The 72,089-nt window shown below is 38.7% G+C and overlaps 2 protein-coding genes across 6 annotated transcripts; one reads left to right on the top strand and one right to left on the bottom strand.

Moving 5' to 3' along the window:
• The first annotated feature begins 8,002 nt into the window (after positions 1-8,002).
• LOC132621568 (glutamate-1-semialdehyde 2,1-aminomutase, chloroplastic-like) lies at positions 8,003-13,624 on the top strand. The gene is made up of 3 exons (XM_060335892.1): positions 8,003-8,327; positions 9,937-10,110; positions 12,394-13,624. Exons 1-3 carry the CDS (start codon positions 8,151-8,153, stop codon positions 13,459-13,461), a joined length of 1,419 nt encoding a protein of 472 aa, XP_060191875.1. The 5' UTR covers positions 8,003-8,150; the 3' UTR covers positions 13,462-13,624.
• Positions 13,625-37,311: 23,687 nt separating this feature from the next.
• LOC132621292 (4-alpha-glucanotransferase DPE2) lies at positions 37,312-62,354 on the bottom strand. Of its 5 annotated transcripts, none has more exons than XM_060335507.1 (24): positions 62,195-62,354; positions 61,037-61,427; positions 57,022-57,139; positions 56,287-56,342; positions 56,035-56,162; positions 55,806-55,929; positions 55,512-55,708; positions 52,365-52,443; positions 52,229-52,267; positions 51,710-51,829; positions 51,370-51,471; positions 51,187-51,270; positions 50,847-51,089; positions 50,615-50,740; positions 50,453-50,527; positions 49,978-50,049; positions 43,214-43,285; positions 41,836-41,955; positions 41,588-41,685; positions 41,302-41,461; positions 41,103-41,201; positions 40,150-40,347; positions 39,147-39,240; positions 37,312-37,770 (listed from the first exon to the last, which is right to left on the bottom strand). In XM_060335507.1, exons 2-24 carry the CDS (start codon positions 61,388-61,390, stop codon positions 37,544-37,546), a joined length of 2,985 nt encoding a protein of 994 aa, XP_060191490.1. In that variant the 5' UTR covers positions 61,391-61,427; positions 62,195-62,354; the 3' UTR covers positions 37,312-37,543. The 5 variants fall into 5 exon arrangements, 4 of the variants coding, with proteins under 4 accessions (XP_060191490.1, XP_060191491.1, XP_060191492.1 ...); XR_009575483.1 differs by lacking the exon at positions 37,312-37,770 and adding an exon at positions 39,346-39,449; XM_060335508.1 differs by lacking the exon at positions 49,978-50,049.
• Positions 62,355-72,089: the final 9,735 nt, after the last annotated feature.

Here is a 72,089-nt window from a genome sequence, read left to right as displayed (position 1 = left end):
CCAACATCCTTAAATACGGTCACAAATACGGACCGTATAACAAGATACGGACCGTATTCCCTAACCGTATAAAAGGACCAACAATTGGAGCGTTCTGCCTAGAAAATACATCACTAAATACGGACACGAAATACGGACCGTATTTTGTCAAGCTTTAACCGTATATTCAAGTACATTTTCAATTCCAAATTTCATTTCATCCCACTTCCATTTCTCAAAAAAAATTCTTGATCCTTAGTGTTGGTTTTGTGTCCCTATTCCTTTGGTAGGGAGCAAAAAAAAAGAGTATAGAAATTTTAAAATTTTCATTATTTCAAATTGATACCTTGGATCAATTGGGACTTCAAGATCGCGTTTTCAAGTTATCACCTACCCGGGCCCGAATTTTTTTTTTTTTTTTCGATTTTAGTATTCCATTTTCTTGTGTCTCTCAACTAGTAGCAATTTAGTAGTTGTTCCTACTTGTGTTTACTAGTTCTTGTGTCCACATTTCTTTCGTGTCTAATTTTTTTCGTGCTTTTCTCATTTTTACCTCGTTGTTAATTTCTTGGCTCAAGTCCGTTAGTTTTGTATCGAGTCGTCCTTTCTTTGATTGAACAAGACCCCATTCCGACCTCAAGTAGCAATTGTGCACCTTGCGACCCACCGGCTCTAAACATGAATCAACATCGGCCGATCTAATTGAGTGGTAAAAGGCAAGAGAGTGTGAGTTCATTTGAAAGGTGCTAGCCAAGCACAAAAGAGTGTAAACACGAGCATGGTGAGGTTTCTTTACTACTAACGTGTTTGCTAAGTGTTCTTTGCAGGTACTTCTCCATGGATTCCGATTCATGTGACGACGATTTTGATTGTTATAATGATGACGAGGGTGGTTATGAGGAGAAGGACTATAGGAATAACAAAGAATATGATAAAGGGGATTATGAGGGCTATATGGAAAATGATGACCATGAGCAATTTAGAGGAGGGAATTACTATTTCAAAGATGAATATGAAGAGAATGGTGCTCATAGATCTTGTGTTGAAGTGGGTGAGGTAGGAGAACCTTGTGATGATTCGTATGGTGAAGAATGAAGTTTTTCACATTACGCACCATGATTATGAAGACAACTCGAGGTTTGACTCTTCTTCATACATATCTTATGGGTCTTATAGGGGAAATCCTACAAATGGAAATTGTGAAGAATATGTCTATGAAGATAGTGAACGTGCAAATGTTGATTATGAAAAGTCTTCTAATAGACATATATATGACTTGTCTTGTAATACCTCCTATCCGAAGCAAAATGGTATGTGTGGAAATGTGAGTACAAGTTGGAGTCGCCCTATGCGAAGGGAGGTTGTTCCAAAGAGGCGATTCATGAGACCAAGGTGAACATTTGTGGTAACGAGGGAATTCTTATGCTTGATGACTATTGTTACACCAACTTCATCACCCCTCGTGCGGTTGAAGAGTTGAGGTTACCTTATGTGGTTAGGCGAAATCCTTATTATGACGAGGGAGGGTATTGGGTTGATAGGAGAGTGATGGTATTCATTTCACTTGATGAGTACCAAGAGGAGGTTTGGTGTGATGTGCTTCCAATGGATACTTGTCACGTATGTTTAGGAGGCCTTTGGTTCCAAAAGCATGAGATCCCATATGAGCAAGAGTGGCATAAGTATGTTGTGGATGAAAGGAGGAAACCTTTATTTCCATACATACTTTGTAGAATGAATCCAAGTATAAAAGTACAAGAGCCCAATGTGAAATGGCCTATTTTGATTATGGAAGCTAGTGGAGAAGAGTATGAGAAATGAGAGTTCATGATGGATGAAATCTTTGCTAGTTACCCTTATTCCCAAGAAAAGAAGATGAAATTGGCTATTGGGACTTTTGAGAGGAATCTTGCACACTATTAGGCGTACAAAAGGGGAGATCCAATCATTAGTTGGGATGCAATGAAAGAGAGCTTGAGAGGCCATTATCTCGAACCACATCAAAAGGGGTATAGGAGCAAAACCACTTCACAAGAGAAGAAGCAAAAAGGGAGGAAGCAAAGTGCCTCTTGTGAGATGCCACAAATTCAACATATTTCTACATTTATAAACACCCCAAGTGAGATTTGGGCGGCATTGAAAAGGAACTGGTTTAAAAGAGGAGCGGCGGACAAGACCATTACTTCACTTGGTCAAATGAGCTTCCCTTTGCTGGCTCAAGGCAAGGAAGATTCCTTACATGAGAATCAAGGTAAAATAACTTATCCTAATACTCCTACTTCGTTGAGTGATCTTAATGTCAATTCGAGTATGAAAGTTGGTTTACCTTGCATTGAGCCTATTGAATCTTTACCATGTCTTGATAATGTCATTGTTGAAAGTGTCCCTACACTAGTTGATCCTATTGATGACCGAATTAATTCTTCTTGCAAGGTGGATTTGTGTCCACCTAGTGTTGGCACTTGTGATTTGAATGATAGTGCATTATCAATTGTTAGGTGTGCTCATACATTAGTTGATCCTTTTGATGACCAAGTTGATTCTTCTTGCAAGATAGATTTGTGTCCACCTAATGTTGACACTTGTGAATTGAATGCTAGTACATTGTCATGTGGTAATTACGTTAGTAAATCTTGTGAGCTTGACATGCTACCAACTAGTGTTGAAATTTGTGTTGATCAACTTGTTTGTCGTGATAATTCACTACTTGGGGATCCTTGTGATGTGCTTAATGTACCTCTAGTTAGTGATGATGTTGATGTAGTTGGTCAATTGAAAGAATGTGACGTCTCACTTTTGTTTGTTTCATGTCAACATGAGTCTCTTGATCATGTTTTAGTGTCATGTGATAAGACTCAAATTTGTAGTAGTGATATGTGTCATGTCTCTAGTCATGTGAATGAAAATGCATTGAAAGATGATATGGTTCATGGATTACTTTCTTGTAAAGGATAATGTCTTATTTGAGGATGACATGACTAATGAAAGTGAAGTATCTAGCGGAATGTTTTGTAATGTTGAACGTGTAGACACTTTTAAGGACTACATGGTGTTTGCAAATCCACTATGGAGTGATGACGCCCTTCCCTATGATGGAGATCTTTCCTTTGAGAATGATGATACATTTATGGGGTAGGAGTGTTTTGAAAAGAAAAGTGATTCTTGTTTACAAATTGGCATTTCTTCCTTGTGTGTTCAAACTTATAGTAGCAAGCTAGATCTTGTTCTTGGACCTAATAGTAAGGCTACATTAGAGGACACCATAGATGAAGTCATTTTGAGTGACACCTTTCTTTACTATCTATTTTCATCTGATGACATTCATGTTATTGTTGGGAGTTCATTTGATTTTAGGTGGGGTCCTATTGGTGTACTTAGTTGTTGCCTTGCCCATGTTATGTAGGTATCTTTTCCTTTTGACCCTGGTGAAGTCTTAACTTTGTATGAATGGTATCATTTTGCAATTGAGGATCATTTGTGTGTTGTACCAACTTGGTTTCTTGAAACTGTTGGTTCCTTTAGAATATCCTCATTTCTTGATCTTTGGGATAGCCAAGTCCTTGGTGCTCTACTTGAGAGCTTATTTTTCATGAAAATAGTTGATACTTGGCTATATCACAAATTTGTGCTTACTTGGCATGGTGGTAGATTGGTCCACCCTAACACTAACCCTCATCCTTTGAGGACTTGGTTTTTGTTTGTCTCCTTTTTGGTGTTACAAGGTTTAGACTCGAGGATGAATCCTTTTCAAGAAGGGAAGAATGATGCAAGCCGAGTTACCTCAAGGACATTTCAAGGACCGTCTCGGGGAGTCAAAGTGTGGATGATAGCATGGGAGGACAGATTGGAGATGGATGAGCATTGAAGTGGCCAAATGAGTGAAGGATGGCTATGATTACAAAAGAGGCAACTTTATTAATTCAAGACTTTCATCTCCAAAGGAATACTAGCCAAACAAAAGCCTTGTTTCATTCAGGGTAGTTATGTAATAGTGTAGTTGTCTTCCTTATTCCCTTAGTATAACTTGTTAGTCTTTCATTTTATTTAGGGGCTTTTTATGAATTATGAATTATCTCTATAGAGAGAAACTTGTCAGAGGCTTATAGAATTAAGCTCTGGTTGATTCTTGTTGTTGAGAGGATTGGTTGCTTGGGAATTCAATTCTCTTGAAGTCATCCTAAGAGATTAGGTGCTTAATAGTGTGTAATTAGGAGGTCTTAACTAATCTAGAGTTTTGGTTGCCTAATTGTGCCTATTTTTGTGTCAATCTATCTATCTTTTCTTTTCCTTGTTATTTTATTGTTTTCGCGTATCCGTTACTGTATCAATTGGACTGGATATTTCAACCCATATGCCATGGAGTTGTATAATGATTTCAGAATCATTGCACAAGGCTGTCAAGTTCAAGGTAATGGAGACTTAGGATATGAGGTGGTTGAGGGTGAAGGTAGACATGTTGTGGATGTGCTTAGGAAGAGGTGTACATGCAGGACATGGGACTTGATAGGAATTCCATGTCCTCATTCCATTAAAGCTTTACTTCATGACAAACAAGAACCACTGAATGAGATGCATTGGTGGTATTCAAAAGAGGCTTACATGTTGGTGTACATGCATAAGAGCTGAAAAGAATAAGGCAAGGAAGAGGGAGGGGCTGCGATTAGCTTCAAGAAAGGGTCTGAAAATGACATGTGGACACTGTAGTGCAACAGGCCACAACAAAAAAAGATGTCCTATGGTAAAGTAATTTTTCCTTAATTATTCAATGTTTACATTATCCTATTTAAATGTCTAACTAATTTGACAATTTTTGTAGCTTCAAAGAGCCGCACAAACAGTCCAACATGTGCAGTGTCAACACCCCAAGCCAGTTCAGGAGTGTAACTTTGTTTTCATACCTAACCCTGTCTTTAATGCCTCTCCAATCAACAGACCAACCAGCAATCAAGCCAACCAATTTCTGAAGCTGCTGGACCTTCAAAATCAAAGAGAAAAGCAAAAGACAAACCTATTGCACCGTCAAAAAGGTCTGCCAAAAACAATGTTGCACCTTCAAGTGCAATTAACCAACCAGTTGCACCTTCAATAGCACTTGTTGATGAAGATGATGATAAAGGTGAACTTGAAAATGAGGATGAACAACCAATTCTAAGGCCTAAGGTGATATCTGAAGCTAAAACTAGGCTTCAACTCAAGAAGATGCATCAGCAACTATCTGGTTCAAGGAGAATTGGCTTCAAGGGAGATGAGAATGTTATGAGTATGCCTACTAATCTTCCATACTCACTAAGACAGTTGTCTTGTAGAAGAAAACCATGTGTGACCTCAAATCAGTTGGCAGCAGAAAAGGAGAAAAAGATTGGCAATTTGAAGGCAAAAAGGGGCAAGCATTAGGGCAGAAGTGACTTGGTTGTTGCAGTTGTTTCTTTTTCAATTTTTAATGTTATGTAATGGCACAATTAAACTTCATATTTTGCTGTTTTTTCTTGTGAATCAGTCTTGGAAGAGGTTGAATTGATTCACTCCAAAAAATTTGTAGGTGCTTAGTTTTTGTGGGTTGCCATGTATATCAATGGTAATAAAGTGGTCTTGTGGTTGAACATTTTGCAAACACATGACAATGCCATTGCTAGTTATTCAGTTTGTCTTGTATGTTGTTGATTTACATTACAATGTTTAAGAATTTGTTGTTCATTTACATGTGTCCAGTGGGCTGCAGCGTATATGTCCAAATGTTGATTTAAGGCTACCAAATAAGAGCAAAATGCAGAATTTACTGGACATATGCAGAATTTCTTCATTAGTAACCAAAACAACAATATTACATTACATTTGTTCTGCAAATTCCTAAACAAGCTCAACTAGTGCACATCAAATTCAGTTGACATCAACACCAACTCACAAAAACTAACCTAACCAACTTTAACACAAACAAACAATGCCACTACAATTATGCATTTTCTTGGCAGCTACAACAACCAACAATTACACTACCTCATCTTGGCAACTATAAAACCAACAATAACAGCCAAGACATTAGAAGCAAGCTTATCAATTGGTGCACTTTCAACTCCAAGGTTTCCACTTTATTCAAATTTGAACTTTCAATACTACTCTTCAACGTTGAGTTCTTGACTTTCAATAGCACCCATATCCTCCATGATCTTCTTCAAATGGGTTCTTTCCTTCCGAATTGAATCCAGTTCAACTTTTCGATTGTGGATCATCGTTGACACATGAGGTGGAAGTTTATACCAATCCCAATAACCACAAGAGTTTGACCCAAGAAGACGATATTTGTACAATCGATGTCCATCATTCTCAAGGGTCGTAGTATTAAAATGTCTTGCAATCAATCCATACTTACAAGTACGGGACTGAATTTGTTGAGGAGAAGAAACAGAAGAGGATGCCGACATTTTAACAAAGAGAATGCAACAAACAACAATTGATGGAGAAAAAGTAAGAAGAGATTTGCGTTTTCTAAGAACCCTAATAAGAAGAGGAAGAAGAAGACTCGGCTGATTTTTATGAAATGGGTTCGAGGGTTTCTAAATTTGGTTAAATGGGGAATGTAATTGGGGCGGGTTGTTCTTTAGTTGGGTGGTCCAGTGAAATGGTCCAGAAATTTCAACAGCAGCCATATCCTTCAACTCTGAATAAATGTTGGACACTTTGTTGAGTTCTTGACTTTCAATTCCACCCATATCCTCCATGATCTTCTTCAAATGGGTTCTTTCCTTCCGAATTGAATCCAATTCAACTTTTCGATTGTGGATCATCGTTGACACATGAGGTGGAAGTTTATACCAATCCTAATAACCACAAGGGTTTGACCCAGGAAGACGACATTTGTAGAATCGACGTCCACCATTCTTAAGGATCGTAGCAGTAAAATGTCTTGCAATCAATCCACACTTACAAGTACGCGACTGAATTTGTCGAAGAGAAGAAACAGAAGAGGATGTCGACACTTTAACAAAGAGAATGCAACATACAACAAATTGATGGAGAAACCCTGAGAAGAGATTTGCATTTTCTAAGAACCCTAATAAGAAGAAGAAGAAAAGACTCGACTGATTTTTTATGAAATGGATTCGAGGGTTTCTAAATCCGATTAAATGGGGAATTTAATTAGGGCGGGTCGTTCTTTAGTTAGGTGGTCTAGTTAAATGGGTTGGGATTAATTAGGGATTATCTAATTATATGGCTAACCAATTAAAGGATGCCACGTAAAAAATCAAATGGGATCGTAAGAAATAAGGGTATATTAGACCGCATAGGTTAACGTGGGGGTATTTGGGGGTGGAAAGGTGGATGGGGGACATTTTTGTACCAATTCTAATAGTTCAAGGGTATTTTAAGCCCTTTTCCTATTAGGTTTATCAAAATTGGAGTCTAAAATCAAGTAATACTTATTTCTTAAATTACTACATTTTGAAAACTATTATTATTTTCGTGTTGCAGGTCCTGACAAGTAGTTGGAGGACCATCTGATTAGGCTTGCATAGTTCAGTGGATACTCTGCAAGCTCCACTTGTTCTGGACTTGCTCGGTTTTGGTATGGTACTATGTACATTCTTTATCTGTATCTTTTGGGTATGGCGAGGCCTTGTCCCGACAGGTGTTATATGTATAGATGTTATATACGGCCTTGTCGGCCTTTTTTAAGCGGGGCCAAAAAATCAAGACCACCCTTGTGGAGGCCGTTTGTGAGCTTAGACTAAAATTTGGTATTTGGACTTGTGCATATATTAGGCCTTAGACTCTCTCTATCTCAATTTATGTGATATAGTTTAGCACGACGTTTCAGAAAGAAATTTTTGAAACTAGTGATCTTTAAACAAGTCATAGATATTTGTGTGACTGTAAATTATTTAATTAAGGTTAAAAGATAAGTTTTAAGTTGAATTATTTCTAAATATAATTTTTTTTTTTTTGGACCGATTAAAAAGGAAAATGCATATAAATTGGGAAGAGTAACAAAAATTGAGGGAGAAGCAATTTACCAAACACTTTATACTCCATTTTGTCACATTGTACTTTCTTTTGGGATTTCCCTTATCTTCATTTCTTATCTTCATTCATTCTAAAGCCAATACAAATTCCACTTTCAATAAGAGAGGTTTAAGAAGACAGACCCCATAACAGGTGCTAACCAAGGAAGAGTAATGGCGGCTGCGCTTTCATGGCAGTCTCATTTGAGTCAGTCTCAAATACCCAGATTTGTTTTCTCTAATGCTCCCCGCCCATCTACTGCTACTACCATTAAGATGTCTGTTTCTGTTGATGAGAAACAGAAAACTTTTACCCTTCAAAAGTCTCAAGAAGCTTTTAATAAAGCTAAGGTATCTCCAGAGTCATTCTTTGCCGTTTTTAATTCGATGTTCTTACAGCCCCTTTTTTCAAGAATTCTATATACTGCTTTCCCTATTGTTGAAATTATAGGATTAGAGCTTAAGAATTGGCTTTTCCATGCCTATAATATTGATAAGTTTGCTATTTCTGAGGTGGGGCGGTGAAAAAAAAAGTTTTGTCAAGAATGGCATGAATCTGATGAAGTTATGTGCAATTGGTGTAGCCTAATGTACAATGCGATAGTCCTCGATTAACTGACCTGCTTTTAGGTTGAGAAGTTATGAGCATCTTTTTCTGTCTCTAAAATAGGGATAATGGTGGAACATTGGTTATATGTCTTGATGGTTAAGTCCGTCAACTTGAGGAGAAATCTTGAGGAATGTGAACAAGTAGCAAGCTTTATGTGCTAAAGCATGTTTTCTGGCTTTTGAATCTCTTTTTCCTTGATGCCGCTTCAAACATTGTAAAGAATGATTAGTAACTGCAAAAACTTTCCCTTCTTTTTCGACAGGAAGTTAGAATCATCATGAATTTAGATGGAAACGAAATTGAATAATTGTTTTGATCTTTAGGTTGAAAAAGAGAATTATGCCATAAACAGCTTGATTTTTCATGAAACAAGTGCATAGAATAGACTAGTGAAAAAATGTGTTCCGATCCAATGTATATTTCGTAGTTATGAACCTTAAATTAGTATTATTAAAAGCCATCGCTTCTTCCCTCCATGCGAGAGGTTATCACTCCATGGGTGAAGCCATGTGCTTCACATAAATGTGCGTTCAAGCAATGATGTGTACAATAATCCAACCAGAAGTGGTGGATTATTTGAATCTCAACTTCGAGGATTTCGACTAATGCCAATATCGATGTATATTGGATGCCGAAATTAGTTATTCCATGTGTTCCATTTATTTGACACAATTAGTCTTTGGAGAGTTAAAGAAGTTTTTGTTGGACCACAATTATTTCAAATACTTCTTAAAGCATTTTTAATTGTTAAGTACTCTGATTTATAGTACTTTTTATGTAGTTTTTAAATGTTTACATTTTATTTTAAAAAGCATGAAGATCGTATGCCCGAATTCACACGGAAAATTAGGTAGTTTGACCCCTCATACTCGAATCATGTCAGATAAATTGGCATGGAGTTAGTATTTAATTGCAATATCATTATTATATTACTAATTCATATATGAAGTTGGTTTTTATATTTTTTCGTAAGTTGTGCACTTCACTTCTTGTTTTTCACTTCAAGCCTCGTGGACCTTGTTATTTATTTGTGTTTTCTCACTTCTAAAACATTGCTTTAAATATTCTTGGACGTTTTAAGTTTAATAGTCACTTTAATATTATATACTAATCTATTAAAGAAAACACTGCCCTCCATAGTTGCTTGAGTTGCTTCCTCAATGAAGGAGGAATCTTACTTGGACTCTTGACAATGAAGAAGCGACTTCCGAAGTGTACTGCTTTATGTTGTTCATTTTCTAAGACGGTGTTCATTAATTTCTTTAATTTATCTCTAATGGCATGAGATGAAAAAGCACACAAAACTCCTTTCAAGTTTATTGATTTCATCTCATGTGTGATTGTTTGTAGGAGTTGATGCCAGGAGGTGTAAATTCTCCTGTACGTGCTTTCAAGTCAGTTGGCGGTCAACCTGTTGTGATTGACTCTGTGAAGGGCGCTTATATGTGGGATATTGATGGTAATAAGTACATTGATTATGTAGGTTCATGGGGCCCAGCTATCATTGGTCATGCAGATGATGAGGTGCATTTCTTTGCTTTAACTCCGTGTTTAGACCAAAATTTCGATGATTACCGTTCATTTATTTGGCCAGCCCTCTTAGCGGGAGTACCTGCCTTCTATTTAGAAACCTGGTATTTGTATTCCCTCCTAGTAGCTGCTGCATTTCTTGTTCCGATAATGAGTTAACAAATTGAAGCCTGTTCCATTGTAAAGTTTGGCTCTAATTTATTGGTGAATCAATTATCAACAATGTCTCTCAATCCCAAATTTGTAGGGGTGGATTACATAAATCAAGTGAATAAATTCGACTCTATTCAGTTTTGTTTCATTCGAATATTAAATAATGCGTCTCTTAAGGCAAATTAAGGGTTCTTTTGAAATTAGTTGTTTTCTTAATCACACATTTTCTACACGGGCATATGAGTCTCCAACAAGAATAAAAGACTTCTGAAAAATACCAGACCTAATCATGGTGTGACAACGACAACTAGGCTTACTCCCCAATGGTTATATCATATGAATCCTCTGCATTCATCGTGTTTTATTATTAGCTAACTCCGTAAAGATTCCAAGATACTGGTAGGTCTTTTCTGATTACTTTCCTTCATGTTATTTTAGATCTACCTCATTCTATTTTATCACCTTAAATCTTTATACTATCATGCATCTAGAAGTCTATATAGAACATGGCAAGACCATTTCAGGTAAACTTCTCCCATCTCTAACTTGTCATAAATAAGTAAATAAGGATATGTTACTTATCAATTAAAAAAAAATTGTCTCCAGAAGAATGTCTAATGACTAGTGTGAACATGTACTCTGGTTGCTACTTTCTATTAATTTCTTTCATAGAAGTCAGAGTCATGCTGTGGATAGCTCCTGCTATAGAGTGCAAACAGAATAGCTTGATGAGGCAATTTAAGTTGAAGCAATTCAGTTAGAGCTTGAGCTTAACCTTTCTAGTTGAGTGGAACCGGAAAAACATTGGTTTCTTGTCCAAAATATGCATGCAACCTGTGACATCCTTTCAGAGGATGGGCCACGTAATCCCACTAAAAATGTACTTTTGATGATAACGGAAATATAACCTTTACCTTAACATGTCTCCGACTGCTATCTATGTTGCTATATTGCTCGGATCCTCCAAAACTGATGTCTCACAAGATCCTCCAACAATGATTAACTTTTGGAGGATCAGACGCACACCCGATGACATCTTTGAAGGATCCGAGCAACATAGCTATGTTGGCTCGAAAGGTATAGAGCTGTTGTATTGTGGCTAGTTAAGAATTAAGATAGTAGGCGTTAAATGTTTTTGACATGTATCATGCTGTGATGAATTTGGGCCATGTGAGTTTCACAAGGTAGGATAAGGTTTGCGATAGTTTGACAAGTGCATTATGAATGAATCATCTGAATACTGCAAAGTGGAATTGATAGAGGATCCATATAGCTGAACCTGCTGGTATGAAATTGAGCAGTAGTTTGTTGATTGATCATGCTGTAATACATGTTTTGGAGTTTGGCCGAAGTTTCTATTCTGGTAAGAAACTTGCATGTCCCATTGTCCCTGTAGGGATATCAGAGATATTCAGAAAATCTCTAGTTTTAAAAATTCGTAATTTGCCTTAGGAGACAAACTATTTAGTACTGGAATGAAATGAATCTGAATATTGCAGAATGAATACGTAGGACTTACATAACTGGCCCCAACTAATTTCATCAAAAAGAAATAAATAATAACTGGCCCCGACTAATTTGGAATTGAAATAGTTGATGGCTATTGATCATGCAGTTTAATGGATATGTATCATATGTACCTAGTATATGCAAAAAAGTAGAAAGGTGAATTTAAAAGTCTACCAAATTATTAACTTCAATATTATGTAATATGTATTTCCATTTTTGTACTCACAGCACTACGAGATAGGATGATAATTCTGTAATATATATATATATGTCTATATTTATATTTGAATATATCTGCTTTTATAAATGATTATTATACTGTGTGCTTAGTGCTACAGTTTGGTATCAAGCATTTGGTTAGGAATCTTTCATTTGACTCCCCAATTACTGATGAACTGGTCTCTGTACTGAATTTTCTTGAGGCGTGTTTGCCAACTATTATTTCCAATACTTAAAACCTTCAATGTTCCTGTCTCTAGGTATACCATAAACATGATTTAAGTCCTGTATTCCTTGTCAGTTAGGAAGGGCGACAAAAGAGGAAAGGAGTGAAAGATATTAATGCTTTTCTCTGTTGTTTTGAGGCAGTAATCCTTGAATTACGTTTACTTGCAGGTGCTAGCAGCCTTGGCCGAGACAATGAGGAAAGGAACAAGTTTTGGTGCTCCATGCCTCCTCGAAAATACTCTGGCAGAGATGGTTATTTCTGCTGTTCCTAGTATAGAAATGGTTCGTTTCGTCAACTCTGGAACGGAGGCATGCATGGGGGTTCTACGGTTGGCTCGTGCTTTTACTGGCCGGTCAAAGATTGTAAAGTTTGAGGGTTGCTACCATGGTCATGCCGATCCATTTCTTGTTAAAGCAGGCAGTGGAGTTGCCACTCTAGGACTCCCCGACTCCCCTGGAGTTCCCAAGGCAGCTACGCATGATACTCTGACAGCCCCCTACAATGATATTTCTGCTGTTAAGAGCCTCTTTGATGACAACAAAGGAGAAATTGCAGCTATAATACTTGAGCCTGTTGTTGGGAATTCTGGCTTTATTCCACCCAAACCAGAATTTCTAGATGCCCTTCGCAATATCACCAAAGAAACGGGTACTCTTCTTATATTTGATGAAGTTATGACAGGATTTAGGTTGGCTTATGGTGGCGCTCAGGAGTATTTTGGAATAACTCCTGATTTGACTACACTTGGGAAGATTATCGGGGGTGGCTTGCCAGTAGGTGCATATGGAGGAAGGAGGGATATTATGGAGATGGTGGCACCAGCAGGACCGATGTATCAGGCTGGGACCCTAAGCGGAAACCCATTGGCCATGACTGCTGGTATTCACACACTTAAGCGGTTAAAGCTACCGGGAGCATATGAACACTTGGACAGCATCACTAGTGAACTTACTCGGGGAATATTGGATGCTGGGAAGAAGACTGGTCATGCAATGTGTGGTGGGTATATAAGTGGAATGTTCGGTTTCTTTTTCACGGATGGACCAGTTTATAACTTTTCAGATGCAAAGAAGAGTGATACTGCTAAATTTGCCAAATTTTATAGAGGGATGCTGGAGGAAGGTGTATATTTCGCACCATCCCAGTTCGAGGCTGGATTTACTAGCTTAGCACATACTGCAGAGGATATCCAACGGACAATAGCCGCTGCTGAAAAAGTTTTGAGTCAACTTTAATTGCTCCAAGTACCGTGGTTTTGTACACTAGGCGGAGAAATTTCCTTTAAGGTTCTCTCTTTTTTTGTGATAAATAAAACACATTTGTAACCAAAAAGTTTTGTAATATCTTGTTAATTGAGAAATATCCTCTACCGTGCCTCTTTTGGGGTGGGGACGCTGACTGGCTAGTGACTTTAATTTAGCTCGAAACAAGGACTAGAGTTCTTCTAGGTCCACACAAATCCCCGCAACCTTGTGTATAATTCTGATCCAAAGTCATGTTCCATGTGCTGTAGTAGCTCTTTCCTAAATTAATCAGTGCAATTATTTTATTATAGGAGAGTCTGCAAAATGAAGAATCAAGTGAGGAAATGATTCTTCTTGACTTAGCTTGCATACATAAAATGTGGACAATAATGCCTAGGTATTTACAGGACCTATTTACTGTTTACCTTGTGTAGTATAAATTCTATCTTCTTTTTTCCCAAGTTCATGAATAAAATAATATATGTATCCTAAAACATTCACTTAGTTTTTTATTCATGAACAAAGATAATTCATAATATCACAAAAGTCAAAAAGCCTTTTCTATGCGTTCATTCTTTGAACACTAAACTTATAATGACATACATAGATTATAATGACATACATAAACTATAATCTCATTAATAAGCATAACTGTAAACATTCACCATCTTAGTACACAACAAAAGGATCCACTGTGAAGTATAAATAACAGCTAGTAACTTAAATTGTCATTGAAAAATACTACAACAACAACAACATACTCATGGGTCTGGAAGGGTAGAGTGTACGCAGACCTTAATTACCCTTACCTCGTGGAGGTAGAGAAAATAACAGAAAATAAACTGAAGAAAATAGCTTCCACGAAAGCGATAATGATAAAGCGATTGCACAGATCCTCAAAAAATCCTAATTCTATATGCAGCAGAAAAAAGTACTACAAAAGGCACCACAGGTACAACTAGGTGTTCCACAATACTGACAGAAACATTGTTGTTGTAGCATTCTACGACCCCCCATTCTCATCAGCATACTTGTAAGTTGCTCTATTTCATGCACATCCCTTTCACTCAAAGTAGAAGTACTAAAACTGGGTACTAAATCTCCAGTGGCAGCTGTTAAGTACACGAAAAGTGCCAAAATCATCAAGAAAACAGTTGCCCGAAGAGCCATGGCAGTTAATGAAGTAGCTAGAGATATCTCAGTTTAAGTCAAATGCTTGAAGTACTACGAAATTTCATAATCTTATATAGAGCTATTTAATTCATTTTATTATTGCTATTCAGTGAGATTGATGTGCCAGATTTTTGTTGTTATAGATTTTTGTTCTTATTGATGAAGTAATTAATCTACGATGAAAAATATGCAGTTTGAGCGGCTAGTCGGCAGTTTCATTTTGGCTTCCCAATTCGTTGTTTCCTAGGGAACTTTAATTGATTAGAGATTCTACAGTATCACTACAAAAAGAATATGAATTCGCGACGGATAATTGGACCATTGCAAATTTGCAATTGTATACGGGTAAATCCGAGGATATGGACATGCTCGGTTTTCCGTTGTCATGGTTATGTTCGGGCAGTGTACGACCGGCTTATCGAGGATATGGCACCAAGCTTGATCCGAAACGAGGAATTAAAACAGAGGCGGTTAACCACCATGAGGAGAAGACCGGAATATCCGCCCTCAGCCGGATATTTCGGCATCAATCTCGGCAACAGCTGTCACCAGATTTCTTTTCCTTACTTAGAATTGTACTAGGGTTGGGACTCCTCTATTATATAAAGAGGAGGTCCTCATTCATTGTAGGAGGTTTTTTCGGCGACAGAAAGAAAGAGAGAATTCACGTACTAAAGCAATAGAATCATCTGAGTTCATTCATATTCTCTAAGATTGTCTTCATTATTCATTGGGTAAACACCCGATAAAAGGGTTCGACCTCGGTTCCGATACCCGAGGCCAATCATCATTAATAATTGGTCAGATCTGCACCTTTTATTTACTTATTCGTTTATCTTGTAATCTCATCTCGAATTGAATTGAGCCACATATCTTTGGCATCACGCATAAATTTAATTGTTCTCCATTTTAAGGTTAAATAGTTTGGCGCCCACGCCAGAGATAGTAGTGGCAGTTCAATACAAAATTCTGGTTACACTCGATATTTTACATTTGTTCTATAAGGTTTGATTTCAGGTCTACCAGACTTGTCGGATTCCCATTCCGTCAACTTTCAAGTCGAGCCAAGCCATCACGAGCATAACGACGGGGGCGTACCTAATAACAACACACCCCCTGTATCCTGTTCAAGTCGGATCATCGGTGGGCAACATACCGGCCGACGAGAATAACGGAGACATGCTGCAACAACTCCAAAACCAGTTAGACATGGCTATGGCCCAATTACAGGCCCAGCAAAAGATCATAGCGCAATTGCCAAACCGAAGTCAAGCACCCGATATTGCTCCATCGGAACAGACCCAGGATACGGAAAAAGGCACGTCACTCGGAATAATGAGAACCACCTCGGGCAGAGCGGCGAGCTGATAAGAATGCTCGAAGAATTGATGAAACGAGTCGAGTCCGGCAAAAAGAAGATAGAGGCGAACGATAAGAAGGTGAAGAACTACAACTCGAGGGTCGATAAGATTTCAAGGGCCCCACCGGTGGTGAAGGGACCAGATTCGAAAAAATTCGTTCAAATGCCATTTCCGCCCAGTGCGGCGCCGATGAAAATCCCAAAGAGATTTCTTATGCCCGATATCCCGAAGTATAATGGGACAACGGACCCAAATGAACATGTGACTGCATATACGTGTGTTACTAAGGGCAATGATCTCGCCGATGACGAAAGGGAATCAGTGTTGCTTAAGAAATTTGGTATCGTAATGTTATAGCCTGTATTTTGTACGATCGAATAATTCGAGATAGTCGTGGTAAGTTAAGGGCAAGACCATTTTCCAAAATTATTTTAATGCACAAGTTGTTTATGAATATTATTTATGAATATTATTAGTATGGAAATATTGAGAAAGGCTAAGGATAAAAAGGGAAATTCGCAAAGTGGCTCAAGGTAATATTGTGGAAGGCTAAGGGCAAAATGGGAATTTCACAAAGTATTCAAGAAATTTCTTAAATGGACCATGGTGGCCGTCCAACTCAAGGCCCACCTAGATGAATTATGTGTATATATATATATATATAAGATATATTGGCCATATTTCTCCACAAAAGAAATTCTAGAAGCTTGGAGAAAAAGAATAGGGCCATGTGTCCATAATTCTTACTTGAGGGGCTTAAAAAAATAAATATAGACAAATGGTGGAAAAAGAAAGATAAATAGGACATAACTATCTTCATCTTTTAGAAAGATGAAGAAGTTTGGAGAAGGAGAAAAAAATATACAAGGCCATTCGGCCATGGTGTAGCCGAAGAAGGCCATGGAAAATTGATCAAAAAATAATTTCTTCTAGCTTTTCTACCAATTGGAAGGTCCTATACAACATGGAGTAGTTGTTGGATCAATCAAAACATTCATTGGTGCAAATCACAATCATAGCCGATTAAGAACATGAGTGGGAAAAGGTATGTGTTTAATCTTCTTTTAGATATGTTATAGATGATTTATGCATGTTGTAGTATGCAGAAAATGATGAAAATCATGACTTTGGTATGTTGGGGTGTTGGCCGTGTATATACTATATTGTGTGGGGGTGATGAACTAATTTTTATTTAGTATATTGATTGTTGTAGATGTGGATTCCATGATGAAAAATGAGGATTTAGTGGCTTGGAATGAATTTGAAATCGTTTGTGCGTTATTGAAGAAGTTAGTATGACATTAGTATGGTTTCTTATACTTGTAGGAATGATATTCCTAATGTGTAAGTTGTAAATATAATTTATGAATTTGGAAGTGAGACATGTGTTTGGAAGATTGTAAGTTGGTTGTTGTGATTGAATTGAATATAAGAAAATGTTGTTGAATTATGTAAAAGAAGTTACTAACGTTAGAAGGTACTTGGGATTGGTTGACAAAGTTGTTAATGTGTAGATTGTGGTGTAGTTCGTGAATTTGGAAGAAAAAAATGTGTTGTTATTGTCTTTATTAAGTTTGGAAGATTTCGGATTATTGTGGATAATGTGGCCGAGTGAAATTCTCGGATTATTGTTGAGAAATTGGCCGAGTTACATTCTCGGATTTGTTGTTGATGATTTGGGCTGAGTTAGATTCTCGGGGATGTGATATTTACAGGGGAAATGCTGCCGAAATTTTGGCAGATTATAAGTGATTTTATTTGAAAGATCAAGACAAGTAAATGACAATGAATCTAATGATTATGTAAAATCTTCTTGAATGTAGAATAGCAATCTTGGATAAATAAGCGTAGCTAATAAGGTGTGGCACAGGTATGTAAGGCTTACCCTTTCTTTCTTTTGGCATGGTCTTTATGAAACGAATAAATGACGTAGATGTATGATTTCAGAGAAATTCCTATTCTTAGAGCCACTAGGATGGCTAATGTCCTTGATTTTCATAAGCTATTCCATATGATTTTGATGCGTATCTATGATGTCCGAAGGTCTATTTGATATGTTTCCGAATGGTATTCGAAAGATAATCGATATGAATAAAGTCTTGATTTTTCAAATGTTAGCACGTTCGACTATTCCATTGAGTCTTTGATATAATTTGATATGTACATATGATTCCAAAAGTTATATTTGATTTGATCTATACGATATCCGAAAGATACTTGATGTGATTATTGCTTCGATTTTCCAAAAATGGCTTCTGAAATGCTCGTAGAAGGTTTTATACTTCAAACGTCCATAACTCTATCATACTAAGTCGGATTGACCCGAAACTTGTGTCTGAGCCTTCTGATGTCGGTAAGCATACTAGTCTATCGAGTCTTGATTTATGTGCATATGGTTTCGCATTATTCTGTTCGTGCAAGCCTCAGTTTGGATTTCACTGAGCCCGGGCCAGGACATGTTCTCGTGCGTATTCCACTGCATCGTTCACCGAGTCCCTCTCACTTGCGGGCCGGGACATGTTATATGTATATGATGTTATGATGATATGGGGATGGTGGCCAGGATGGCATATGATGACTTTATTCACCGAGACCCGCAAAAGAGGGTCGGGGCACGTTATATGTATCCACCGAGTCGCTCAATAGAAGGTCGGGACACGTTTGATGCATACATGATATATGATATTGACATGCAGGATTCTCTCCACCGAGTCCCTCACGGGAGGGCCGGGACACGTTATGCATATATGGTATGTGATGTGGACATGTATGATTTTATCTACCGAGTCCCTCACGGGAGGGCCGGGACACGTTGTTTGTATATATGATATATGATAAGGATATGCATGATTTTCATTTAAAAAGGCAAGTACTTCGATGTTTTAAAAAAGTCAGACTTGATTCTGGTAATTCTCTGTTTCAGTCATGATTCTGTTTCCTGTATTTCATGCCTTACATGCTCAGTACATTTTCCGCACTGACCCCCTTTCTTCGGGGGCTGCGTTTCATGCCGCGCAGGTACACCCAGATGAGTTGAAGCTATTATAGAAGATGCTCCAGCGGAGTTGGCAGGCTCTACTTGTTCCTGGAGTGCTGCCGAGTCAGGGTATATGTGCTAAGATGTTTTGTTCGAAGTTAGAGACTTTGCAGACAGAGTTGTGGGTATAGAATGTCAATTATGTAAGCGGCTCCATCAGCTGATGTGTTAGTTATGTTATGATATGAATTCCATATAATTACAGATTTTGTTGAATTTGATAAACAAAGGAAAGAAAATATTTCTGAAAGCCTTAATATGTATTTCATGCTTATTTGATTTAAAAGTCCGAAAAGAGTATGTGTGTGATAAGAGTTGGAGGGTTCGCTCGGCCCTAAGTAAGGGTCGGGTGCCCATCACACCCTAGGTAGATTAGGGTGTGACACGTAACTTTCCCGAACATTCGATTGATTCATTTTCCATGCTTGCTGATGCTTTTGTCAAGGCCCATGTTGGGGCCATCAAGGTCGAAACCCGAAAATCAAACTTGTTCAACGTCAAGCAGCGAGATGACGAGACCCTTCGCTAGTTTGTGGCCCGATTTCAAATGAAATGCATGGACTTACCTCAGGTCACTAACGATTGGGCCGTTCAGGCTTTCACTCAAGGGCTCAATTCAAGAAGCTCGATCACATCTATGGAGCTAAAGCAAAATCTGATAGAATACCCGGCGATCGCCTGGGCTGATGTACACAACATGTATCAATCAAAGATCAGGTTCAAAGATGATAAGATTCTGAGGGCCGCTTCAGTATCATGGCATTCTGGTAAAGGAAATGATCAATCGAAGAGAACGACAGATCAGGATTCCAGATCATCATATGACAGGTATCAACCTTACCCGCTCGATCGAAGGGGAAATGGGCGCAACAGCGAATCGGGCAAGAATGATAGAAGGAATAATCGAAGGAACGATCGAGGCCCAGGTAGTCGTGGACTGATGAACAGAAATGTTGTCGATAAAGCCTCGAGAAACAGAGAAACTCCAAGGTTATCCGAGTATAATTTTTGCGTCGATGTAGCGACCATAACGGCGGTCGTTATCTGTAACAGAGAAACGAGGCATCCAAGTCCAATCCAATCTGATCTAGAGAAGCGAGATAAAAGCCTTATTTGCAAATACCATCACACTCACGGCCATCGAACGGAAGATTGTCGGCAGCTAAGAGAGGAGGTTGCCCGTCTGTTCAATTTGGGACACCTTCGAGAATTCCTAAGTGAATGAGCAAAAACTCATTTCAAGAACAAGGACTCCAACAAACAGGATAGACCGGAAGAGCCTCAGCAAGTGATACACATGATCATGGAAGGGACGGACGTTCCCATTGGGCCGGTTGTAAAACGCACCAAAATGTCCATAACAAGGGAAAAGCGTATTTGGAATGACGACCCGACGGTCCCATCTCGTTTAGTGACAAGGACATGGAAGGCATTGCTCAGCCTCATAACAACGTGTGATACGCTCAAATTACACCTATTAATGGCATAACGCGGACGTTGTCAAATATAGTAACCCAACAAGGTTGGGGTCGAATCCCACAGAGAACAATATGTAGGCGATTTAAGCATATTAGGAATTATCACTAACAATAGCTAGACCGAACGCATCAATGGTGGGTTTTTTGATAGGGTTTTGATAAAATACGAAAATATAAATTCTAATCTAGAAAGAAAGTAAATTGATCAATGGCAACAAGAATGGAATAAAGGAAACTACTTCTCAAGTAACGATCCAATATATTTCACGAAATATAAATAATAGCAAGTTTATGTTATTTAGCCTCGGATAATGACTCTAAATTAACTTCTCCCGAAGATTAACTAGACTACCCAATTGAAGATCCCTCAAGCAATTAGGAGCATTAAGAACACCCGAATTTGGCTACAAGTGGTATCGCCTATTCCTAGGTCAATTTCCATTAGATGAGGGTTAACGCCCCAAATTCATGTTAATTATTCTATCCCAATCCTGTTTTTCCTCTTCCGAGTTTCAAACAAAATAAATGGGTGAGTCCTAGGGTTAGCTACTCCCTTGAGAAACGTTGAAGAACAAGAATAATTAAAATAACAAGAACTTACTTGAATATAAATAATGTCGATGAATAAATAAGCACAACAAGAGTATCAATCTTAATTGTCACCAAGAAATTCCCATAAACAAGGATTAAATCAAAGAAAGAATATTTACGTAGGAACCCTAGCATCCAAACTTGTGTTTTATGCCAAAGATAATTTTACAATGCTCCCAGTTGGCTTTTTAAAAGAACTGGAATAGCAAAAATCGTCAAAATCCAAGTTCTGTTCGGACTGGGCCGAAAATCCTTCAACGCGAACGCGCCATGTGGTTGCGCGATCGCGTGGATGACGTCAGCACCACTTCTCTTTCTTCAGCGCGAACGCATGATATACTAACGCGAACACGCAGAGTCACCGACGCGCGAACGCGTGACCTACCTGCGCGAACGCGCAGAGTATTTTTCCACGAAAATTTCCAGAACCTCCAGTTGTTTCCAGTGATCAACTTTTTTCATCTTTTTTTGCTTGTTTTCCACACTTAGGCTCTAGGGACCTCGTATTACCTGAAACATAACAAAAACCACATAAAATCACATAGACTTGCTTAAAAACAAGTAAAACTTATAGCCAAAAAGCATCGATTGTGGCGTAAAATCATGCCACATCAATGTGCTGGTAATATCTGTCCTTGTCAATAAATTTGGAATCAAACGTGTGCTAATTGATCCAGGTAGTTCATCTAATATCATCCGATAGAGAATCATCGAGCAGCTGGGACTACTAGATCAGACCGTGCCAGCAATACGAGTCCTCAATGGATTCAACATGGACTGCGAGACGACGAATGGTGAGATCACTTTACCGATCAACACGGCAGGAACTACGCAGCAGACAAAATTTTATATGATAGAGGGAGACATGGGATACAATGCATTGCTAGGAAGACCGTGGATTCACCTCATGAAAACGGTCCCCTCAACTATGCATCAGGCATTGAAATTCCCGACCCCAAAGGGTATCAAAACTGTCCATGGTGAACAACAGGCCACAAAGGAAATGTTCGCGGTCGAAGAATCTATTAAGACTACAAAGGTGCCGGATCGGAACGAAGGGAAGGGTGCCAAATAGCAATCATAGATTCCGATCTCGGAGTCTTCGGAAGATCAGAACAGAGGCACACCGGATGAAGAGTTAGAGTTTGGAGTACCGAGGACCTTTGTGGTGCCCGATGATTCAGATGCCACTAAATCCACAGTCGAAGAACTCGAGCAAATCATACTGTTCGCTCATCTACCGGATAAAAAGGTATACCTAGGCACGGGGTTAACCCCCCGAGCTCAGGAAAAAAATTAATGAATTTCTTAAAAATAACTCAGATTGCTTTGCCTGGTCCCATTTAGACATGACAGGTATCCCACCGGATCTGACAACGCACAAGTTGAGTCTGGATCCAAGTTTTCCTCCCGTCAAACAAAAGCGGAGGCCGTAGCCCGAGGTAAAACATGCATTCATCAAAGAGGTAACCAAGCTCCTTAATATAGGGTCCATTAGAGAGGTAAAATACCCAGATTGGTTAGCTAACATCATAGTAGTGCCTAAAAAGGGAAATAAGTTTAGAATGTGTGTAGATTATAAAGATTTAAACAAGGCTTTCCCGAAGGATTCATTTCCTTTACCCAGCATCGATCGCATAATCGACGCTACAGCGGGCTACGATACACTGAGTTTCCTCGATGCCTACTTTGGGTACAACCAAATATAGATGGACCCGAAGGATCGAGGAAAAACCTCTTTCATAACTAGGTCTGGCACGTATTGTTATAATGTAATGCCCTTCGGCTTAAATACCACCTATCAGCAGCTAGTCAACCGCATGTTTGAACACCATATAGGGAAATCAATGGAAGTTTATATAGATGACATTGTCGTTAAGTCCCTGCGAGCAGAGGACCATTTGAAATATTTACAGGAAACTTTCAGCATATTAAGGAGGTACAACATGCAGCTGAACCCGAAAAAATGTGCCTTCGGTGTTGGATCGGGCAACTTTCTCGGATTCATAGTATCGAATCGGGGGATCGAAATCAACCCGAATAAGATAAAGGCAATTGAAGATATCACCGTGATAAATGACATCAAAGGGGTACAAAGATTGACAAGACGGATAGCTTCCTTGAGCCGGTTCATCTCCAGATCCCCGGACAAAAGTCATCGATTTTTCTCATTGCTAAAGAAAAAGACTAACTTTGCATGGACCCCCGAATGTCAGATGGCCTTAGCAGAACTCAAAAAGTACTTATCAAGTCCGCCTCTACTCCACACGCCAAAAGCGAACGAGCAGTTGTATCTATACTTGGCAGTGTCTGAGATAGCGGTAAGCGGTGCCCTGGTTTGAGAGGAGAAAGGTACGCAATACCCGGTTTACTATGTAAGTAGAACCCTCGGTGACACTGAAACCAGGTGAACACATTTGGAAAAACTCGCTTTGGCTTTATTGAGCGCATCTAGAAAATTAAAACGTTACTTTCAATGTCATCCCACATGCTTCGTAACGTCGTACCCCCTAAGGAATGTCATGCATAAACCCGAACTTTCAGGTTGACTAGAAAAGTGGGTTGTGGAGATTAGCTGTGAAAATGCAGGTTGTACTTCGCCGGTTCAAGCAGTGGACGTTGGAACACGTGCCTCGGGATCAAAATAATGAGGCGGATGCCCTGGCAAATATGGGATCCTTGGTAGAATCGGATGGGTTCAATTCCAGAGCTGTGGTGCAGTTGACAAAATCGGTCATTGAGACTGGCCACGCCGAGATAAACTCGACCAGCCTTACTTGGGATTGGAGGAACAAATACATAGACTATCTTCAAACAGGAAAGCTACTATCCGATGCCAAGGAATCAAGAGCCCTCCGAACTAAGGCAGCTAGATTTTGTTTGGTCGATGACCAGTTATACTGAAGGTCGTTCCACGGCCCCTTGGTGAGATGCCTAGGACCAGGAGAAACCAACTAACTTCTGAGGGAAATTCACAAGGGGACTTGCGGAAGCCATTCGGGAGCCGATTCATTAGTTCGCGAGCTGATCAGAGCGGGATACTATTGGAACGAGATGGAGGAAGATGCCAGAACCTTCGTTCGAAAAAGTAACGAATGCCAAATGCACGCCCTGTCAATACACCAACCCGTGGAAGAGCTCCATCCGGTCCTTTCCCCATGGCTATTCATGAAATTGGGTATGGACATAGTAGGGCCTTTGCCATGGGCCCCAGGTAAGACGCAATTTATTTTACATATGACTGATTATTTCTCTAAATGGGTTGAAGCACAGGTACTCGAGAAAGTCAGGGGAAAAGAGGTTATTGATTTCATTTATGACCATATAATCTGTCGATTCAGGGTGCCCGCAGAGATCGCATGCGATAACGGGAAGCAGTTCATAAGCAGCAAGGTCAGCAAGTTTTTTGAAGAATACAAGATCAAGAAGATCTTGTCCACCCCATATCACCCGAGCGCGAATGGTCAGGCTGAATCTACCAATAAAACTATACTGCAGAATCTAAAGAAAAGACTGGCCGCTCTAAGCACCAATGGAAGGAGGTTCTGCCCGAACTTTTATGGGCCTACCGTACAACGGTGAGATCAAGCACCGGGGAAAATTTGTTCTCCCTTGTATATGGAGCCGAGGCCTTAGTACCTGTCGAAGTTAGTGAACCAAGCTTAAGATTCTGATATGCCACCGAGGACTCAAACCATGAAGCAATGTCTGCTAGTCTGAATCTCGTAGACGAAAAGAGGGAAGCTGATCATATCCGGATAGCCGCGCAAAAACAAAAATGCAGAGATATTATAACCGAAGGGCCAACTTCAGGCACTTTTCAGATTGGGGACTTGGTACTGAGGAAAGTCACACTTCATAAAAAGAACCCTCACGAAGGGAAACTAGCCTCGAATTGGGAAGGACCGTATCGAGTCACTGGAATAACCGGGAAAGATTTCTATCTGCTCGAGAACGAAGACAGACAACAGTTGAAACACAACTGGAACGTGGCACACCTAAAGAGGTATTATTGTTAAAGGTATGAATAACTTTTCTTTTTTGTTTCTCTTCTCTCTCAATCTAACCACGCAGGGATACAACCCAAGGAACATCGGAGCAGTACAGTGGGAACTGGAAAGTCATAGACTTAGGACTGAAAACACGTGCTGCACTCTTTTTCCCTTCGACCGTTTTGTCCCGAAGTGGGTTTTCGGCAAGGTTTTTAATGAGGCAGCGCTGAACAGCATGGTACGCGATTAGAGCAGACCGATCTAAGACCGGGGACTGGAGATTGCACATATCAGGCTGATAGTACCCAAGCCGTTATACCTCGGACTCGAGTACTAAGGGACTACTATACCGTGGGCTAAATGATAACCATGTAAAGTAAGGACCAAACGATCGATTGAATAGTGTCCAATTAGGTCGTCCTTGCCACAGCAACGATAGCAGTCACATTGATAACTATGTAAAGCCAAGGATTGAACGATAGGATCAGATATAAGGACCAAACGATCGATTGAATCGTGTCCAATTAGTTTGTTCCTGCCAAGGCTTGCAGATACATCTCCGGTCGGTTTATCAACAAAAATCTTGCTTCGATCAAAATGATCCAATATTGCCAAATACTAAAAGACTATGGCCTAAGCGGTTAAAGACTATGGTCTAGAAAACATACGCAAGCTTGAAAGACTATGATCTAAGCGGTTAAAGATTACGATCTAAAAATACAAAAAAAATATTGTAATCCGGTCTGTCTTGCAATTTATAAATAAAGCAACGATTAAAGTCAACACGGACTGAAACCCGATCACGAGCCATTACCACTTGAATTCTATTCTGGCTGAAACAATAAGGCAAGCCAAAAACAATGGCATAAATCGGACAAATAATGAACCGAGGAATATTATGTAAAGGGCAACAAAAGGCGATTAACAGGCCGAATGAAGATTTTTCTTTTCATTTATTCATACACATAGAGGATTTACAAAGGCTCAAACTAGCGGCCTTAAAACAAAACAAAAACAACAAAAAGGGCATAAGGCCCCTGAGCCTAATCTTCGCCCGATCCCTCAGTTTCTTCCCCGGCTGACTCAAGGTCAATATCCGAATCCCCAGGGTTGAATATATCCTTTGCTTCCACTTCTAGCTTCTTGGCCTCTTCGATCAGATCTGATAAATCCACTCCAGTGGCTTGAACTTCTTCGAGAGTTTCTCTTTGGGATAGACACCGTACGTACTCGGCTTAAAGTTTACTGGCCTTTTTCGGCAGCAGTCGCGTTGGCCTTATACTGGTCTAGCATATCGTCATAACCTGAGATCTGGTCAAGGGCCTTTCCATGTTCGGCCTGAAGATCGGTGATGACCCGACCCAGTCTATCCTGTTCAGCCTCGGCCGCAGCAAGTGATGAGATAAGTCTGTTTACTTGCTCCACCGTCACCCGAAGCTGCTCTCTGAGAACATCCCGCTTGGCTACAGCACCAATTGTCATCTCTTTGAGGGCATTAAGCTCGGGTTTGATCCCATCGAGCTCCCCCCGAAGTTGATCAATCTGGCTAATGTATGCCCGGGCCTGAGAAGGAGGAGCATTAATATCGGCTATTAAATATTTATTGTAAACTTCGAAAGCCCTTACCTTCTTTGCCAACTAGTCACGTTCTTGCTTAGCCTAGGTAGCCTCATTTCGAGCCGCTGCCAAATCTGACTTAAGGATAGAAAGGTCAGGGAAAGACGAGATATCTTCCAATTTCTGCCCATACAGATCCATGAACTCGTCCACCTCCTGAGTTTTCCTTTTGAGCTCCTCCTTGAGCCAATCCACTTCATTCCTAAATCGGTGGAAGCTTGCATGATGAAGCATGGAGGCCTATAAGGGAAAGAGGAGCAGTTATTAAAATGAGGCATGAAATTAAAGTTAAGTGAAATGAGCGTAGGAACAAGACTTACTCTGTTCAACGCCTGTTGAGCCTCGTTGAAAAGGCAGGATTCGCTGACTTCAGCCATCTTCTTGCGGTCCTCTTGGGACACCAGAGGGTACAGATAACTGGCCACCCCGACCAGACCCGATAACATGTTCATATCGGCCGGCACCTTGAAAGAGATCAGCCTCTTCCGATTCAGGTCGGTAGTGGCGGCAGGAAAGACTTTCTCCAATCTAGGATCGGAATTAACCCCGAAACAGTTTGCCACGGGGATGGATAAATTGTTATACCCCGTATAATTATACGTCGAATTATTTGCAAGCAAGTCGACTCAAGATAAAGGCGGAGTCATTTCCGGACACGAAATAGAAATCTTTAATTTTCAATTTTAATTAGAACATAAATTGTTTATAAATTTTACTTAGTATAAAATATTATTATTGGAGATTAGGAATTATTTAATTATGATTAGATTATTAAGTGTGGAGTAAGAATTAATTAAGAGGGAGGTGGTTATTCGGACAAGTGTCCACGCGTGTCCATAGTAGGAGATAAACTTGCTGAAGTATACATTTTATTAGAGTCATCAACTTTGTGCAATTTAGTAACATTAACGTTTTATAAATATATATACCTAACCATAAAATGTGTAGGTGTTGTAAGTAAACTTAGGTGGCACAAGGATAGCACTCCTACCTTGAGGTGCTGCCAAGTAGGAGTATAATATTAATTGCTCCATTACAAAGGTTAAGATGACTAAGTTGAAGGGGCAAAACGTACCAGCACCCTCTTCTTCCTTTTCAATCTCATTTCATTCATGTAAACAATTTCAATTTAAGGGAAATTACATAGGAGAAGAAGAGAAATGTTGCCAGCAATATTGATCAATTTATGGATTCTTTGAAGACCCAAAACGTTGGCCGCAATTTGGGAATTTATTTGGAGGAATCAATCTTGTTAAGGTAAGATTTAATTCTCTTATACATGTTTTGGAGGTGGTTTAGACTTGTATAATTTTGTAGATGTGAATTGGGTATAAGGAATTATATATGTTGATGATTGAAACCGTGTAGGAGCTGTTTTAGTGGAAATTAGTGAATTAATTTTAAGTAGCATTTTGGTTGTTCTTGTTGAGTTGGAAAATTAATTATAGTTAAGTTATACATGATGTTATTGTATTGATTGGGCTGTTATAAGGTCGTTTCAATGAAAATATTATGACTATGGCTCATTAAAAATGGCTTGAATATGTCATAGTCGTATGTGGATTACTATCGAATGTTGTAATATGTGGGTTGACTTAAAACTGTTGTGCGGGCTGTCTCAGGACATTCTTGGACCCTGTCTTAATATAGTACTTGAACGTGTGGTTGTTGGTATTGACTTGGTTATTGTGTAGTTGGTTGAATATAAAGGAAACGCCGTCTAATTTTCTAGAAGTGAGCTACTAACGTTGGGACACGTTTTGAACCTTCCCGTAGCTTAACCATAATTCTTGACGTCTTAATATAGGTTGAGACACTTCGAGCAGCGTATACGTGTCGTATCACGGATAAGCACTAAAGGTATGTAAAGCCTATCCCTTCTTTCTTTTGGCATGTCCTAGATGTAAGTAAGATATGATATAAGCCTTGGGGTAATTCTACTCACTAGTTCCGAGCATGACTTATGATTTCTATTCGTTTCTTGATGTTAGAACTCCCAGGATAGTCGAGCTATTGCCCTCGAGCCTCTTATATGATTGACTAGTATATGATGTATAAAAGTTCCTATTCTTAAAGAATTCCATAATGAGTGGCATCCTTGACTTTCATAAGCTATCTCATATTAATTTGATACATGTATATGATCCCTGAGACGTTCCTTTATATAGTTCGTAATGACATTTAGAAAGAACTTAATATGGCTATGATCCTGATACTTGAGAGCTGATTAGTCTACTTATCTATTGAGTCTCAAAAGATGATTTGTATGTATATGGTTACTCACTACTCTGCTCGTGCTTACTGTTACATCTTTCACTGAGTCCCGGGCCAGGACATGTTCTCGTGCACAGACCCACTGCATTATTCACCGAGTCCCTCACTAGAGGGCCGGGACACGTTATATGTACATGTATATGATGATTTTATTTATCGAGTCCCTCACTAGAGGGCCGGGACACGTTATATATGCATATGTACAGGATGATTATCTAGCTATGTCACTAAGTCCTGTAACGGGCTGGGTATGATATTGACACGTATGATTTATGTTCAAAGGTAAGCCTTGTGGTTTTCTGGTTATTGTACTAGTCTTCTACACTCCTTGTTCAGTATGATCCTGTTTACTATATTTCATGTTTTACATGCTCAGTACATATTCCGTACTGACCCCCTTTCTTCGGGGGGCTGCGTTTCATGCCCGCAGGTACAGACGCTCGTTTTGGTGATCCGCCAGCTTAGGATATCTATTCAGCTATTTTGGAGTGATCCCTTGTTCCGAAACCTAGCTTTGTGGTACAGATTCTCCTGTTGTATATATGTTTACCCAAGGGTACGGCGGGGCCCTGTCCCGTCATATGATACTGTTGTTACTCTTAGAGGTCTGTAGACATATGTGTGGGTCTGTATATAGTTGTTGTTTAGTTGTGTATATATGACTTATGCTTGGGGGTGTACCCATTGGTAGTGGCAGCCTTGTCGGCTTGCGTAGATATATATACATGTGTGTTTTGGGAGTCGTGTGTTATGGTAGCCTTGTTGGCTCGTGCATGGCTGGGGCGTTCCCCCTATATTGTGATGGCCTTGCCGGCTTATGTGCGATATTATCTGTTGAAAGTTGTAACACCTCAGGAGACAGGTTGCTATGATATATACATATGTGTGACAGTTTTGGGACGCCATCCTGCCTTTATATATATATATATAAGTTCTTTATTATGCTAGTTGTGAACGATTATAGTAACAGGTGTATACGAGTGTCCAGCTCGGGCACTAGTCACGGCCTACGGGGTTGGGTCGTGACATAAATGCTCGAAGCCCGACATGCCAGGAGCGGGTATTTCATAACTCTCACAACCGGTTGCCCTTTCCGATCCCGTTGACTCCTCGGTCATCTTGCCTTTGGCTTTATCAATATCGGCGGAAATATCCACCAATTGAGGGAGAGAGTCATGTATGCAAATTAATGTTTCAGACGAGGCCACAGCTTGTATCGGAAGGATAGAACCAATACCATACAAAGGCGAAATGTTAAGTACCTTTGAACCTGATACGGAGGAAGCTGCCTTCGATCCAGCGGCTGCGGCTGGAAACCTTCCCAAGCTTTTAGTAGGAATGTACTCTGTCGTAGAGTCTTTAGATGTCCCGACCTTCGACCTGATGCTCCCTACGTCCGTCTGTCTCGGGACATCCCTCAAACCCGCCGGAATCGGACTTGAGCTTTCCACCAAGAGTGGAGTAATCTCAGCAGAATCGGTCGACTGTTGGTCGAGGAGCTCATCGGTAAGTCGGTGCTTTCCCGACAACTGGTCTTCATCATCGGAATGATCCGATAGTTGACCGGCGACATTGGCATCCAGAGCCCAGGCCGAGACATCTTCCGAAGAGGTCTCTCTGATAGTGAGCCTCGATTTTCTCCTAGCCTCGGAAGGAGCTCGAAAAGACTCGGAGGACCGTCTTTTCCTCCTCTCTACCTTGTCTCCCTGATCAGGAGCTTCGATATTTTGTTCATCGGCCGAGGCCTCAGCAACCTGCTGACCCCGAATTTTGGTGGCCTTTGATAGGCCTGCAAAGCAAAGAAGAACAGTTTTAACTTATCAAACATAGCATAGCACGTAGGGAAGACGGAACAGCGCTCTACGGGAAGGACTTACCATGATTTTCGGCCTCCCACCGGGACCAAGACAAACATCGCCAGGTGCGGTCGGCATAAGTAAGTTGGGAACAGATCTTTTCGATCCATTGATCAATGTTAGGAACCACACCGAGGGTTCGAATAAGTGCTACATACACACGAGCAAATCAAGGGGTCAGTGTAGGTACTGACTTATGATCATATCATACCAAAGTAAAGTTACTTACGGGTTGGGTTCCATTTCTCAGAAAATGGCAACTTGTCAGCAGGAATCAGATCCTTTGTCCTGATTCGAACAAATCTGCCTTGTCAGCCTCGGTCTCTATCTTCGTCCAGACCGGAGAAGGGTGCCTTTCTGGCTCGTTTGGAGAGTTTAATCATACCCCCTCGGAAGACACGGGGACTATACAGCCGGAGTAGATGGTGCACTGTGAAGGGAATATTCACGATTGTAGTGAAGTAACGGAGAAGCACAACGATCCTCCACAATGACGGGTGAATTTGGCCAAGGCAAATATCATACCGATTGTAAAAATCCACTACCACGGGATCGAGCGTGCTAAATGTGAAAGGGTAGGTATAAACGCTTAAATACCCTTCCACATAGGTCGTTATATCTTCATCCTGATCGGGAGTAACGACCTCCTTACCCTTCCACCTGCAATCTGCCTTGACCTGTTCGAGTTTACTCAGGGGTATCGTGCACAAATAGTCTGATATATCAACACCTCGATCCCCTTGTTGAGAAGGTTTCTCGACCTTGAAATCCCGGATGGTCACATAATCTTGAGGAATAAAGTCCGTCAGTACAGGCTCCGCTTTTGGAACCGAGGAGGTTTCCGGTTTCGGCTTTTGAAGATTTGCTCGTCATTACAGAAATATGAAGGTATAAAGGTTTGTATGAAGGTTTGAAGATTGGATAAATAACTGATAAGGAGATATGAAGATCTGAAGATTTGAAGATATGAGGGTTAGCGTATCCAAAACACACGAAGGTAAAATTCTCTTTGGTAAAAGTCAGAAAGTGAAAAATGAAAGGAAAAACTTGCTTTTATAGAGTGGTGCCGAGACGGTTCACATTCCGTAACCATCTTCAGATCCAACCGGGTATCGACACGTGCCGATGTCAGAATGATGTGACGGATGTGACCGTGATCTTATCTAATCATGGGAAGCGTACACGAGAAGGAACCGGGTCACCCCTCTAGATCGGGCTCTCACACCTATACCATTATGATCAAGTAAAGCTGCCATATCGGTCACAAAGGATGCGGTCCCGAACCAATTGCGGTCGAGTGCAAAAAAACAAAATATTCAAACATGGCGGCCGGTAGCGAAGCATTTTGAATTTTGGTGAGCTATAGAATAAATTACAATTGATCAAATATTACAAGGACATATACAAAAGTTCAGGTTCAAACAAAGCAAATGGAATGCTCAATAAAGTCCGATAAGAACCAATTCGCAAAATTCTATTAATAGTTGTTCCATTTCACAAAAATTCCGACTACTTCGGATACATCGGTCCATCAAAAAGAAGCAGGAAAGGCCCTACACTACGTCTATAAGTTGAAAAAACGAAAGCAAAACAGCAATACCCTTAACCGATTAGGCATCCCCACGACCTGCACCGGAGACGGATGAACCACGGATATTCGGCTCCGATAAATCTTCTTCATCAAGCACTATTGTCGGTGGGGTTTCGCCAAAAGGCATTTCCCGACGGGTCTCCATGATATGACGGGTTCGAACCCGAGAGCCAACTCCCGAATGTCTAACTGGGAAGCTTCCAGTCTCTCTGCATCCAGGTGCCCTCGGTGGCGCAGGTGCTCTTCTTCCCCGAACAACATCCTCGGCTTCGGTCTTTTCCTTGGAAGCTCTTCTCGTCTGAAGCCCTGGAAATCAAGTGCATTGGGTTGAGACATAATACAGGGGAATAAGGGTCGAAATGGTCGAGTTAATAAATTACCGTGGCTTTTGCCTTTCCACCCTTCGGGTGCCATTCTCCTCCAAGAACGGCCTATGCTACGAGAAGCTCGGAGAAGGGCAACCACCCATTCAAAGATAGTCGTATCAAGCTCGGGTTCAACCGGATTTGGTGAAGGATTCCACGCCTCAGTAAAATCGGTAGACGATGGACGGTGAAGTTGAGCGGTGCGTATCATCACAAACCGATGAAGCCACCCTCGGTCATAATCATCTTCGGGGTCAATCAGGCTTCGACTTCCTCGGGGAAGCAGATGAACAATCCCCCCTCGGATTACCCGAGGTATGTATATATGAAGTAAATAGTCAAGGGTGAAGGCGACCCCGGCTATATTAGCCAACTTCTCAATACGGTACACTAGTCTCCAAATCTGTGGGGCGATCCCTCCGATACATATTCGATACCGACGACAAAAGTCCTCGATCACTCGAGGAACAGGGAGAGTAAACCCAATGGCAAAAGGATAAGTGTATAACAATGAGTAGCCGACAACATGATGATTTATTTTCACACCATTCCCAATAGGGAGAACGTCAACATCTGCGCCTAAGTTGCAATCTTCCCTGACTGCGGTAATGGTGCCATCATTGATACAGGATTCGAAATTATTCACCGAATCAAAATGGTAAGAAATTTTACAGTCGTTCGTATAGCTAAATCCCGACGGGAGGATACCGGCAGCGAGAGATTCTAGCTCTTTATCAGAACCGGCGGCTCCCATTGACGGTGAGAACAAATGCTGATCTTCACCTCGAGTCAATAATAGAACGTGAGCCATATTCGTGGCAGGTTTTCCTTAGCAGTGAATGATCACGCCCTGATGGAAGAAGATTCAAAGTCCGGGAGTGCTGCGAGTTCAGTACGGGAATCGCAGTAAGGTTTTTTTAGAAGAAGCAAAGTTAGATTCGAAGAAGCATAGATGCATGAGAAAAGAAGGGTACATGGGCTTTATATAGAAAGGAAATCAAAGGGTCCTATAGCGAATCAAGGACTCTGACACAAGGAGGTCTCCCAAAAAGGATTTAGCGGCTAAGTAATAATGACCTAGAATCGGGCAGAGTAAAATGTTGACTAGAAGGTCTTGTCCTAGATAGTTGAAGGCGGCTGCTCAGCTTTATTTGGGTCCATTTCCTGCCGTCAAAAATTTCACCTCGGGAAATGGGAGGACTATCTATAAACGGGTAAAACCGAGGATATGGACATGCTCGGTTTCCCATTGTCATGGTTATGTTCGGGCAGTATACGACCGACTTATCGAGGATAAGGCTCCAAGCTCGATCTGGAACGAGACATTAAAACAGAGGCGGTTAACCACCATGAGGATAAGTGTATGACAATGAGTAGCCGACAACATGATGATTTATTTTCACACCATTCCCAACAGGGCGAACGTCAACATCTGCGCCTAAGTTGCAATTTTCCCTGACTGCAGTAATGGTGCCATCATCGATACAAGAGTCGAAATTCACCGAATCAAAATGGTAAGAAATTTTGCAGTCGTTCGTCTAGCTAAATCCCGACGGGAGGATACCGGCAGCGAGAGATTCTAGCTCTTTATCAGAACTAGCGGCTCCCGTTGACGGCGAGAACGAATGTTGATCTTCACCTCGAGTCAATAATAGAACGTGAGCCATATTCGTGGCAGGTTTTCCTTAGCAGTGAATGATCACGCCCTGATGGAAGAAGATTCAAAGTCCGGGAAGTGCTACGAGTTCAGTACGGGAATCGCAGTAAGGTTTTTTTAGGAGAAGCAAAGTTAGATTTGAAGAAGCACAGATGCATGAGAAAAGAAGGGTACATGGGCTTTATATAGAAAGGAAATCACGGGGTCCTGTAGCGAATCAATGACGACACAAGGAGGTCTCCCAAAAAGGATTTGGCGGCTATGTAATAATGACCTAGCATCGGGCAGAGTAAAATGTTGACTAGAAGGTCTTGTCCTAGTAGTTGAAGGCGGCTGCTCAGCTTTATTTGGGTCCATTTCCCGCCGTCAAAAATTTCACCTTGGGAAATGGGAGGACTATCTGTATACGGGTAAAACCGAGGATATGGACATGCTCGGTTTCTCGTTGTCATGGTTATGTTCGGGCAGTATACGACCGGCTTATCGAGGATAAGGCTCCAAGCTCGATCTGGAACGAGGCGTTAAAACAGAGGCGGTTAACCACCATGAGGAGAAGACTGGAATATATGCCCTCAGCCGGATATTTCGGCATCAATCTCTGCAATAGTTGTCACTAGATTTCTTTTCCTTACTTAGAATTGTACTAGGGTTGGGACTCCTCTATTATATAAAGAGGAGGTCCCCATTCATTGAAGGAGGTTTTTTCGGCGACAGAAAGAAAGAGAGAATTCATGTACTAAAGCAATAGAATCATCTGAGTTCATTCATATTCTCTAAGATTGTCTTCATTATTCATTGGGTAAACACCCAGTAAAAGGGTTCGACCTCGGTTCCGATACCTGAGGCCAGTCATCATTAATATTTGGTCAGATCTGCACCTTTTATTTACTTATTCGTTTATCTTGTAATCTCATCTCGAATTGAATTGAGCCACATATCTTTGGCATCACGCATAAATTTAATTGTTGTCTGTTTTAAGGTTAAACAGCAATGATTAGTGACGGCTTAGTAATGGACCATATTCGTTGTTGTGTGTAGCAACGAAAAACTCCGTCACTATTTTCATCAATTTTGTTAATGAATTCATCCTTCATTTTGTTGCTTGAATTATATCGTGATGGGTATTTTGTCACTAATCGTTTTGAATATCTTTCTACTCATTTAGCAAATAAAATTGTACATGGCACATTCGTCGCAATATTTCTTTTCTTCATTTTGTTATTTAATATTTAGATACATCCTGCTCATGCATATACATGAAAATAAATAAGCTTGCATATAACTGATATTCATACAAATTAATATTCGACGAGGTTCAAAATAGATAGCTAAGGGCAGCCCCTGGGAAGGATGTTCAACGTGAGGTGGAATTCGTGGGTTCCAAATATTCCAATCCATGTGGTTATCATTTCTATATGCTCATTTTGTTTTCCAAAACTAAACAGAGACCACATATTGGTTTATTTGACTCCCCTTTTTAATCTAAAATTTCCTAATAAATAACTCTCAAAACTTAAAATTTGTTAAAATATCTAATCTTAAAAGTAAGTTCTAATTGAAATTTGTTAAAAGAATCTTATAATAAAAAGTCAAGCTCTACAAAAATTTCTTTAGTAAAAAGATCTCTACAGATTCCAAACTCTCTCGACTCTCTATTTCCTTTGGTTCTACGCTTACTATTATTAGTAGAATTTATTTTATTGTCTTTTTAGGTAGAGTTATGATTTATAAAATTGTACGTAGTTCTATAACAAGCGTTTTTATTATTGAGTAAAATTTTGCGTAGTTTTATTTAGAAGTTTTAGTACACCCATTAATCATTAAAAAAAATAAGACTTCTTTAAAATTTGAACATTCTTAACGAAATTCCTAGCGACATCACAGCTTGTAGGAGCAGTCTCAGAGGTTCTTTAGCCTGAAACCAATTTATGACTTTCAATTTGAGTTTTAAGGCCTCGCACATTGACATTCAATTGCCATAGCATGATGCAAGTTCTACTGTTCAAGTTAGCGGTTAATACCACTACACAATTACAAATCCATCACGCTTACAATTGAGATGTCTAACACCTTCCTTTTAGTAGAATGAATCTCCTAATCCAGAACTTATGTAAGCTCTGATCTCCACCACCTTCTTTCTTTTCTTGTAATTGCTGGTTTAACTGGAATTTTGCCAAATGGCACTCGTTGCTTGATAGTTGGTGAAGAACTCATTAAGGAATTTCATTTCGAAGTTTGTATTTCTCATAACATTTCGCCACATATTTTGGTATCAATTAACAGACATCCAAGAGAGAACTAAAAAGAACGATGGTTACAAGGAAGTATTTGTTCATTTTATTGTTTCGGCCATCTTTTAAGAACTATCACCAGTAGTTACCCATCAATCAATCAATCATCTATACCTATATCTTAGATTTGGTACATGAATCATCCAAATCTAATGCTAAACAATTTGTCGTTTAATGTAAGTTACAAGTACCCTATACAAATATTCAACCACGTAAATGTTTACTGACAGTCTTGGACCTATGTAACAACTGAGTCTTAATCCTATCTAGTCTAGTTGTAATAGCCCATGTTGATCATCAGCTCATTTTGTTCCTTTCTAAGTCAAATCTTTCATTGATACAATAGATTTCAGATCTATTTAGGTGTACCTTATTTACTTGTAACACCTTCCATCATCATAATATCACAACTACATACGGCGTCTAGAGATCTATACTAATACAACGACTTTACCTCATTTTATCATCAACAATTACCCACTCCCGGGAAAGGGAACTCTGCAAGAGTGGGTTTTTCCTGGAAGACACTAAAATCTATAACTAGGATAGCAATGGGAGTAAGTCCTATTAAGCAAGGCCTGATTTTTTGCCAAATTTAGACACTGAAGAGAATTGAAAGAGTACCATACAATGATTCTTGTATTTCTATAATGAAATATGGCTTCAAACCCTGTTTAATTATGAAGCATGATAAGCTATTGAACTGCATGGCGAACAAGGTAGTTTGTAGGGATAGGGATAGGGTCACGGAGGATTTGTTTGCTTCAGCTTTGACATGAACACCTAAAAGTCAGAAAGCACCTTCAAATACCACACCTTCTTTCTTGGAGAGTCCATTTGTCTGTGTTAGTGAAGGGAGTTCACTCCCTAGCTGCGGCTTTGCTGATTCTCCACCATTTGCCTGACCTGATTCCAGATCCTTCCGAGGGTAAAATCTTCCACTCCCGCGGACAAGATCCTTTATTGCTTTGGTGAGATCCTTATCATCAAGCAAGGACTCCATCGTCACATGTACACCTGAGTGCAAAGAAGAGTAAGAACAAGACGGAAAAAAGAAGACAGTTCTACAATCATCAGCATGAAGCAAAACAGAGCCCGACCACTCAAGTGTAGACAAAATCATCAAGGCTGGCAGACTATCCAGTTCTTCTCTTGTATAGAGTAGAAGAAGTCCAACTCAAACAAACACAGTACAACTTGGTGCATGAATAGATAAGAAATGATTTGACTTGACACAAAGTTTAATAAACATGGGAAGACTTTTATAAAACGACTTTAGACCCTTTAACTTCTCTCAAATTCTCAACAAATTCCCTCAGAGGGAGTATGCAATTTATACTTGAACAACTTAGACTCAGTCAATTTTTGACTTAAACGTTAAGTGTAGTCCAAGTATGATAATGCAGCCACGGAAACAGATCACCATTCACAAGGTGTATACTACCGATCACACGAATAATTGACTTCAAAAGATAATTAAAAATGTAAATGTAGCTATATGCATTCAAAACCTTCCTTTTTTTCTTATAAATGCATTAAAACATATTTTAAAAAGAAGAGAACTCAAAATTGGAAGAGAGAAAAGTTTCATCAGGATCCTATAATCCTACTTATGATACAGTATGATCCTATGAAATTCTATTAGTTCCTCTGCAATTTTATTATGACCCTACTTTGAGCATACCTTTTCCAATCCTAGCAGCAATCCAAATCTTTCATGAACTAGGATCCTAAGATCAACCAGTCCTATGATCCAGATTGTGATTTTGACAACCTAGAATTTTACTAGTAATTACTTGGAGAAAATAAGTTTTTAGGCATTCTTTCAATTGTTCGACTCAAAAGTCAAAATAACAATGTGGATTATAAATGCATATAACAAGAAATAACTTTGGGTAGATGGTCAAGAAAAAAAATTCGAAAAAGAAAAAAGTATGGATACACAACGTCTGGAGTCTAGTTATGAGGCCTTCTCTTTGTAGAACAGTATTTGCAAGGATTTAGTCCAGGTGCAAACAATACATGTCCTAATTGTGCTAGTCAAACTAAATTTGAACGAGTAGCTACTATTACTATGAAAGTGGATTTAATAGAAAGTCCATACTTTCTCTTCTCACATAAACATTTCGAAAAACATAAACGAGTTAAAATTGATCCGGCTGTACGGACAAAGGATCTAGTAATGTCAAGGATGAGGCAGAACTTTTCTCAGGAACATGTTGCAAAACCCAGCACTTTTTTCTGTGTATTTGAATTGAACGACCTGATAAAACTTTTGTTTTGATCAAACGACAGATATACAAGAAATTAAAAGTTTCCTCTTATGTTTCTTTTTCTTTTTGAGAGGGGGGAATAAGGGATAGAGAGACAATGAAGAGGACGAATTCACATACGGTATCGCCAGTAATGTTTTGGGTTTGTTGGATCATTGATAGTCTCTTCAATTGCAGGCCGCGTTGTATAATCTTCTTTGAGTGCTAGCAAATCCTGTTTATTATGTAGCAAAGTTGTCAGTGCCGTGGAAGAAAATACTGGAAGAAGATACTGAACACTAGATGAGCATTGAGATATTAATCTCACTGGGCAGCTTACTGGAATCATAGAAGAAATTGCATATTGTAGAAAGCACAATCTCAAGATCACATGCTTCACAATAAATGATACCATGACAAACAACCACCTATTTTTTCTCATGACTGCACCAGAGTAAAACAAAAGGGATGCTCATTAATGGCATAAGTCATGAAGTTGGTTTAGTAGGCCTGACTGAACAATAGTGCTAATAAATTTTCATGTGCCCCTGAATAAGTACAAAGTCCAATTATTTGGACACTAGTAGACAAAACATAATTAATCAACCATTTCCACAAAGCTACAGAATCCATATTTCTCCTTACTGTACAAAACATCTGTTCCGAGATACAAAACCACAATCTCTTTGATAGAGCTAAAAAATCACAATGTCAATATGGTGAATAATCATCAAAAGGATTCGTTTCGGATTTTTTTCGTTTGGGAGTAGTGGGAGGGGAATTTTTTTCGTTTGGGAGTAGTGGGAGGGGATAAGTAATTATTAAGATCTTTGCATAGCAATCCTTTTCAAATTGAATTTGGTTGTTTGAGATTTACCTAAAAGGCTCCCCAAGAAATGGAATTCTGACTTTTTCTTGCACTTTGCACAAAAAGCATTATCCTTTGGAAGCTAGCGAGCTAATGCCTTTATAAGGAATTAAGAGGTTATTGGAAGGACATAGAACCCAGTAATCACCATGGTCAGTGGCTCAGAACTATGAAGCTTCGAGGCACACATGGAGCAAATAAATTTAGCAAAGACTACTACTTAAGAATTTAAGTACATGCAACAAAAAGAGCAGGATCTTTATATCAATTAAGCACCTGGAGCGGAAAGATTGACCACATTGATGGAGCTTCAACATGCTGCCGCAAGACAAAGTGCACAATTTCAGGAGTACATTGATCAGGTGGCAACTCATCAGATCCCATTACTGCTTGAAAAAAGCGGTGCCTTCTCTCTTCATCTTCCTCCCACCAAGCACGTAGAGTGGAACAGTCATGGCATGATGGAGCATTAACCTAAGTTTAAAGTAACAAACTTTATTTGGTCACTCTTTAAGCAACAAGGACTAATATGCATTAAAACCGGATTATTACTTGAAAAAAGTTTAAAGTAACGAACTTTATTTGGTCCCTCTTTAAGCGACAAGGACGAATATGCATTAAAACCGGATTATTACTTGACAAAAGCACCCTTAAAAATCAGTTACAAGATATCCGAAGAAAAAGGAAGGCATATTCAGAGGTGTCTTGACAATTTTTGTCCAATATATCCTGAAGAGTAAACATTAAAAGCAACAAAATATTAGTTCATGCGTTTTTTTTTTCCATGTTAACCAAAATTAGAGTTTGCATTCTAGTTTCCGCTTTCCAATGACTTTGATCAGATTTCTGGTATGTCAGTATGTATTCACTTAAAAGGTAAAATCACAGATGACAGGAGTAACAATGAAACATATTTTGTCACGCCTCCAGGTGCTTTTTCTTACAGCCAGAGGGAGCACTTGAACAAATTTTACTGTAACTCGATGTATAATCACATGAAGAAAATGCTCAGCATTCAATTTGAGAACTTAAGAGTAGCATCCTAAAATTTGTTCAGCCTTTTTGTGGTTTCGTCATGGTTTGATAAAATTTGTCAATTAGGTTAACTATGTTTTACATTTCACTGGATAAGATTTGTACAGTAGATTATCTTAGAAGTTGCTCTAAGCAAGACCATCTTCCATTCAAATAAGTTGGGATGCAGTAGCAGAAATCTCGGAGAATTTTACCGTCATGTAGCCGTATTGAGAAGGAATACCAAATTCTAGACCAGGTTCACTTGGCATGCGTTGAATGCGTAGGCCTACTAAGCCCAATTCTTGCATCACCTGCATCAAAGTGGTCCTAACTCAATCGTACATTAAGATGCAGGAAGTGTTGTAACAAAGAAATACGACTCCCGAGGAATGTTGGTACTGAGTAGCATACAGGATGAACACAGGAGGGAATTAGGCCTAGATCTTCCCCACAAGCGAGCATATCTGATGAGTCCAAAAGAACAGGCAGAGTCTTCAAAGCATTTTGACGCCAAAGGCCTTCTTGTCGGCAGAAGTAGTAATCATGGTATAATCTTTTTAGGACATTTTGACTGCACCGGAAAAACAGATCATAAGAAACTAGAAAAAATTAGTATAACTCCCTTAAGAAATAGAGGCTAAAACCAGTTTATCAATCTGATATCAGATAGTGTAAACTAGAAAAATGTGTGAGGTACCTGCGCGGATCCAAATCCTTGAAGCTTGTAGTGTCTTCAATATTGAAGCGAGGATAAAATTTTCTCGGCTCTTCCGGATCCTTAATAAGTGCTACATTCTGTGATAAAAATGGGAGGATTAATATAACAGACAAGCATGTGTAGTAGAATAAGCATCATTCATCAATGCAGAAAAAGCATAAATTTTTAAATTGGAGAAGAATAGACAAAATTAGACTTCTGGACATCAATGCCAATATATACTATACCTGCAAAAGATCAAAGAGTTTTCGCCGTAGGTTCTCTTCACTCTCTACCAATATGGATGTTTCCAAGAATGACTTCAGCGCAGACACAATTTTCTTCTCAGTATTGCATTCCTCCTTGAACTACATTGAAAAAAGTGGAATATATTCACTTGGAAATATGCGCAAAGAAACCTTGATGAAAGAACACTCCATCCCCGTAGCTGAGATGCCACTATGACGATGACGTAAAGATATAGGTAAATGATGCAACAAAGAGAACTGCAGAAATAAGCACTTTGTAGAAGCAAATAAATTTTTGTGCTTTCGACAAGGTAGCTGGATATTTATTCTTTAAAGCTAGAACTGAGATTATTGTGCATAAACTGAAAGCAATCTTGTATCAATAAATCAAGAGACAGCTCTCACTAACCAGGCAATGGACAGATACCTCACAAGAAATCCCAAGCCACACTCCTACTTAATACCCTATAGGTACCCATGTCTCTTTTTGAAATATAGGTAATATTAATCTGCAGCACAAAAACAGTTTTCAAACTGCAAACCACATATTGCTATACCTTTCCAGTGTCTCTTGATCCTAAACCCATCCTATTTTGTATATTAGCTACTAAACAGGTACTTATTACGAGGGACCAAATAAGGACTTCGGGCAAAAAGGGGCTCCAACAACAAGAGAAACTGCAAACCGCACCTCCTTTTTTCAGTTTTTGCAATTGAAAGGTTGAAATTGCATAAACTCGTGATTTCCAGAAACTTGATACAGGATTCCCAAATAACCCACAATTAATTTTTCCATCAATCTTTCGATGGAAATCCACCTAACATCTGATACCATAAGTCAACCATACTTTATAGTGGCAAAGCTGGCATCATCCCGGCCCCGCAAAGATATTGACACCTTAAACTACTATGGCACAGGAACAGTGCATAATGACATAAGGGGAACTTTAAGAGCTTTTTTAGCTTACCGAGCTTGGTGAGCACATGTATCTTCTACTAATAGCATATTGATACTACTATCATAATTGCTTGCACTGTACAGGGCTCGGAAGAGTACGGCTCCCTTACAGAGGAGAAGATCAGGATTTCAGGTTGCACTAGTAACACTTTCTCTAGCTACAGCACCTGCCTGCCCTTCTCCCTACACCACCAAAGGACCGAGAGAGGGGGAGAGAGGGAAGGAGAGAGAAAGCAGAAACAGAAAGAGACGGCAACCACATACAGGATTGAAATGTTCCGTTTGACCTACCATTTCAGGATTTCAAATGTTTCTTTTGAACTACTTAGAAGTAGTTTGAAACAGACTTCAAACGGAATTAAAAATAAAGCAGCAGATAAAGATATTTCAGCAATACGTCATCTCGAAAAGGACATTCACCTCGTAAAAGCCCTTCTGATATTCATTCAAAAAAGCAGAGGCTACTATTGTCCAAGAAGCTCCAAATTTTTCCTGTAAATTAAGCAGGGAAAGGTCAAAATCAAACATACCAAACACATATTACAAGGACCAGAAGCAATGCAGGATTCTGTAACATTACGATATCACAGAATGTAATGAAATTGTTGATTGTGTTAATTAATTAGTATGATTTTAGGAGACTTTAGTTTTCCTTTTCCTAGCGTGGGAAATAGAATATTTTCTTTTATTGTAATTGATTGCCTTTCCTTAATCAGTTAGGAGTTACTACTTCTCATGTGATGTAAAGACATACTGAAATACAAAGAATTCTTTTCTCCTTTGTCAAATTCTACTTGTATTAGAGCCATTGTTGCCATTCTGATGCAAGTGTTCTCCCTCAGAGCACTATCAGCAGCACTAGGCTTCTTATATTTTCAAGAGGTTGATTTTTTTTTCTCCCTCACGGTGGTTGTACCCATCAATCTTTTCTCATCGGTGGTGTGAAAAACCTGAGATCACCAAAGGCTTCCTCAGGCAATGACGACAAAATCCAACTGAGCAGCTCCTAGAAAAAGTGAGACACACAACGTCACGTGCCACCAACAGCCCCGACTCCGGCAACGCATAGGGCTCACTGCCTGGTGTGTGTACCAATTTTCGCCGACCTTTGGAGCGAGATACTTTCTGCGTTGGATTTGCATGCCTATTCCGAGCCTACCCACCAAGTTATAGATTTTTTCGATAACCAGAACCAGGGTAACGAGGCATACTTGGTTTTCCGGTGAGACAGATCTGTTCAGCAACTTTTTTCCAGTTTTGTTTTCTTCTTCTCTGAGGGGCTGATTTGAAGATAACTTCTTTCTAAGTTCTCAGAAAGTCTATTTTCTGATGTGAAATCCTATTTATAATATGGGGTACATAAAGGCGGTAGGCGGTAGATAATAACTCTGTTTCAGAAATCAGTACTGTGAAATTGGATGGACTGGTACGTAGCTTGCATTGTCAAGATCTTTTTTCTTTTTTTCTTAAAACTAGAAAACTGCTTGGCTATATTTCTGGAGGAAAGAAAGCACCTGCCTTGATTGATGCAAACAATGGTAAATGGGATACTGATAATTCCCTTGTTATGACATAGTTATTGAATATTATGCATCCCCGAGTCTCTAAGTAATATTTATTGCTTGATACTGCTGACATTGTCAGGAATTTAACTAAGCACACGTACTCTCGCAAGGGTAAGAATGCCCAGATCTTCGAGATTCGAAATAAAATTCATGTCACTAAGCAAGGTGAGTTAACTATCACTTATTATTATTCCAAGTTAAGTGGGTTATGGCCTGAGATTCACTATTACCAGGATCTCCAAGTGAAGTGTACTGATGATGCAGTTCTCTTTCAATAATTGGTTGAAAAGGAAACGGTCTATGATTTTCTGGCCAGTTTAAACCAAGAGTATGATCTAGCAAGGGTTCAAGTTCTTGGCAAATATCCTTTTCCTTCTCGTAAGGATGCATATTCCTCCTATGTTCAACAGGAAGAGAACCGTCGAGGTGTTATGCTGTTTCAGGCTCCAAGAGAAGTCTAGGTTAACGGTCTCTTATGAACAAGCAAAGGCGATCCTTTATGATAAAGATCAGTTGATCTATCATTATTATGGAAAGCCAAGGCATACAAAGGAAACATGTTGGAAGCTACATGGCAGCCAACAAGAGGTCGTGGGGAAAAGCATTGAGGTCCATTAATTAAGGGGTCTGACCAATATTCTGGAAAATGTGGGGAGATCTAGGGAAACGACCTCGAGAGAAACTGCCTTCGGCTGAATTTCCGCATCATCACCAACTCCTGACCAAACTTGACTCACTTTCTGTTTCCACATCCAATTATGTGCAACCAGCTATTGCCTTTACTGCTCAACTTAATTCTTGGATTGTTGATTTTGGCGCGAATAGACACATACAGGCTCCTCTAAAGGCTTACAAAACTACTCTCGTAGTCTCAAAAGGAATCATATAAGACTAGCCAATGGCTCTCTAACCCCCATCTCTGGAACAGATTCTGTGTTTGTACACTTGATATTACATTATAATCCATTCCTCATATCTCTGAGTGCCTGTTAACCTATTATCTGTAAGCTCCAACACCAAAGAACTAAGCTGTGGTATCAATTTCAAAAAAAGAACTAAGCTGTGGTATCGAGTTCTTCCCTGATCAGTGATCATTGTGTTTTTCAGGATCTTAAAACAAGGAATAGGATTGATAGTGGTAAATTGCATGATGACTTATACATGTTTGGGGGGACATAAGACTCTGGCCAAGCATTTTTTTTTAGATTTTCTCCCCCCCCCCCCCCCCCCCCCACACACACAACAATTTGACAAGCATTTATTTAGAGGAAACAAGGATGTCAACCAAGAAAAAATCCAGTGGTGTAAGCGGTTGGGGAACCATCCTTTTTGGTTTTACAGAAGTTATATCCTAGTTTGTTTTCCAGAAATGAGTTTGACTCTCTGTTTTCTGATGCTTGTGAATATGCCAAGCATACTATAAACCTCTTACCTTTGGGTGATAATAAAAATACTACTCCTTTTACGATGATTCATTTTGATGTATGGAGTCGTACTCAAACTGTTTATTTGCCTGAAAAATTGATGGTTTTTTTACCTTTATTGATTTTTGCACTAGGATGACTTGGGTGTATCAATTAAAGGCCAAACATGAGGTTTTCTCTTGCTTTCAGTCATTTCATAATATGATTTGTACCCAATTCGAGGCTAATATTAAAATCTTGCGAAGTGACAATGGCACAGAATACATGGTTAAAAGGGTGCATATCTGGAGTTTAATGGGATAATCCATCAAATTAGTTGTCCCTACACTAGTGCGCAAAAATGGGGTTGTTCAAAGGACAATTAGGCATTTGTTAGAAGTGGCATGGTCTCTTATTTTTACTATGAATCTAGCAAAAACCTACTGGAGGGATGTTTTTTAGATAAGAGAAAAACTATGTCATTCTAGTTGATGCCCATCTTATAAATAGAATGCACATAGAACCCTCAATTTTCAGAGTCCTCTAGAGACTTTAAAGGATGAGAATAAATAAACTGTTCCTCCGAAGGCGTTTGGGTATCTGTTTTGTTCACACTAGGAATTCTGGGAAAATTGATTATAGAGCCCTTAAGTGTGTATTCATTGGGTATTCTCCCACACATAGGGTGCAAATGCTATTATCCTCCCTCCAGGAGATCTTTTGTCAACATGAATGTTACCTTCAATATTCTGAACCCTATTTCAGCATTACACCATCAGCTTTTCAAGGGGTGACAAATAAGGAGGAAGAGATGATTCTCCCTAGTTCCATCATTGAAACCACTACCGCGGAGGAAAGTGAATTTGGAGAAAGCATTAGGGGAAGGCTGGTGGGCGTTTGGTAGACCTGATTTGATAACTTACTGAAGGAGAAATAAAGCAGAAGAAGCCATTATACAATCTGCCGAAGCTGAATCTTCTCCAGTTTGACTATTGCTCATAGAAAAGGAGTCAGATCTTGTACCAAACATCCTTTATCTAATTTTGTCTCCTATAATTCCCTGTCTCCCTCCTACAGAGCCTTTGTCTTGTCTATATTTTTTGTGTCTATCCCCAAAATTGGAGGGAAGTTTTTGCAGATCCTAAATGGAAGCAAGTTATAATTGAAGAAATGAACGCCATGTTAAGGTTAGACTTGGAAACTAGTCGCTTCACCACCAGACAAAAAGTTAGTTGGTTGCAAATGGATCTTCACTATAGAATATAGATATGGCTCAATTGAAAATTTTAAAGAAAGATTGATGGCTAAGAGATCCACTCAAACTTATGGAGTTGATTATCAGGAAACACCTGTCCCAGTTGCAAAGATGAACACTACCAGAATTCTTTTGTTATCTACGACTAATCTTGATAGACACTTACAACAGTTGGATGTAAGAATGTATTTCTTCATGGAGACTTAGAAGAAGATGTGTATATGGAGATCCTTCCCAGATTTGATACTGAACAAAGTCGGGGAAAAGTGTGCAGACTGAAAAAGCCTACTACGGATTGAAGCAATCCCCTAGGAATCGTTTTGATAGATTCTCCAAAGCGATGATCTCTTTCGGTCACCAACAAAGCAATGTCGATCACACCCTCTTCATAAGACATCAAAAGGATAAACTCACTCTTCTCAGCGTTTATGTTGATGACATTGTAATGATAGGAGATGATCCGATTAAAGAAGTTGTTAACACGAGAATTTGAGATCAAAGATTTACAAAAGTTGCATTATTTCTTGGGAGTTGCTAGATCAAAGAGAGAATCTTTATTTCACACTGGAAGTATATTCTAGATCTCTTGAGAGAAACTGATGTGGCATGTTGCAAACTAGCAGAATAGGACCTACGAAAAGCAATCACAAGTTACAAATAGGGGCTGGAAGGTCAATTGATAAGGAGAGATATCGGAGGTTGGGCATTGTTCATTAACTTGGCTAAGGTGAACAGGACTATGCCTGAACACACTGCAGACCTTCTAAGCTGTTGGATAAGAAGGGGAGGGAGCAAGAGTCAGAAGATTTGGTGGAAAACAGTTCCTGCCTGCATCTGGTGGAGCATTTGGAAGGAAACATTTTTTAGATAGCCAATGAACCAGATGCTACAATTCACCAACACAGAGATGGAAACACATGGAACCTCAACCTAAGAAGGAACATTCAAGACTGGGAGATGGAAGAACTGATCAACCTTTTAGCAGCACTTCATAATGCCACAATCAACAACCTGGTGCCAGACCAAAAATGGGGGAATAGGAGGAAGGGGGAATTTTCAGTTAAGGTTGCATATAAACTTCTTGGCCCTCAGAATGCAATCAGCTCATTCTCTTTCAGTAAAGTGTAAATTTTTGGAGGTGGCCAGCATACCCTTAATGCTGAGGAATACAAAGTTACCAGTTTCAAAAAAAAGATATCGGAAAGCTCTCAAAATGCAAGTCTCAATACCTTTCCCTTGGAGGTAGACTGACCTTGATAAATGCAGTGTTAGATTCATTACCCACTTATGTGATGTCTTTGTTCCCTATTCCAGCGGGGGTGGTGGACAAACTAGATAAGCTCAGAAGGGACTTTCTTTGGAATGGAAATAGGGAGAGTAAGGGTATTCATTTGGTGAATTGGGATGAGGTCCAGCTTGATAAGCAAGTAGGGAGTCTTGGTGTTAGAAATCTGAAACTTCACAATAATAGCCTATTGATGAAGTGGTTATGGAGATATGTGAATGAAGATCAAGCTTTGTGGAAGGATGTAATCAGAAATAAGTATGGTCAGACAAATCAGTGGTGCACTAATGAGGTGGTCAGTACTTATAGTGTTTCCGTTTGGAGGACTATAAGAAAGTTGTGGCCAAGTCTAAATGAACATATAGTTTGTAAGGTGGGTGATGGCACTAAGGTACTATTTTGGAAGGAAGTCTGGATTGGGCAAGCTCCTTTGATGAACACTTTTCCTGATCTATTTACCATTTGCAGCATCCCTGATACTACTGTGGCAGAGTCCTGGACTCCACAAGGGTGGAATATTTGTTTCAGAAGACATTTGAATGATTGGGAAATTGGCAGGGTGGCTGAGCTCTTGAAGGAAGTTGATAAGTTTAGAGGGACTTCTCCAACTCCAGATGTAATCAACTGGAAACATCACAGTGAAGGGAGTTTCTCAGTCAGAAGAATACACAAGTTGGAAGTGCTGGAGCAACCAGGAGGAAGAACAGGTCCATGGACAAAGGTGTGGAAAAGTTTGGTACCATCCAAAATCAAGTGCTTCACTTGGCTTGTGACCAGAAAAGCCTGTCTCACCCATGAAGTCTTACAGAAGAGGGGAATGCAATTGGTCTCTAGATGCTATTTCTGCAATGAGACTGCAGAAACAAACAGTCATTTGTTTTTGCACTGTAGAGTAACAGCCCATCTTTGGTCACTGTTCTTCAGCCTCACTGGAAACAGTTGGACCATGCCAGAACACACAGCTGATTTACTAAGTTGCTGGATTAGAAGAGGAGGAAGCAAATCTCAAAAGAAATGGTGGAGAGCAGATCCATCATGCATCGGGTGGACAATTTGGAAGGAGAGGAATGGGAGGTGTTTTGAGGATAAATTTAATACTCTGCAGAAAATTAAGTGGAACTGTATTGCAAATTTTCATTTTTGGTGTAAAGAAGCAAATGTAGAGGGAGCAGAACAGTTGGCAGACTTTTTAGGAAGCATGTAAATATTTTTTATCTTACTGCTCCTTGTGGATAACTTTTTGGAGGTCTCCAACATATCCTTAATGCTGAGGAATACAATTTACCAGTTTTCGAAAGAAAAAAAAGATATCGGAGGTTGGTGAGAACATTCATTTATTTCTCTCACACTAGACCAGACATAGCCTGTACAGACGTGGATTAGGCTGGATCTTTAGATGACAGAAGATCTACATCCGGTTATTGTACACTCGTAGGAGGGAGCCTAGTTATTTTGAGAAATAAGAAGCAAAGTAGTTGCAAGATCAAATGTGGAAGCAAGTGAGCTTCTTTGGCTACAAAAGTTACTGGAAGAATTGAGATTTTCTAAAAAAGGGAAACTTTCGATGTACTGCGTCAACAAAGATGCAATCAATATAGCTCAGAATCCTGTTCAACATGACCGAACAAAACATATCAAAACCGGCACTTCATCAAAGAGAAAGTTACTAGTGGTACCTTGAGTTTACTTTGGCTACAAAAGTTACTCGAAGAATTGAGATTTTCCAAAAAAGGGAAACTTTCGATGTACTGCGACAACAAAGATGCAATCAATATAGCTCAGAATCCTGTTCAACATGACCGAACAAAACATATTGAAATCGGCACTTCATCAAAGAGAAAGTTACTAGTGGCACCTCAACATAAGGACTTTTCATACTTCATTTGCAAGTTGGGCATGTGCATATCTTTCCTCCAACTTGAGGGCAGTGCTGATTGTGTTATTAAATAGTATGATTTTACGAGACTTTAATTCTCCTTTTCCTAATGCAATTTATACGAGTAGAATATTTCCTAATTATTGTAATTGATTATCTTTCCTTAATCAGTTAGGATTCACTTGAATAAATACCTCGTCTCATGGGATGTATAAGGCATACCGAAATACAAAGAAGTCTTTTCTTCTTTCTCAAATTCTACAGAAATTCAGTACCTGTAAAAGCTCTTTTCCAATATATGGCTGGGTCAGACGGTTGAAGTCCCATAATCCTTCTGACTCGAGTTCTTCCTGCAAAGAATTTAGTTAGTGCATTTAATACAAGATCTCTTTAAAGATTGTAGACAGCAGTAACCGCACAAATAAAGTATTAGATACCTGACTAATAGGAATAGAAGGTCGAAATTTTCCACAAAGGCCAGTCATTGCATGTGCTGGGAGCTCCCATATTCTGAAGAACCCCAATACGTGATCAATCCTATAAGCTGTAAAGTACTTCCCCATCTGTAAAATGACAGCATTGATACAGTTTGAAATGAGCACCTAATTAAGTACCAGCGTCCAGCGTTGAAAAGGAAAAGAACGGAATTGAGTAGTAAGTTTTAGGTACCTGTGTTAGACGAGCACGCCACCACCCATAGTTATCTTTTGACATTTCTTCCCAATTATAAGTGGGGAATCCCCAATTCTGGCCATTTTTATCAAAATAGTCAGGCGGTGCCCCAGTTGAGGTGTTCATGCGAAACAAATTTGGGTAGACCCAGGTATCGACACTATTCCTATCAACACCAATGGGCAAGTCACCTTTCAGCACTACACCTTTCTTTCGCGCATATTCCGCAGCTTCTGATAACTGATATGGAAAGCCCAAATGTATAATAGCAGCTTTTCTTATACAACAAAGATAAAAATTCACAGAGGAATACAGAATACATAAAGCTTGTGTTTACTTGTAGATGTAAATGGAACTGGATGTAGTAATGAAAACAAACAACTTCGTAATGCAAGCTTTCTTTTGAGACGAGTTTCTCAAGCTGCAGAAACAGGAAATACATTGTAAGTACGAAAGTAACAGGGGGATTATGAGGCTACCAGAAGTTAATTGCCCTATGCTTGAACTGAAGCGGTGTTACCTTCTCTTTTGAAAATTCCGAAAAGCGGCCCCATTGGCTGCGCTCAGATGTTTCAAAGAAGTCCCGCAGAAAACAGAAAGCAGCATACGGTTTCAACCATTCCTGCACTTGACAATAAAGGACCGATGCAAAAGCATAATTAAGATCGTCATATTCCAGTCAATTTGCAGAGAGGGGGAGAGAGGGGGAGGGGGGGGGGGGGGGGGGGGGGGAAGGTTCACATATTAACTGTATAATGCCTACAAGCTAAAATTTACATGGAAAAGATCTCACTCAAGGTTGTTTTCTTTAAGTTTTAGTTTTTGAATCCCAAATGCCATTAAATTAAATCCTTAAAGACCTGATTTTCAGAAAAGAACTCCTGGAATGACTTTGAATTTAGTACGGTCTCCTTCTCACGAACGAAAATTTTCTTCGCAATAGAAAGTTTTGTAGCCAAGGAGGCCTCATAATCTACATCCTGCAATAATCATAAGCCAGGCAAAAAGACAAGGAAATTATCAGATTTATGGATACTATGTCCTTCATCATGGAACTGTTTGACCTAAAGAGGATGCTCTACAAATTTACACATGATAGGCTTTAAAGAAAGGATTGCATGCTGTAGTCATGGCCGTAGATTGGTAGTGGCGATGTAACACAGTCACATCAATACTAGTATGGCACCTGAAACGGTCTAGGAGGTTTTAGAGATCAATTATGCTGTAAGAAAAACTTCATAGCTAGGAGATCTGACGGGAATTGGTTGCATACAAAGAGCTATAGTTGCTGCAATTAAGATGAACTTGCTTTCCTGGAATGCGATTGTCTCCCACAAACTGTGAAAAGCAGATTCAAAAACAAAATAAATTGTGAATACCTTTTTATCCAACTGAATTCTTGCCTCCCTGATCTCTTGCTGTGAAGGAGTAGAGAAATAGTCACTCAAGTTTAAGGCATAAAAATGGCATTTTCACTGTTAAGCTGATCCAAAATAATTAAGACTAAAATAACACCTTGATATCCTCTGGAATGCTTTCTGAAATTGCCTCTACCCTTAGGTATAATGGGTGCAATGCAAATACTGAGAGTGAACTGCATCGCCATCAAGCATGAAATAGAACAACTAATATCAAATAGTACTCCCATACATAACAGAGCTTGAAATAATAACAGAAAATGCATTGGCTCACCTAATGGACAAAGTTAAAGGATAAAGCAAAGACTAAATCTGGTAGTTATTAATGCTTCACTACTAAATTGGCCAATTATATGAACTGGGCTACATCAAAAACTTCATGCACTCTGTTTTCTTTAAACAGAAGCCATCATTCTACTAAGATTATCTAATGGTTTATGCAGTTACAAACCCCATCAGAAAGCTTTCAGGAAAAAAAAATGCGTATACTCCTTTTAAATCAAATTTTCCTTTTCTGTTCAACCCGACAAAGGAGCACTCCTCCATCCAAATATGAGACCTAAATCTTAATCCCAGATGTAGGATCAAATAGGAATCTCTGTAGAGTTATTCCTTTTTTAGTCAGCTTAGGTTTTAGATGGAGGTACACTAGTATGTTGCTATAGGGAACAGGAGTATAGATATAGAGACCACTCAATTCGTTATATTCCAGGTTTGCTATCGCTGACAATACACTTCTTAGATTTAGAACTTGAACTGTATTTCTGTAGCTGAAAGTTTCCATTTTTACTGATCAATGGTCAATGTAGATTTTGACCGTAGATTTTCCTAGTAGTCACTGTTTCAGATCTCTGAGGATTCAGCAGTTTTGTTCAATCCCTTAAGTAGAGATCTCACAACTGTGGTGGATGTTATCTGTAGAGAAGAGTTCTTTAAGCTGCTGATAGAACATTTCTTGATAATATCCTGTCAGTTCAAGCTATTGTAGTTACCTAAAATGCAAACATTGCATGCTCTAAAATTGAAATAGAAACAAAAACATACAAATAACATAGGGTTGGGATAAAACTAATTTAATCTGTATTAATAATATGCTACCTTTATAGGATCGGTGTAAAAGAATAAAAAACAAAAAGATGTTTTCATCTCTAATAACAAATAATTCACAAAATCAAGATAGTGAATTGCCTTCCTTCACATTACTTTGACAAAACTACAGTATTAGAACAGATAGTAGTACATAGACAAACTTTACATCTTGATTCAATTCTCAAGAGAGAAAAAGAACAAATATATAAGGTTTTGATGTTGGTTCTTTAGCTATGCGTTCTTTATTTTGCTATTTTTCCCTTAAGTATTAGAGCATAGACTTGAGTAGTAGCATTGGAGTCGCAAATTTTGGAACTCCAATTGCTAGAGCACCTTCTTTTCAAAATGGACATTACAATAGCAATTCCTCATGAATCAATGTCCAATGATGGCTTTAGAGAAGTGACAGATAGTTTCTCGTATTTCCAACTAAAATTTGATCTTTCTAACTATACTCTAGATTCAGAATTGAGAGTCCACGATTTTCCTGTATTAGCATTTTGACAAGAGTGAACAGCACTCCCACTACAAAGGGAAAGGGAAAAGTAAAAGGAACAAAAAAGGAGAGCTTTGTTCGCTATCATCTAACCAATTGCCTTTAGCATTTGACATCAAGCCTATATCCATCTGGAAGTAAAAGACAGTCGGTGAAAATGATTAATTCTCTAAGAAAACTGAGCCAGAATAATAAAAGCAATCTTCCTCTAAGAGCCCCAATAAAGATGCATTCAAGATATCCTTATCAAAGATGTCTTCCATCATTGAAGTTACAAACATTATTCTAGATGGACGGTTTTAGCCCATATAAGCCTAACCCCCCACCCCCCAATGTTTGAGCAGGTTAGCCTAGCAATAAATTTATTGAAAGGTCCATCTGGGCTCAAACCAAGTCACTCTATCTAAGAGATTGGGTCAGTTTGGACTACATAACCAAATTCATGCACAAGAATATTTTTTTAACGGATAGAAAAAAATATGTTGGTTTGATTTGTACTACTCTACTCTCTCTGTAAAAATAACAGAAGTTCTATTAGCCTGATTTGAAAATCAAAAAATTATAAATAAAAAACAAAAACAAAGTAAAATCTATAGCATAGTTGTTTGACATGATAGGTTCCACAAAATCAGGAAAACAACATCAGAAAAGAATATCAACAGAGCTAAATATTTTAAGTCAAGCTTTTTCCTATCCACTTGACAAGAAGAACTCATAAGGTAAAATTACTGCCTTTTTTCCTCCCTTTTCCAGCTTGATATTTAATCCATTATATGTCATTAAAATTTTCTGAGCTTGCAAATCATTCTAGATATTTCAACAAGAAAATTCGCTCTTTACAGTGCCTAACTAAAAAATGTATTCAAGGTGAAAAAGAGGTAGCAAACACGCTGAACTTGATATTCCCTCCTTCTACCACACTTTGTTCTGATAAGATAATTTTACAAAAGAAGCAGTAAAGGGTTACCATCCAATATACATTGAACTACACTTTTTTCTTTCCTTTTTTTTTTTTTTTTGGTTAAGAAGACTTTAAGTATATATTAAACTATACCAAGACCCACACTCAAACATCATACATTAAGTATATATTAAACTATACCAAGACCCACACTCAAACATCATACAATTCCTCCCCAAAAGACAATTTCCTCCAATCTCTTTAAGTGAAAGTCGGATCAAAACCATGGATCTTAAAATGACTTTAAAAATATAAGTTTGGACTATACTGTACAGGAACTCACCATGTTAACTTTAGTACTAAGGAGGAAAAAACAAAAAATAGATAGAAAAATAAAGGAGGGAAATGGGTTATTAATGCATCTTAAAAAGACTCATGAGGCCACAAGCAGGCTAGTTAGTGAAAGTGAAAGACTTATTATAAAGTAGAGTTCAAAAGCACTAAAGCTGGATAAACAATATTTTTGTCATCAATTCACTATTAATGCATCTTAAAAAGACTCATGAGGCCACAAGCAGGCTTGTTAGTGAAAGTGAAAGACTTATTATAAAGTAGAGTTCAAAAGCACTAAAGCTGGATAAACAATATTTTTGTCATCAATTCACTATTTATGTTGTTGATAAATTATCAAGATGGCATCGATCTGATCTACATGATGATTCGGAGCTCAAATCTAAAGCCTTAACAATGATAATTACCTATATGGATACGAATCCCACCACATACAGTTGACTGATGTATCATTGATGGGCAAAAGCTGAACCAAATGAAAGCCAGATTCAACGGCCCAATCTACAAGTAACTTCAGGTCAAGAAACTCCCCAACTCCAAGATCAGCCTCTGATCGTACAGAAAACATGGGTACTGCGACACCTGCTCCCCTCCAAGGCATTTCCTGGTAATAACACAGATCGAATTTCTTTTCAGCTTATACTCCTGTATCAGTTTGACGAGCATAGCAGACCACTGATTATATCTTATAGCTGACTTACCCGCATTAAGCCATCTGAAAGAACTACAAATCTCGATTCACCTGTTGTGACATCAATAGAAAGCTCCCGACTAGCACCACATTCCACTGAGGTTCCAGCCTTACCATATTTGCAGTACTTGTATGTTTAAAGCATTAAGGAAGAAAGCGTGTAAGAGAAAAAAATTACTATCAGTTTTTGATAAAATGGAACTGCATTTAGCCTATAACTCAGGCAAACAAAAGGATATTTTAAAGGAAAGTCATCTTTTCCCATAACGCAATCTGCCTGCCAAAACGAATCGCCAGCATACGCGAGCTTAAGGCCCTCCTGAATCTTCCATTGCCCAAGTTTTAAGGAGCTACCAAGCACATAAATCTACAGGATAACATGTATGTCAGGTCTGACTTCAAGATGGATTCCGAGGATATTAATAACCACATAAACAAGAAAACACACACATCTAAAATAGCAAAGGTTGTCCTGTGAAGAGAGATCTTACAGATGTTCCTTCCTCTAAATAGGGGCAGCAGATTCTGAATTGCAGAATAACGGAACCTGTTTCAGCAATAACATTAGCAAGCACATTCCAAAGAAGACTTGCTACAGTAGATAGATTATTGAAGTTTGGCGTAAGTGTTCCTCAAACTTGTGTTTTCTGTGGACTAGAAGATGAAGTGTTTGAGCATCTACTCTTTGATTGTCACATTGTGAAAAGTGTTTGGTCCAGATTATTGGTTTGGCTTGGGCATTCCAGACCCCTAGTCAACTGGTCTTCTGAGGTACTGTGGATCAATAGAGGGGCAAAGAAGAAGTCTGGGCATTGGGCTATTGTCAATTGTGCATTTGGGATGATGGTATACCTGATATGGAGAGATAGGAACATGCTCAGATTCCAGAATGGTCATTTTTCTGCTGACAGAGTGTGCAAAGAGATTGTACTGCACATACATACTAGAGGTCACAACATTCCAAGCTGGCAAGAGCATCTAACAAAATTGAATACATTTCCTTAGCGTGTATGTTAGGAATTCTTTGTAAGCTTACTGTTATGTGAAGGGACTAGTAGTATGTATAGGTTATAGGCTGGAGGTGTAGATGGTCAGCATCTGCTTGATTTGTAATTCTCACTTTTTGGTTGACTAGAAGAGACTGTTTATCCAAAAAAAAAAAAAAAAAAAAGAGCACATTCCAACTGAGATTGTTTCATAGATAGAGAATCCTACAAAGAAATTACCATCCTGGTCCAACTTATTCTGAGTGATCCCCAGGGGCCTTTCAACATCCAAACTCCAACTTGTCCGAAAGATGACATCCTTAAATGCACTTCTAAAAGGGATATTGTCAGAACCAGTCTGCAACGGAAGGAAAAAGCTTAAGTTGCTAGAGCAAAGAGTCAAAACTAAAGAAAATTGTTGAAATGGGTAGTTCCTTACAAAACAAAATCAAATACATAAGAAGCACGTTTGAGGTCATTTTGCAGAATATATTGAAAATCATATCAGTTATCAAAAATAAAAAGAGTTAAGATAGAAATGAACATTTATAGGATGGAGTATTGATGAGCTTATAGCTTCTTGTCACACTCATGTATGTGACTAAAGCAAGTTTATTCAAATTTTCTCTACTTAAATAAAGAGTCAAACAGTTTGCAAATCTACCCCAAAATTTTGTTGTAAAGATCATTTGGCATCCAACACAGTTTTTTGAATTGTAAGGTTGAGTCTCTTCCCGCCACCTACCTTGGCTTGCCACAAGGAGCTTCAAGCAAAGACCAAACGTGGAATCCGATGTCACAAAGGGTTGAACAGAGGCTTGCAGTTTGGCAAAGAGATATTTGTCAAAAAGAGGAAAGGATGTACTTCTAAAGCGCACTTTATCGAGTATCCTTACTTAAATAATGTCTTTACTATAAGCAACAGTTAGTGTCACAAAAAAAGTGAAGAGAATCCAAAGGAACTAATCTATGGGACTCGTCTGATAGGGCTAGGAAGTTTCATTTGGTGCTGTGGGAGACCGTCACATCTCCTAAGTGCTGGGGCGGGTTACAAATTAAAGATTTAAGGGTTTTCAATAAAATTTGTTAGGGAAATGATTGTGGAGGTTTGGGATGGAGGAACACACGTTATGGAGAGAACTGATAGTGGAAAAATACGGAGTATCGGAAGGGGATTGGAGGAAAAAAAATGTAACTATGCCTTATCGATATGATTTATGGAGGAATATATGAAGGGGTAGGAAGTGTTTAGAGATAATGTGTCTTTTGTGGTAAGGCATGGAAGGAGGGTAAATTTTGGGGGACACAGTTGGTGCAGGGATAACACTTTAAAAGTTTCTTTTCCTAACCTTTCAGAATATCATGCTAACAGGAGAGTACAACCCAACAAATTTGGGAACTACAGGACGGAGAAGTATTTTGGGATTTGAGCTTTAGGAGAAATTTTCAAGACTGGGAGATGCAAGAGTTACAAATTCTTGTTGAATTGCTTCACTAGCAAAGTTACCACAGGATATGCGGGATGCTTGGAGGTGGGGAGCGGGGAACAATTGGATCTTCGATATTAAATCGTTTTAGGGATCCAAACAGAGAAGTGTGGAAAGACCATCTCTTCTCTATCAAAAGTTTGTCATCTTGATCAAAATGAGAAACTTTTGATAGAGAAGAGGTGTAGTCTTTCCACACTTCTCCGATTGGATCCCTACGATATTGAGGAAAGTGTACTTCTTCGCATGGTTAGCAGCAAGAGGAGTCACTTTGATGGTCGAGAACTAGAGAAAGAGGAAGATTACTTATGTCAGTTCATGTTATAGGTGAAAAGGGTCGGGCGAAGATGTGGATCACCATATTCTCCGTTGTCGGCTAGCTTCTCATTATGGTTGGAAGTCTTGAGTTTGTTCGGGACACAATGGGTGATGTCTGGCACAATGAAAGAACTTTTATTTAACTGTTGTGGAAGACCAAGGAGAAGACATATGGCATGGAAGTTTTCTCCACTCGCGCTTATGTGGATTGTCTGGAGAGAAAGAAATAGGAGAGCGTTTTAGGTGTAGAAAGTGATTTTGTACATTTGAGTAGTCTTTTTCCCTTATTGCTTTTTCGTGAACCCATGAGATTGCTTTATGTGTAGAAGATTGGGTGAACGTTCATAGAAACCATCTATTTTTGTAGGTTTTCTACTTTTTTGGTATTACCCCTTGTATACGGGTTTTATGCCTAAACTTCGAATAAAATCTTTATTACTTATAAGAAAACTACATGAATTTCAATAAAGCATAATGTCACTTTATGGGATTTTAAATGAAGTGAACCAAAGCTGAAGGCTTTAGAAGAAGAATGAATAACGTTTGGCGACCATGATGAAGTATCCTTTTAACAAACCCACACCAACTTCACAGCTTGTGTCACTTTGAATATTAACCGCCCATCTTTACCACTCTCAAATTAAAGTGATCGATATGATTGAATGGTTAATGAAGGCCAGCATTTTACTTCAGCCCTTTAAAAGAATATGCTACCTCTACTGGAGGAGGAGAAAAGTAAGTAATGGCTACTCGGTTACAAGATTCTGAGGTTCCAAACCAATAAAACAACAACAACATACCCAGTTGAATCCCACAGTGTGCGGTCTGGGGAGAGTTAAGTGTACGCAGACCTTACCCCCACCTTGGAAGGTAGGGAGGTTGTTTCCGAAAGACCCTCGGCTCAAAAGAAAACAAGAAAACAAGGGAAAAAAGTCAGATACCGACAAGCAAATCAAAGAAATGCGAAAATGAGAAATAACAAGGGCAAAGAAGTCATGATAAAACAGCATGGAAAGACCAATGATGAGAGAAAAGGAGGGGAAAGTACCAAGCTATCCTAAATTCTTTTTTTTTTTCTTTTTTTTTTTTTTCTGGAGTAAAAGTAGACACTGAAGCACACCTAAAAGATGAAATTTTTTCAAGAATATAGAAGAAATGAAATTACTGAGAGCACTTGTGAGACCTGCCGTGCTATTTTAGGCCCTCTTCCATGGTGAGAAATTGTAACAGTACATATCACAGCCAATATTTCATTCTTATATTTATCATGTACATTAACTTCTCATGTTCTATTTTTTTAAGAAACTAGTATCCTAATGAATTAATAAAACAGAATTTGTATTTTTAGGAATTAATGTGGAGCCATTTGGATAAATAATTTAGGAAGTCTTGAAGGTTTTACTAATAATCTCCTTTATAATTTTTACAAGTATATAATTAGTACAGAAGTAAATTTGCGAGCAATATATGTTATCTCCCACATATTGTTAAATGTGCACCCAGACCAAGATTCAAATCGATTAAATCGGTAGGACACAACACAGAAAATGCAATTTCTAAGGCAAAAAGATTTCAGGTGCCTGAATACCAAAAGAAAAGATGTTGATTCTCTGACTGTCAATATTTAGAACTACTGTTTTAGCCAAATACATGAAAGACATTTATCAAAGAGAAAAAGTAAAGATAATCTGCAAAAAACCCAGAATCATAAGAAATTGCATTTTCAGCAACTTTTCAAATACAACTTCTCCGGAGTGACAAGGGGAAGACCACAGAAGATTGTGAATATATAGAATAACAGGGGGGAGAATGCTTCAAAGTGCCTGAATTTTTCCATCCTTTTTTATTTGTGGGATTACACTGGAATTGTAGTTATTTTTGTTGTTGAGTCACAATTCAAAGAGCATTAAACTTAAGTGACCACTGGGCATGTGGAAACGCATGTTTTAGAAACTTTAAAGCAAAATTGCCAAATATTCAAGAATGAGGATTGAGAATACTACACTAAGATTAGAGGAACAAATGTGGATAAGGAGAAATAGAGAAAAGAATTTAGAACAATTCTGTCATCTTCTGATTGAAGCGGAGCCTTGGAGCAACAGTAAAGTTGTCTCCACGTGACCTATTGGTCACGGGTTCGAGCCGTGGAAGCAGCCACTAATGCTTTGCATTAGGGTAGGCTATCTACATCACACCCCTTTGGGTGCGGCTCTTCCCCGGACCCTGCTAATGCAAGATGCTTTGTGCACCGGGCTGCCCTTTCTGTCACCTTCTGATTCATTGTTTAGTTCATACCAAATGCCTTTGACAACTAACATACAAAAGGAAGAGCTGTATGCCGCAAGAAAGAATTTTATGAGCAACTCACATACCTTCCTTTCTCATAATTAAGTCTAGGTAGAGTAATATTCACAAAACAGTATGAGAAAGAGAGCCAATAAAACTAGCACCTGCCAAAGATCATGAAGTTCTAGCAACTGCCCATCCTGAAGCCCATCCGGCAGCAAGAGTTTCCTTTTCTTTCCAACCTCCCATCGCAGGATATTTCTTGTATCATCCACCACATAGTAACTGTACTCACTTTGGAATCCAGGAGGAACTTGAATGCTTCCACACCATATCAGCTCTTCCCCTTGGTGAGAAGGCTTCAATAATAGACCCCTTTTCACATTCCATGAACCAAGCAACCGATCTGACCCGCATATCAGAAGGTGCTGCCCCCACTGAGTGTAATATGGGATTCTGAAGCTCACCTTCCTTGATTTCAAAGGCTTGTCCCCAGAAATCAACCCCAAATTCACCATCTTAAATTGAACCAAGCCAAGTGGAACTCCTCAAAATCTAGCAAAATCAATTAATTAGCGCACGAAAATTCTACAATGTCAACAGCATTCAGAGTTTCCAAAGTAGAGATTCCATTTGCATAAATGGTAACCATATAGTACTCAAATGCATGAACCAGTGATCACGTACTTTAGGACTCCCTCAATTGAACTTCCAGGAATTAAATCCTAGGTTATTCAAAATTTAACCTTTTTTTTTATAATATAAACTGGAACAACTAACAGACACACCCCAAACAATTCTTTAAAATGAAGAATATGGTTATAAGAAATTTACTATGCAAGGTTATATTCAAATCACAGACTTACAAAATACTCTACTATTAAATGCATTTTTCCATAAATATCAACTATACCATAACTCTAACCAGTCAAAACCCAATTGAAAGAATAACTCAATAGTAATATGGGCGAAGTTTATCAAAGTTTGAATTTTGTGCTGATTAGAACTTAATCCTTGTACTCCCTCACTCCCAATTTAAGTGTCTTACTTTCTTTTTTGTCAGTCCTGAAAAGGGCGTCTTTTTCTAAAAATATATTTTTAGCAAGTTAACAATTCAAACATGCTGCCATGCAAGTGTAAAATCACAAGATTCCAAAGACATTTTAGAATATTATACAAAAGTCTGTCTTTGTTTCATAAAACTCCGTGCCCGAGTACTATAGTCTAGATAATCATTAGAGAAGAATGTATTACTATTAGGGTACAAATAAATAACACTGAGAATAACTATAGCATAGCCGGAAACACAGTTGAATTGATACCTTTAGTAGAATGAAGTATCGACTTCTGGAAGGTTTATCATGAAAATGAATGAGAAATGGTGGCTCTCTTTCTCTACAAAAATATCAGAGATTGTATGTGAGATCTTTTATTGGGATTGTAAAGCACGTGAGAAGTGCTAGTGTTCGTCTTTTAGTGTGAGTCAAGCAAATGCTGGCAAGTGTGTAAATGGAGTCCGCAACTTATTAAATGACCCAAAAAGTGGAGTCCGCAACTTTTTTAATTGCAAAAGTGCCAAAAGGCATAAAAATATCCCAAAAAAACTTACATACTAATTTAGTGCGCAATAGGATCAAATTATAATTTTACAATTTTTTCCTATTGCGCACTAAATTAGTGCGCAATATCTAGGTTTTTTTCTCACGCAATTTTAAAGTTATCAAATTCACGTTTTTTTATACTTAACGCAAGATTAGTCATGTTTTGAAACTCCAAAATACTAATATTTTATATAGAACTTGATACCTTTTTTTGTGGACAATAATGTCGGCTCATTACATCGAGTTTACCTAAACGTTTGGATCATCGTTTTAGGGGTTGTAAAGTGCCCCAAAGTAAGTTTTGTTTGTTTGAATCTTGTTATGTTTAGGTTTAAGTCTTTCATTTTATAAGGTTTTGTTTCAAGTGTTTTATTTTTTAGTCAAGGCATTACTTTTTTTCGAGAGGTTCAAAATAATTCATCCAATACGAGAGGTTCAAAATAATTCATTGCAATAAACAAATAATAAATCATTATTTACAATAACAAAATATTTAAAATAATACATCAAGTACGGGAGGCTCTTCTATTACGAGACGTAGTTGCATCACCACGGCCTCGTGGGCTACACAAATGCTTATCATGGCCAAACTACTTACACGTCGAGCACCTTCGAGAGTATGTCCTATCCAGAACATCCATTTGATTGGGAATTCGAGTTCGTGCATTAACCCGAATTTTACGGATATACTCTTTGTTAGCAACTATTAAAAATGGCTCGTCTGGCCAATAATCTTGATCACCAAGTGGGTAGAAGCGGTCGTCATATGCTTTAGTGTAACTTTTGACGTTGTATTCTAATGCCGTATAACTTGATACCGTTTTTCCCATTGCCTCGAAACACTTGACGGCATGAGAACACGGCATGTGGTATGTTTGCCACTTACCTGCACGTTCTCGTGCCCTCATAAACGGAATGTATGTTTCCTCCCTTACCCTGGTAATAACCTATTTTGATTTCATACACATGTTCAGTCGGGCTATACTCGGTCATCTTGTGCAGCTTACTTTTTTGCCGGTGATGCTCCCTCATTTTGAAAGGTTTTGGCATCCATGTCCCCTCCTGTGCTAATATGGCTCTGGCTTGCTTGGTTTTTCTCACAAACCGCTCCACAACTTGCATGAAAGTCATTCTTACCATTGCAGAAACGGGTAGTTCCCGAGCAGATTTTAACAAACCATTGAATGACTTCAAGCTGTTTGTTGTGAGCATCCCCCATCTCCTGCCTTCATCAGCATGTAATGTCCAATTTTCAACTTCGATTTTCTTCAACTAAGTATATGTTTCTGGACTCACTTTCTTGATCGTCTCCATTATCACAAGCCATTGTTTTTATTGATGCTCCATCGCAGCCGCCCACATCAATTTGTTGAGTGTGTTGTTTCCAAACTTCGTTTGAAAATTTACCTTGATATACCTTAAACAATAGCGATGGTAAGCAAAGGGAGGCTGTCACCCCTCCAAATTAGCCATGCAGTGCATTATGCCTTGATGTTATTAGATAGCATGCATATACCCATACGATCCTTAATAATATGCTGCCTCAAATGTGTCAAAAACATCCCCCATATGTCGTTGCTCTCGTTAGCGGCAATTGCGAAAGCAAGAGGGAACATCGACCCATTGGCATCCATTCCTACTGCAATGAGTAGCTTAATGTCGTATGCACGATATACATGTGTGCCATCTATGGACATGACTGGCTGGCAGTGACCAAAACCATCAATAGATGGTTTGAATGCCCAAAACACATAGTTGAAAATTGTACCGCCCTGAAGCCTCCACTCTACAACAATTCCTGCATTGAATTTTTGTAGAGCTGCCATATACCTCGGCAACGTCTTGAAAGAGCCCTCCCAATTTCCATAAATCATCTCAAACGCACGCCTACGCCCAAGATATCCCTTTCTCTTGCTTATTGTTTTTTAATATGCCTGCTTAACGTTTCTAATGCAATCTTTGATGGGAATCCTGCACAAGTTTAAACAAACAACACTTAGCAATGACAATTTAATTGATATAAGAATTATAATGAACTAGGTCGAGTAGGTTACCTTGGGGTTTCGACAACGTCTTTAAGTAGCACTTGAGCAATCATATTTATATCTAAATTAAAATGATCTGCTCGATTCTCTCCCATATCACAAATGTGACATTTGTGGAATTTTGTGATAACTCACATGGCATCGGGCTTTTCAATTCCCCGAAGCATCCATTGACAGCCTTAATACTGTCGTCTACCAACTAGTCTCCATATTTTTCTAGTTGAATCATCAACCCTATACGCCCGAATTTCCTTGTAATAGTAAATTTTTACTACCCTTTGCGATGCTTTTTTTGATCTGAACACCATCCCCTTTTCAAGGTAGCAATCATCTTTTATAAGATCGGTCAGTTCTTTCCACATTTTTTGACGACATTGATCATCTTCTCTGGTGAAGACAAAAGCATCAGCCTGACCTTGAAGATTGTCTAGATATGGAATATTGTCAGAATGCCACTGCATTGGGCTTTCGGGAGTTGGGTTTTCCGGCAGCAGACTTTGCATCAATGCTATTAAATTTGCTTGATGCCCACCTAATTGAACATCAACCTCTTCGTCTTCATCATCATCATCGGTTTGTTCTGCATTATTCGGTTCGCTATCACTTGCTGACATCTCACAATAATTTGGACAATCATCACCATCTAAGAAAGGCCTCTTTGTACACGAAAAGTAACATATTTTAAATACCAACATTAAATATATATGGATTGTTTAATATCAAGGTGATGAACCTATCGATATTGATCTATGTTGATATGGTTCGGAGAAAGATCATCTCCACCGAATTGAGTGGATTGCCCAAAATCATCTTTGGTACGTTTGGCGAGTTTTGTGAATAATATTCAACTCCACCAAACTGAGAGTTTTGCCCAATATTACTCATATCAGGTGTGTAACCCCTACAAAGATACCAAAAAAGGATATTTACTAATAAATAAAATAAACACGTGCTACTACACAAAATAATAATTTAAAAATGAATATTTACCTATTTTCAGCGTTTGTTTGATTAAATTGCTGGCTTAGGGTTTTCAGCGGGACTTGACCACTCAAAATGTGTGTATAAGAACTAAAGTCCCCATAAGTGTTATCATGAGTAGGCTGGACTAGAGGGACTTCTCCGGGTATCTTTTCTATATACACTTCAAGAACATAAATGGCGACTACATCCCTATATTCTTCAGGCACCCTCAAATACTCCCTTAAAGAGTCACCGTCATTGATATTAACACTAAGCCTTGTGAAACGGTGTTTGGATATCTACCAGTTACAGATAATCCATACTCTGTGGGATCAGTTTTTATTTTTTTATGAAGTGACTAATGTTTTGTAGTTTAAGGTTGTTGGAAACTTTACATGGGCTTTTGGTTTGATACTATAACGAACGGTATTATTGTCATCAAGTATAACTCCATCCCAAAATAGAGAAACCCTAACGGTTGAAGAAGAAGAAGAAGAAGACATTTTTTCTTTGAAGTTTGAGTTTTTTCAAGAACTTAAAAGACTTAAACTTATGAAAATGGATGAGTTTTTATCTCATCCAACATTCATATTAAATAGGAAAAATATGAGCGCAAAAGTGAACATTTAAAAAATGTGGGAACCCTATTGCGCATGAAAATACTGCGCAATACTTTTGAGCATGAAAATGTTGCGCAATAGGATAAATTTTTTGAAATAATTCAGCATAGTGTTGTCAAATTAAGCATAGTGTGTCATAAAAAACGGACAAGCATAGTGTGTCATCTATGGCTGATATATTGCGCATTTAAGCGTTGCGCAATATAAGTTAGTGTCATAAAAAACGGTCAAATAATGGAGCATTGTGTTGTCACATCAAGCATAGTGTGTCATAAAAAGCGCACAAGCGTAGTGTGTCATCTATGGATGATATATTGCACATTTAAATGTTGCGCAATACAAGTTAGTGTCATAAAAAACGGTCAAATAATGCAGCATTGTATTGTCACATCAAGCATAGTGTGTCATAAAAAGCGGTCAAATAATGGAGCATTGTGTTGTCAAATCAAGCATAATGTGTCATAAAAAGCGGACACACTATATTGGGCATTTAAATGTTGCGCAATACAAGTTAGTGTCATAAAAAGCGGTCAAATAATGGAGCATTGTGTTGTCAAATCAAGCATAATGTGTCATAAAAAGCGGACACACTATATTGGGCATTTAAATGTTGCGCAATACAAGTTAGTGTCATAAAAAGCGGTCAAATAATGCAGCATTGTGTTGTCACATCAAGCATAGTGTGTCATAAAAAGCACACAAGCATAGTGCGCATTTAAATGTTGCGCAATACAAGTTAGTATCACAAAAATCGGTCAAATAATGCAGCATTGTGTTGTCACATCAAGCATAGTGTGTCACAAAAAGCGAACACACTATATTGCGCATTTAAATGTTGCGCAATACAAGTTAGTGTCATAAACAGCGGTCAAATAATGCAGCATTGTGTTGTCACATCAAGCATAGTGTGTCATAAAAAGCGGACACACTATATTGCGCATTTAAATGTGGCGCAATACAATTTAGTGTCATAAAGAGTTGTATATAACATGATTGACGAACAACTAGCATTCACATTAAAACGAGTTATCATGTCATTCTATACCCAATTTGCTGATATTGGTTCTATTACATGTTTTAACCCAAAAGACATATTTGAAGCAATGGGTAGGACATGAAAACTAGATGATCATTTGAAATACTCAAATGACCCAAACAACAGATTCAATCGACAATACAATAACACAATGAGAGAGGAGTGAGATTGGCGTACCAGGGAGGCTGCAGCACTTGAACAAAACTTGAGGTAATTAGGGCTTAAACACCCAAAAAAACGTGCTATGTCAATGCCTCGTGACACTCCACAAGAGTTGAATTTTGCTCTTAACCGTTTTCGCGAAGAGAACAATCGGATGAAAATACGTTGCGTAAGGGTAGAATATGGTCAACATGGTTACGTAAAATTCAGATCCAAGTGGGATTCGGATTGTGAGATGTCCGATGAAGATTAATTTTTTTTATATAATAAAGTAAGTAGGTAGGGTCATAATGACCACCCCCCAGGGGTACTTGGGGGTTTCCATCTATATAAGTAGCCTTTCATTTGTTTTTAGACTACAACATTTTCAATGTCGAGTAGTAGAAATGTAGATTGGTCTTTATTCCTTCCAAAGGATTCGAATAACAGCGGTGATGATACTTCAAATCATAGCAACTATTCCAGTGAATCAAGTTTTCTTAATAACAGTGATTTCCAACTAGACTATATGAAATCCACCTTCTTATAGAGCGTAATGATGATTTTTGCAGCGTGAAATATTCATATCCACGAGAATATTTTTGCGGGTTACGCCGAAAATGGGCATATCGGCATGCCGAATCAGAACGTCTTGTTCGTGACCTGAAAAATCTCGCCGCTCAAATCCCAACAAGGTACTCAATCACCATGCCTCGAGTAGGTCCAGAAACTTGCGAGCTTGCCGTACAAAGGATTAGGAAAGAAAAGAACAGAATGCTAGCAAGACGTTGTAGATTTTACATGCTAAAATTGGCCCAAGAAGAAGCATCATCAACAAGTAGAGAATTAACATCTACAGAAAAAAGATATGTCTTAAGAAACCCAAAATATTGTTCGGAGGACGATATTGAGGACTTCTATTCTGATGATGATTAGGGGTTATTTTGGTTCACTCTCTTAGATTTTGGGTAATTTAAGTTTCGGACTCGTGCGGTTATTTTGTATTTTTAGTTTATGATGAAGTCATCAATTTGAATATTTTTAGTATGTTTTTAATTTTCTTTAAATGTTATAGCCTAACTTCGCCGCCACCGTTTTATCTACGAGAATGCTATCTTCCCAACGAAAATGTTTGCAACTGCCCATATCCTATAAACATTACAACAAAATCAGTTTTTAAACGTACAATATGTAGATAATGTGAAAAAAATTTAAACCCTAAAAAATGTAAAAATACTTACTTCGGGCACTTTACAACACCAAAAATGACGCCCCGGATTATCTTCGGTTCTTGATGTTTTTAGCTTACAATACCCAGCAAAGTTTGATGTTTTCAGAGCTTTGAGACATGATTTGGGGGAGGGGGGGGGGGGGGGGGGGGGGGCTAAAATATGTTGAAAATTTGAAAATGGAGGAGGTGAAGAAAAGTAGCTTAGAAAATGAAGCTGGGTAAAATTGCAGTTTGGTCCTATTGCACACTAAATTAGTGCGTAGAGGTTACTTCGGTAGTTTTTTTTTTTTTTTTTTAGCATTTTAGTGTCTTTTGACACTTTCTAGGTTAAAAAAGTTGCGGACTCCCAAAAAATGGGTTGGGGACCAAAAATAATAGCAAAAAAAAAAGGTGACAAAAGTACTTTTTGCTCACTAATTTAGTGCGCAATACGGGTTTAATAAAATGCCCCACATCTTCCCCACCCGACCGGTCCCCCCCCCCCCCCCCCCCGTGTTAAAAAAAACACCATTAAAGCACAAAAATCCGAGGTCCCACAGTCAAAAAACATCATTTTCGTCTTATTTTTTAACCCGAAAGTCAATATTCTTGGTATATTCAAGTCAAGAAACAAGTTTTAAAGCTTGAATTTTGAAATAAAGCGGCATAGAACTCTATTTCAAAAATTCAAAAACAACCTTTAACCTAAGTATTTTACTATAAATTTTCTTTACATTGTCAAATATATTATTATCCTAAGCATGATTAATGTTTAATAGTTGTGAATTTCAGGAAAAAAAATATTACGCCAAAAACAAAAAGCGCAATAGGGGATGTCCAGTGCGATTAGCCCCTTTTTTCATTTTTTAAAATTTTTTTTGTTAATTATTTGTTAAATGTTTGATTAGCTAATTGTTAATTATTTGTTAATGATATGTTAATATTTAATTATTTGTTAATTGTTTGATTAGCTAATTGTTAATTATTTGATAATGATATGTTAGTCTTTAATTTTTTGTTAATTGTTTGATTATAGGAAATACACTAATCTCCTAATAATATCTTTATTTGTTAATTTATTTATTTGTACAATTGTTTAATCCATGTTAATTATTAATGTGCTAATTAGTTATCTAATTTTATGTGTTAATCTAATTTTATTTGCTAATTAGTTATCTAACTTTATGTGCTAATTAGTTATCTAATTTATGTGTTTAGTTTGCTAATTAGTGGTCTAATTAATTATCAATTGTTAATTAGAAATAGTTAAACCTTAATATTATATTTGTTAGTTAATTGTAGTTAATCCTTAGTTTAGGATTGAACATCGTTAGTTTAAGATTAAGAATATCATTAATATGATATTAGTTAGTTAATTGTAGTTAGTATAGTAATTAATTAATAATTATTAATTCACAAATTTAGATAGTTAATATAATTTCCCGTTAAAGGATTTGTTAGTTAGTATAATTTTTCGATAAAGGATTACATAATTAATATTACATGTTAATGATTACTTAAAAATTGTTAATACAGATACGACACAGCCATGGATCCCAACCCTCTTCATCTGGGGCCCTTCGATACATCAGTACTTTATCTACAGGCTATTCATAGGTCCCAGCTATTATGGGATGGAGAGATACATTCTAATACGTTGTTCCGTCCCCGTAGGATACAACATGCGTGGGATCTTGTAGGGGCTCTGCCCCCATATCATCGCATATTAGATACACTTTATCATGGTGGTATCTACCATTGCGTCGTTGTTGGTTGGGTACAGCATGATAGGGTTCTTGTGACGGCCATGATTGAGCGATGACGATCGGAGACCCACACATTTCATCTTCGTACTGGTGAGGCCACTATCACGCTTAAGGATGTGGAGGTTATATATAGTCTACGGGTAGATGGACACCCATTATATATTGAGGAGCCTCAGCAGCTCAGATGGTATCAGCAGGAGTTGACTAGGCTCATTGGTTTCGAGTCGGAAGAGCGTGATTTCTGGGGACAGACTCGGGTGTCGTTGGTTTTCCTCTGTACTCACTTGTGCCTCATAGACATCCAGCATCCTATTACATAGGACACGCCTCAGGTGGAGGTCAATCGTCGTGCCCGTCTATACTTACTCATCATATTTGGGGGCATCTTGTTCCCGAACACATCGGGTTCCCATGTGAGCTTACGATATTTGCTATATATAGAGGATCTTGGCGAGTTAGGATGTTATAGTTGGGGAGTTGCTGTTTTGGCTTACTTGCATCGATCATTTTGTCGAGCGTCTGTGGGCGAGCGTGCGGATGTCGGCGGATTTCACGCGCTCCTCCAGGTAATATATTTAAAAGTGTGTAATTTTATTCTAAATATAGCTTTTTGAAACAACGACTAATAAAAAAAATTAATAACCCTTTCAGATATGGTTGTGGTCTAGGATGAGGCCTTTTCAGCCCGTAGTTGCTCACCCTTAGCCTGACTTCATTGTTGAGGGCATGCCCTAAGCGAGGAGATGGACTGGAGGCGTAATCCGAGATGTGGATACGCACCACAGTCTTCTTCCATTCAGGGATCAGTTAGATCGTATGACGGCGGACATGGTAGATTATTATCTTATTTTTTTTTACAATTTTTCTCTTGTATTGTTTACTAATTCATTATTTTTGTTTATAGTTTTTTATATGGAGGCTGTATGATCAGATTTTGATGCCGACGTTTTAGGGCTGGTGAGCACATGTGGAGGTCGCGGTGTCCATTGATACACATGGATATTGTTGAGGATCACGCGCTCCACCCCGTCTTATGACAGTTCGGGCATGTACAGAATATACCAAAGCTAGTTGTTTGGTAGCACGACCACTATACGCGGGACGAGCGTGCGGTCGTCGATGTTGCATTCCGGGCCTTTATGCAGGAGCAACTCCATCGTTGGGATCATAGGATCTCCGGCTCTAGCTCTGGCACCATTTACATCTACGACTCTGGGACCCGCTCAGGAGCCCGCTCGGGAGACCACTGAGGAGCCAGCTCAGGAGGCCTCTCATTATCCATTTCAGGAGCCCGTCGACACACAAGTTTGATTTTTTACAAAAAGATAATGTATTAATTAAATCTAAATTATAATTAGGTTTTTAATTGTTTATATGTTATTTCAGGTTTAGTTTAGAATAAATCTAAACTAAATTGTTTATATGTTATTTCAGGTTCATTCTTCTACGCCTATGGACCCGTCTCCAACTCCAGCACTATCTACATCTCCGGCTCCGGGGGTTGCTCAGGAGCCGGCTCGGGAGACCGCTGAGGAGCCAGCTCAGGAGTCCGTCGACACACAGGTTTAATTTTTTACAAAAATATAATATATTAATTAAATCTAAATTATAATTAGGTTCAACCTTTTTAATTGTTTATATGTTATTTCAGGTTTAGTTTAGAATAAATCTAAACTAAATTGTTTATATGTTATTTTAGGTTCTTTCATTGTTTATATGTTATTTTAGGTTCTTTCATTGTTTATATGTTATTTTAGGTTCTTTCTTCTGTGCCTGTGGACCCATCTCGTGCTGAGATTGACGCATCTCCTGATGCCGATGAGATATCGACCATG

This window comes from Lycium barbarum, chromosome 12, assembly GCF_019175385.1.
Source record: "Lycium barbarum isolate Lr01 chromosome 12, ASM1917538v2, whole genome shotgun sequence".
NCBI lineage: Eukaryota > Viridiplantae > Streptophyta > Magnoliopsida > Solanales > Solanaceae > Lycium > Lycium barbarum.
Note: the sequence above shows the minus strand (reverse complement) of the source record. Positions and strands in the feature narration are given on the sequence as shown.

What these genes read in the sequence shown, in the direction of transcription:
- LOC132621568 (XM_060335892.1), top strand. Translation starts at nt 8,151, where the DNA reads ATGGCGGCTGCGCTTTCATGGCAGTCTCATTTGAGTCAGTCTCAAATA. An exon ending in AAGCTTTTAATAAAGCTAAG is followed by an intron (nt 8,328 to 9,936) that starts GTATCTCCAGAG and finishes GATTGTTTGTAG; the next exon opens with GAGTTGATGCCAGGAGGTGT. An exon ending in TTGGTCATGCAGATGATGAG is followed by an intron (nt 10,111 to 12,393) that starts GTGCATTTCTTT and finishes GTTTACTTGCAG; the next exon opens with GTGCTAGCAGCCTTGGCCGA.
- LOC132621292 (XM_060335507.1), bottom strand. Translation starts at nt 61,390, where the DNA reads ATGGTGAATTTGGGGTTGATTTCTGGGGACAAGCCTTTGAAATCAAGG. An exon ending in ATTTAGAGGAAGGAACATCT is followed by an intron (nt 56,163 to 56,286) that starts GTAAGATCTCTC and finishes GTTATCCTGTAG; the next exon opens with ATTTATGTGCTTGGTAGCTC. An exon ending in AAAGATGACTTTCCTTTAAA is followed by an intron (nt 55,930 to 56,034) that starts ATATCCTTTTGT and finishes AATGCTTTAAAC; the next exon opens with ATACAAGTACTGCAAATATG.